The sequence below is a fragment of the Salvia splendens genome, chromosome 4, assembly GCF_004379255.2.
Source record: "Salvia splendens isolate huo1 chromosome 4, SspV2, whole genome shotgun sequence".
NCBI lineage: Eukaryota > Viridiplantae > Streptophyta > Magnoliopsida > Lamiales > Lamiaceae > Salvia > Salvia splendens.
In genome coordinates, this window is record NC_056035.1 from 31,469,807 (window position 1) to 31,530,754 (window position 60,948).

Here is a 60,948-nt window from a genome sequence, read left to right on the forward strand (position 1 = left end):
ATTGGGGGTTCAGATATTTCATGTAAGTATTACTTTTTCTCCCTCCATGATTACTGAAGTAATTTGTTGGCATTTTCTTAATTTCTACAAGGAATTATTTCCTGCAGGAAGTGGGGCATTTTTTTGCTGCTTTTCCACGGAACGTGAAATTGAGTATTCCATATTTTATTCCAAACATTACTCTTGGTAGTTTTGGTGCGATCACTCAGGTAAGCATATGGCCACAGAGAGGATATCTGGACATAACTGATCCGATTGTTTTAAAGTGCATGTACACTATTGATTTAACTTTTTGGTTATAATTCTGTTTCTACGTTTGGTATATTTCTTCTTTGCGCAAATGTCTTTTTTTTTGTATCCTCATTTGATGTTTTATTGGACTTTGGTGCTTTTACTGGTGTACATACTGCTTTGATCTTCAGAAGGAAGGAGATACCATGACATAGTTATGTAATCGTAATGACAGGATGTTTAAGTTTAGTATTTACAGTGAGAATCCTTAATACGACGGATTATGAGTTGGAGCTGATATTGTACTTACGAAAGTTATGAACTACTCCCTCCGTCCACGAAAAATAGTCCCATCTTTCCATTTCGGAGTGTCCACAAATAATAGTCCCCTCCAAAAATGGAAAGTTTCTCTCAAATTATTAACACTATTCAGTCCACCTTTTCTCTTTCTCTCTACTTTACCAATTTCTCATTAAAACCCATGCCGTCCACCCATGGGACTATTTTTGGTGGGCGGAAGGAGTACTTTAATATGACATGGAAATACTGAGTACTTTGTCAAGAATCTATGAGATCAATTTTACTTTGAATCTTTCTTCAGTTATTTCTTCTGAGATCTATCAAAAGGTGAAGCTATCAATCTGATCTCATTATGCACTTGAAATAGAAGTATGATAAGACTGTTGTTAAGTACCTCTAGTATGTTAATAAACTTTCCAGCGTTCTCAACATGTTCCCATTTTACTCATTTTTTTGACAAGCTGTCATCTAGCAACAGTTTGTCTTTGTGATATCTGCCAATCTGAAATCTAGCAACACTTTTCTCATCATGCCCTCTTTCTTTTGTGCCATCTAGATTATTGTATGGCTTATGTGGTGGTCTTTTCTGCAGTTCAAGTCTATTCTTCCTGATCGGAAAGCAAAAGTAGATATTTCCTTGACGGGACCATTTGCAGGAGCTGCTCTGTCGTTTTCAATGTTTGCTGTTGGGCTGCTGCTTTCATCGAACCCATCTGAGGCAGGAGATATGATTCAGGTTCCAAGCATGCTCTTCCAGGGTTCTTTACTGCTTGGGCTTATAAGCAGAGCTGTTCTAGGTTATACGTAAGTTTTTTTTCACAACTTTGTCCACTATATAGTTCTAGTAAAACTAGAGTGCTGGCAATTACTTGTATTCCTTCAAATTAGAAGACATATTCGATCTTATTTTTGTTTATTTTATTTTATTGTATCTCTGTTGGTGTTGCTTTCTATAACTTTCATCCAGCATGTGTTATTTTCTGTTACCTCGGTTATCAGTTGAATTTTTGTAGTTTCAGCCCCAAGATAAATAGTGACATTTCTCATTTACATCAACAGGACTATGCATGCAGCAACAGTTTCAATTCATCCTCTGGTGATTGCTGGATGGTAATTAGTTTTACGTAGTCCTAGGTTATGTTTTGAAGAGCATGCTTAACAATCAACTCTGTGTTTGTAGGTGTGGGTTGACAACATCAGCCTTTAACTTGCTACCTGTTGGATGTCTCGATGGGGGAAGAGCCATGCAGGTTTAGCAGTTTTCTTATTACGTTAATATTGTCAGTTGAGGTGCAGAATGGAGATAATGACCATTACACACAAAAAAAATTCTAGAACATTGCCTCATTTTGATTACTATGTGAAAATATATTCTGGGTTCTGGTATATACTTTTATACATACTATGATGACTATAGACGGCAAGCACTGCTTGCTCCACATAATGGCTTCAAATGACCATATAATCTACCAAACCTTTCAGTGAACAATCTTCACATATGATAATTTTGTAGACAGAGTTCCAAGTCTTATGGCTCTCATTTGATATGAGTCCTTTAATCTTCCTATTATATCATAAATCTTTCAAATCTCACGAAGGAGTAGTTTATAAATGAAGGTAGTAGCGCTCCAATCTTTTCATTATTGAGCAAAAGCTCCATGCTTAAGAATGACATGACTCGTAAGACATCCAGGAACACACTAACTTATTTATCAGATGGTTTCCTGATCCTACACTTGGGTCTTAAATCCGTTATCCACCCGCTGCATGTGCTAATAACTGTGCACATATTTTCATGTCTTATAGGAGGTTGAAGTTTGGGGTTTGGAACCTTCACATCCTTATTGCTGTACATCTTGATATTTTTTGTCAGGGCGCTTTCGGGAAAAATGCACTAATTGCTTCTGGTTTGGCTACATACAGTCTGCTGGGTTTGGGAGTGGTATGCCTCTACTTTGCCTTCTCAATATTAAGCCAAGTTCATGATCTGGATCTTCTCTTTGCAAAAGATAATTCTATTTTCTGAATTTAATAGTAATGATTTCCTGCCTGATCTGCAAAGCCCATAACCTCACCTAAAAATAGATTGTCATTCTGTTGGTCGGTGATTTTTATTACCTATTACTCTGCATCTCCAACTGATATTTCGTTTTCCTGTCAGCTGGGGGGTCCGTTATCGCTTCCATGGGGATTATACGTGCTGATATGTCAGGTATGCCGAAGCATAATCAATACTTGGAGAATAAAATACATGTTTTTGGATGATATTTGTGAAATGAAGTGGTGATGTTGGGGCAACTAAGGGTGGTAATGAATGATGCAGAGGAACCCAGAAAAACCATGCTTGAACGATGTATCGGAGGTTGGGACTTGGCGAAAGGCGGTGTTTGCTGCTGCAATTTTTCTAGTGGTGATGACACTTCTTCCGGTGTGGGATGAGCTAGCCGAAGAGTTAGGTATAGGGCTTGTAACGTCGTTGTAGCCGCTTCCGCTTGGACTTAGAATACCATTTTTTGGTGGGATATACAGCTACTTTCCTCATATTGGACATGGTATGGTTGATATTTACATTTACCATTACAAATAAATTAGGGCTGGGGAAACGGTTCTCGGTTCTTGGTTAACCGAGAACCGAATCTTATTTTTTTGGTTCTCGGTACCGAGAACCGAAAAAATAAGGTTAAGGTTCGGTCCCGGTTAGTGGGTTTAGGATTTAGGGGTTCTAACCGAGAACCGAAAGGTTAGAACCGAAGAATCAATTAGTGTGTTTAGTTTTGATTTTTTATAGATTCATTTTAATTTCATAAACTCTATCTTTCAAGTTTCAAAGAACTTGATAGAAACAAACTCTATGTCCCTATAATTTGTATGCATTTTAGATAAGAGAATACACAAATCAGAGAGATAACAAATCTCATGACAGCTACTTTGTTTATTAAAATTTAGAACTTAATGTATTAGATAAATATGGAGCATTAGCAAATAACCTAAATATCCCATAATGATATAGGTATATTGACTTATCTTCCTATCTCAGCTAAATTCTCGTAGCACGCTGACACCGTTGCTCACTCCCACACCGTCAACGACGAGGCTGCTGCTTTCTCCTCGTTTCGCTGACACCGATGCTCTCTCCGACGAGGCTGTCGTCCAACTCTCCACATCGATGTTCTCTCATCGGTTCCTTTGGTGGAACCAAAGAACCTGTCTGTTAGGACCGATCGGTTCCTCAAGGAACCGAACCGACAAAGGATGCGGTTCCGGTTCTAGATTTTGGAAAAAATGGGATTTGGTTAACCGACAAATCGGTTCCGACAGAATCCCCACCCCTAAAATAAATGAATCTAAAATCGATGATAGTACTAGTCTTTATTCTATAAGGTCACCTGCAACGCGTCACGCGGGTGGCTAGTAACCCGTCACGCCGGGACGAGACGGTGGCGAGACGCGTTGCAGCGTCCCGTCTCGTCCCCAGCCAGCCGAGCGTCCCATCCCGCCGAGATGGATGGCGAGCCGTCTCGCCACGCGCGACGTGGCGCGCTCCGGCGCCATGCGTGAAGCCCACTCGCCGGCCCGCGAGTGGACATCGTCACGCTGACGCAATAAATCAATTTTTTTTAAAATTCGAATTGAAGAAAAAAAATCAAAAAAAAATCAAAAAACGGTAATATCACCGTTTTTTCGACCGTTTTTTTCTTTTTTCTTTTATTTTTTTACTCTATAAATACTCCTAATTCATCCTCATTTCACACACAAATACACATTTATTCTTCCCAAATCATCTCCATTTCCTCTCCAATTTTCATCTAACCTCTCATCACAAAATGTCCGGCGACGGAAACTCTGGCGGTGACGGCTCCGGCGGGTTTGACATCAACGTGTTCGGCGACTGGGGGGGCATGTACAATGTCCTGGGTGGTGGTTCCGGTTCGTCGACGTCGGGCAGCCAGGGTTCGTCGACGCCGGGGGGGTACCAACCACCCCATTTTGATGTGGATGCATACGCCCGTCCCCCGACCCGAGGTATTCGTAGGGATTATCTCAGATTCGGGAGGATTATTCGGTTGAACCCACTCCGGAAGGAGGCCGGGGCGGTGGAAGTTCCAGGGCGGAGGCGGACGAGCAGGAGGATCTAGGCCGGCATCCGTACAGCCCCAAGGAAACGCTGGCTGTGTACAACGCCTGGATCAGCGTCTTGTACGATCCCATCGTCGGGAATCAACAATCCCGGAAGTGCTTCTGGGAAAAGGTCACCGAGGCCTACCACGAGATTAAGCCGAAGGGGTCCCGCCACCGCACATTTAAGATGCTCTGCGCTCACTTTGACCGAGTCGACAGAGAGGTCAAAAAATTATGCCCCATCTACAAGAGTGAAGCGGCTCATTGCCAAAGCGGAGCCACGGGAGCCGACATTCTGAGGTCGGCTTTGCGAGTCTACTTCGACGACACCGCCCAACAATTCAAACATGTCGATGTTTGGGAGGTCGTCAAAGACGAGGAAATGTGGGCCGGCGGTGTCCGGTCCAGCTCGGGCTCAACCTCGAAGCGCACGAAGCACACGGCGGGTGGCCAATACTCGTCTAGTGAGGGCGGTTCGGGCAGCGCCGCACAAGAGTTTGTCTCGCAGGAGGTTGAGGGCACGGCAGACGATGTCGGGGGGTCCTCCCGTGGGCGCCGTCGGCCGCAAGGGAGAAATGCGGCGAAGGCGGCTAGAGGGAGGAGGGGCCGAGCCGAATCAAGCCAGGCAGGCTCGGGCTCGGGGGCACCCTCGAACTCCCTAATGTCCATGTACATGACCGCCACAATGGCGGACACTTCCTGCATGACGCTTCCCCAATACCAAGCATATCTTGCTGGAATTGAGTTTATGGCAAGACAACTTAGTATTCTGCCTCCAAGTGGCTTCAGTGCACCTCCACCGCCTTCGAGGGATGATTCGCCGGCGGAGTAGTTTTTTTTTATTTTCTATAAAATTGTATTTTAAATTATGTAATTTTTATTTTTTTAGGATTTTAATTATGTGTTTTTTTATTTTGTGAATTTTAGGTTGTATTTTTATTTTATGTTGTAATTTTATTTTATTTAATGAAGTGTGTTTTTTTATTAATTGAATTTGTTGGAAATAAAAATAAAAATAAAAAATGAAAATGAATGAATAGTAATTTAAGAGATGGTTAAGAGACGGATAAGAGAGGGAGGGTTGCAGGTTCTGTACCTTAGTTAAGAGATGGAGTAAAAAGTACAGTGGAGCCCAAGAATAGTAATTTAAGAGACGGTTAAGAGACAAATAAGAGACAGCGTTGCAGATGGTCCTAAATCTTTTTTTTGTGTGCGTTTCGCATTTTGATACTAAAATTTTCTGCTAAGTGATGGGATAAATTATTATGGGTACAGTCTAATTTTTTTTTATATCTATTGACTTACGTGTAGGTACTTATTTCTTGTTTATGGGCCTAACTATTTGATCTCTTCTGAATAAAACGTCTCATTAAAATAACGAAAGTATTTGATGTGTTTTAAATTAAGGACGTATGAAAGTAAAAGACTAATATAAAATCCAAATGAAGGAGGTGAGGTGACCATACAAAATCCAAAGCCTACCTAAACGGGAATTGGTCAATTAATTAGTGGTCAGAAAAGGAAAAAAAACATGAGTTTTACCTAAATAGAAAATTCCTACTAATAAATACTCCACGTTTTCAAAACCTAACCATTCTGATAATTGTCTTCTGAATCTGAAATTTTCATTTACTATATAAATATATAAATGGGTTCCCTTATAAAGTGGAGTATTCTGATTTGGCCATTTCATGTAAATAAATAATCTACCCAGTTGCAGAAAAGATATGGGCGGCCGATCACCGTTTTTGAGTTAAGCAATGATTGGTGGGCTACGCCGCAACAGATGACTAATAATTGTAAACTAAAATTAAAACGAAAGAAAACAATAAATATAAAAGGATTTTATACTAACTACTTTTTATTTGTGGGATGAGAACAATATACATTGGGGCCACTTGGACAGGATGATGCAATCTTGATTGCTCATATTTCACGTGATGATTTGGATTTGAAATCATTAGGGTGTCCACTATAAGGCGGACACGCCCAATAGCCCCGCCTCAGTTTTTGTCCATAGCCCCAAAATTTTGTGTCCGCCACTATGGTGGACACCTCCAATAGCCCCCAAATTTTATAATCAACTTTCATTTTATAATATTTCAAGTAATTATGAACAAATTTATCGGGCTCTTAGTGGATTAGAAGAAGCCGACTATACGAATTAAAAATAAAAATAAAAATAAAAATAAAAATAAAAATAAAAATAAAAATAAAAATAAAAATAAAATACAAATTAAAATTAAAATTAAAATTAAAATTAAAATTAAAATCACACACTACATTGAATCTAGTACAAATCACTACCAAGTTTACATGGAGTGTTTGAATGGTATGAAAATAATGAATGGAGTGGGGTGTATTCATAGGTGAATTGAAGTGTAAAAAAAAAAATTAAAAACCACATGTCCATAGCCGCGGCTAATGTCTACCGCTATAGGCGCCGCTAGGCATGCACAAACCGGCCCGGCCCGCCGGTTAACCGCCGGTTCGGGCCCGCCGGTTCATGAACCGGAATCGGGCCCGGAACCGGCGGTTTGAACCGGCAGGCGGGTTGAAGGGTCGGAAGGGCCGGTTCAGGTTCGGCAATATATTGAACCTTGAAACGGCGGTTCAAAACCGCCGGTTCGAACCGCCGGTTCAAAGGATCGAACAGTGTTTCGTAGGTTAGGGGTTCGTAGGGTTCGCGTAGGGGTTTAGGAACCGCCGGGTTGAGGGGTTAACCGGCGGTTTGTCGAGGTAAACCGGCGGTTCGGGAGTCGGTTTCTGACTGTTCCAGCAACTTTTCAGAGGCTAGGTCGTAGGGTCAGTGTTTAGGCCTGCAAAACCGGTCATAAACCGCCGGTTTTCGGTCAGAAACCGGCGGTTTTCTGACGCAAACCGTGGCGAACCCGCCGGTTTAGGGTTGAACCGCCGGTTTCGGCGGTAAACCGGCGGTTCACGACAGATTTCAAAATTTCAAAAAAAAAAAAATTTCATCCAATTTTACTCCTATAAATACCCTACCCCCACTTCTCCTTCATTATTCCTTGCCCCATTCCTTGAATTTTCGGAATTTCATTCTCAATCTCTATTTCTCTATTCTCTCATCATTCTCTCTAATTGCGCAAGTTTAATTCTACACTTTCTACTCACTACTATATTTGTTGTGCTCATAATTTACCACTTCTTTTATACTTCATACATATTTCATTCCAAGTCCATATTACTTTTCATTTATCAATATATTCAATATGTCTTCTTCTCGTGGTGGATCGGGATGTGGTGATCGGGGCAAGGGAATAGCCCAAGATCAAAGCACTACGCGTCCCTCAAAATCTCGACGACCTAGTCGTCGAGATGTTATGGAAGAGGTTTCCCGATTGGCAGCCGAACGCATGCAAGTAAGTAATGAAAAATTTGTTTTCCAATTCACATGCACAAAATTTCATTAATTTTTTTTTGCGTTCATACTTTTAACTTCTACGTACATAATATTTGTAGATGGAAGAAGATCATAGGACCGCCATGCTACTTGCTGAAATGCAACAAGGTGGGGGTAGGGGAGGTCGTTCCCAACAAGATGAGGAGTTCGACGTTACTATATCGTCGGACTCGGACAACAACGAGGATAGATCGCATTCTCGTATTCCTTCTAGCACCGGCGGAAATGAGGAGATGCCTCCCCCTGCACCCACTAACACGGCAAAAGCTTTGAAATCGGACATTTTTATCAAACACTACAAGAAGGTCCCGGTGGTGATTCCAAGTCCTCACGATCCGAACTCTCAAGAAGAGACTTCGGACTTTCATGTTTACTGCAACTATTGCGATAAAGTGTACAAATGGTCCGCCGGTGGTGAATATGGCACCCTCCGTCGCCATTTAGTGGCAAAGCATCCGGTAGAATGCGGCACTGCCTCTACCCAAAGCCAACTAAACTTCCAACCCGCCGGCTCGGGTTCGTCAGGTGCGCCTCTATTTAAATATGATAAAAAGAATTTTGATGATACAATGACTAGATGGGCGGCTATGAAGCATATGCCCTTTAATGTTTTTTATGACAAAAGTTTTGAGGTTACTATGCAAAGTGGGTTGAATGTAGCAATCAAAAGAATAGGTAGAATGACCGTGCAACGATCTACCGTTCGGCAGTGCTTGGAGAAAAAGGTAGAATTATCACGTTATTTAGTTAACATGGGCCACAGGGTGAACATTTGCTCAGATGTTTGGACGGATTGTTTTAACCGTCATTCATACATGGGTATTACGGTTCACTTTGTGGACAACAGTTGGACTTTGAACAAGCGTTTAATTGGTTTTAGAGAATTTGAAAGTCCACACACCGCACCCGAAATTGCTTCTTTGATTATACAAGTGTTGAATGAGTTTCAGTTATGCAACAAGATATTTTCTATTGGTTTTGATAATGCAACTGCCAACACCGCAAGTATTGCCGATTTGATTGCGGCTTGTACACCGGTAATTGGAGGTAAGTATTTTCATCAAAGATGCATTTGCCATATTTTAAATTTATGTGTACATGATGCGCTTGAATTATGGCAAAAGCATGTTTCTCCTATTAGAAATGCAGTTAGATTAATCCATCAAAAGCCAGCTATTGGCAAAGCATGGAAGAAATATTGCCATCAAAAGAATGTCAGGTACACGAATTTTACTATGGATGTGTCTCATAGATGGAATTCGACATATGATTGTCTGAATTCTACTTTGACACATAAAGATGCTTTATGTGATTTTTATAGAACTAACCCCTACCGTGATTTATATCTTTCGCATAGTTGTTGGGATAACAGTTTGGCTTTATTTAAATTGTTCAAATATTTCAAAAATGCTACTGTTGAATTGTCGGGTGTTTATTATTGCACTGCTGTTCGTGTTTTGGAGCATTGCATGTACATATCCCTTGGTTTTAAAACTGCAATGAAAAATGCTTCCTCTTCTCCCGAGTTAATGTGCGTTTTGTATTATATGATTGAAAAATGGCTCAAGTATTTCAGTGAGATTCCTAACGTGTTTTTTATTGCAAAGGTATTGGATCCAAAATGGAAATTAGCAGGTACCTCTAGAATTTGAGATTTTTATTATAACAATTTGAGTTCAATTGATCTTGGTCCCCTTCAAGCAATCCAATCGGATAACAGTGACGAATTTGGAGTCGACCTCTCAAAAACCTTTCAAATAAACCTCCCGGACCGGTCAGTTGTGCAACAAAACCTCGAGTATAACTTGCGCTCTCTCTACACCGAATATGAAACCAAGTATAACACCACTCACCAAGTCAGAAGACCCCCTCCTCCACAACATAACTATGGCTTTGCATTTCAAGCCGATTATGATGACCCGACGCGCAATCCCAACTAGCCGACCTATACAACTATAGCACCGGCGGAAGGTCCTCAGGTATGGTCAGTGAATTAGATTTATATTTTGAATCACTCTTTTCCTTTGGTGATGAAGGTCCTACTCCTCCCGCCCAAATCGACGTCCTCGATTGGTGGGGAACCCACGAGAAAGATTTTCCCATCCTTGCTTCAATGGCCAAGGAGATTTTTTCTGTTCCGGCTTCCACCGTCGCCGTCGAGTCCGCTTTTAGTGTTGGCTCGCGCATTTTGGATGAATCAAGAAGTAAGCTCTCGGCGAAAAATATGGAAGCCGTGATGTTACTTGATGATTGGGCCAAAGCTGACGTCCGAGAACAAGAAAATGATTGGAATGATCGTCAAGAGGGATCACAAGATGAATTCACCGGGGATGAAGATTAGGCCAACCGTCAACCGCCGCCGGCCAAGCCAAATAGGTAAGTAAGGTAAGAGAACTACGTGGACTTTGATTCCTTAATGCAAATGAGCAATTGGGATAAGTAGACACCTCAACTTAAATTTTTAATTTAAGTTGAGCTCAAGTCCTTTTTCTTTTATTTCTTTTTTTCCCATGAATTCCTACTTTAAAAATATGCAAATACAATTACATAATTGTATTTGTATATACTCTAGTCGATGAAGTATATTTCTCTATACAGCTAAATGAGGGAAACTTTTGACAATTCTACTATAATTATTGATTGTTAGACGAAACTCAACATTTAAAGTTGAATTGCTAAAGGTGTCCTTAATTTAGTTATGTAGAAAGATCTTCTTCGCCGGTTAAGAGTATATATATAATACACTTATACGTTTAAGAACTTCAACGTCGTTTCTTGTCATTTGTAATTAGTTCTTCACTAGTAGTCTCATTTGTATTTAAATTTTGTTTAAGACTTCAAGACCGCCATATGTTTTCAATTTGTAATTGTTGTAACTTGTAACGTGTAATTTGTACACATGCAATTTCAATAAAATTGCAACTTTAGCCGTATTTTTTTCAATTTTATTTACTCACATTTCATACAAAAACAAACTTGAAAAGTGTAATGTAATTTGATTAAAATTGAAAAGTTGTAAAAATGCAAAAAAAAAAAAAAATCGTCGAACCGTCGAACCGGCCCGGAACCGGCGGTTCAAGCCGAAAACCGACGGTTTTGAACCGCCGCGTAAACCGCCGGTTTTTTGAACCGGAACCGCCGGGAGCTAGGCGGGCCGGTTCAGGTTCATGGATTTCTCGACCCTTGACCCGCCGGTTCGGGCCCGGAACCGGCGGTTCCCGACCCTTGTGCATGCCTAGGCGCCGCGCCTATAGGCGCGGCTATAGCCCCCCCGCCGCGTCCTCGCCCCACGCCCGGCGATTCCTCGTCCGCCGCCCCTCCCCCCACCCGCCGCGTCCACCCCCGCGGCGGACACCCTTCCCACTATAAGGCGCCCCGCTTCCGCCCAAAACGCGGCTATAGCCGCGTCCTCATTATAGTGGACGCTCTTAGAATCTTCACCGCCATAAATTTTGAATTTTCATTAAAAAATTTAGTTTGGCTATATTACAAGTACTATATTTAACTGCTAATACATGAATTTTATACTATTAAAACATTTTATTATTCTTTATCATATAATTATATATCTAATTATAGAGGATGGATTATTATATAATTATCTATTTAAAATTAAAATTAAAATAGGAGTAATATTTAATCTCTTGAACCAAATATATTTAGTAACTGATTTTACAAAAGAAATTCGAATTTTGGGTCAATAAATATAAACTGCAACTTGATTTTCTAGAGTTTCTTTTCTAACGAATTAGTATTAGATTGCATTAAAAATTCGACGGGTGATTTTAAGTAATAGGACTAAATAATGATGGCAAACGATTTTTCAATTGACTGTTTTGACGTGAGATGCACGGAAATGAATGCTCCCTCCTCCATTTCATAATATGGGTCACTGACTGTGGGTATAAATTTTAAGAAAAATAAAGAATAATAGGTTAAAAAAATTAATGGGATATGAGATTTATTTTTTTTATATTAATTTTATAATAAAATGGAAGTGAAGTGAGTTAATGAAATATGAGACATACTTATTATTTATAGTAAAAAGTAAAATGTGACTCTTATTATAGAACGAACCAAAATGAAAAATTGTAGTAACTCTTATTGTGGGAATGAAGTATAACTCATGTTCTCTCCTTTTATTTGAAGACTAATGGCTATAAATTCCTAACCTAACGCCTATCAATATTTTGTTTTGGTTAGATGTCAAGTGTCGACTAATATTGATAAATGTATAATAAGATGATGACCTTTTCTAGTAATCAACATACTATTAATATTAGGAATCTACACAAGTTCGAAATTCACAAAGTTACCTTCAATTGTATAAATAAACAGAGATGAGGAATTAATTTCTTCAACGTGAATACATGTTGTATTGAGTTAGAACAAATTGCTTTTGCCCTTTATTTCGTGGCCTCATTGTCGGTGCAACACTTATCTGAGCTACTGAATATAAAGGCAAATTATATTTTACAGAGTGAACATATTTTTTTGTCTTTTAATTATTGATTGGTATTAAATCAAGTATTACATCCATCTCACGGTAAATGTCAGGCTTTGTTGATAGACACATAATTTTAAGAGATGATATTATATGGGTTAAGTAGAGATTTTTTTTTAAAATACTCAGGTAAGAAAGAACATTTTAGGAAAAATAAAACATGACATATTTTATAGAATAAACTAAAAAGGAAAATATGACATTTATTATGAGAGAAAGAGGTACTAAAACTTTAAAAAATAGTATCAGAGGTTTTTCAACTTTTATTTAACATCGTTTGAAGTACTTTTTCATCTTGAATGTTTTTTTGTCCGAAAAAATACCCTCAAGCCTCTAAAGGGCATTTAAGTCAGACACTTTCACGTTTTACACATAATTTCAAAATAAGTATGCAGACAATTCATAATTATCACATCAATTATGCAAGCGAAGTTCATGTGTGCTGAGCTAACAATGACTAAGGCCATGGTGAACTAAGCAAGATCAAGACAGTTTATTGGATGAGTTCTACAAAGTGAAGTCGAAAAGAGTTGTTCTTGAATAAATAGAGGAACCGGATGTCCCTCGGCCAAAACCAAAACCTAGAAACAAGGTGAAATGGAATACAAGTAAACTATTACTCATGTGATACACTTTCCTTTTTTAGTTTGTTCAACAAGTATGACACAATTCTATTTTTGGTTTTCTCTTCCCAATTAATACACTCAGCTATTTTTTTATCTCTAAATAAATACTCAACTTTCTTTGTCTCTCTAATTAACAACATTAACTAATAATTTCTCAAATCACGTGACAGCTAAGAAATGTGTCATCATAGTCAGAACGAATGAAATAATAAAATATGATATTGAAGGAATAGTAATTTGGAATTTGTATACATGTCTACGGCAACCTTGCATTAGTCAATATACAAGCAACACACATAACCAACTTTTTGTATTGATTAAGAAGATTGTAAAAATGAATGCGGTCCAAGCAAGTAATGTAATCACCAGTTCAGTGACGTGACGCTATAATGCTTTGGACACTTTATGGCAAGTTGCATATATTTTATAATTCTGTCAGATTTTAATCTATGGTAGTAAATTATTTTCGTCAGTACTTAGGGCTAAGTAAATATACTGAAAAACGGTATATCGATCGTATCATATAAAAAAATATCAAATTTTCGGTATACCGAAATTTTTGGTACGATACAATATCGTACCAAAGTTTTCGATACGATAACGATATGAATTTTTTTATACCGCGATATACCGTTTCATATCGAATATACGGTATATATCGATATTATCGGTATACCGAAATATATCGAAAATCAATACATATCGAATTATCGATACATACCGTTTATACCGATTATAACAATAATAGTATAATTTATTTTTTTAAGTATTTTGTTCGAACTTGACTTGATTATGGTATTTTTTGGTGTTTTGTTGTGTTGGATTTTTATTATGGAGATGTGAACAATGTTTATTTCATTGGGTTGAAATTATTTTAATTTGGGTTTTATTTTTTCAGTTTTGCAATTATATTTTTTGGTATTCAAAATGGTACGAAATTTCGATATATCGTACCGAACTTCGGTATACCGATTTCGGTATATCGTACTGAATTTCGATATACCGTTCAAATCGGTATACCGAAGTTCGGTACGATATATCGAAATTTCAATACGGTAACGATATAGTTTTTTTCCATACTGAAATTTCGGTATGCTAAAATACGGTATACCGAAACTTTCGATACGATAACGATATGAAATCAATATTTTTGATATGATAACGATACAAAGTTTTCGATACGATATATCGTATCGACCCACCCCTATATACATAGTTACAGTACCATAAAAATATTATAATCATATATGATTGTTATAATAAAAATCTCGATTAAGAAATGATCACCGCTACACAAGTCGGCAAGACTTTTGAATTAATTATACTATTTTTAAATTCATATTTCTCCCTATAGTATTATCAATAAATATTCGCCTTCAAGATACTATATCGGAACCGTTAGAACATCCACAATGGTTTTCGCTCCGCCATAGCCTAACCACAAACTCCTCCTACCACATCATCAGCACTAAAAATCCTCCTGCCACATCATCAAGACAAGCAAATAGCCCAACAATAGCCTAGCCATAGTCTAGCCACACCACTCAAAATTATATAAAACAAATAATTAACAATCACACAAAATACGGAATTAAATTTACGCCACATATACGGGAAACTGCAATAATTTTATTTAAATTTTCAAAAAAAATTACATTTAAAAAAATTACATAATAAAAAAAAACTAACTCCGTGCAGTCCTCCGAGTCCATAACTCTTCAATTAAATCCTTTTAGAGTCGAATATGAGCATCCGTTTGGCGCATGTCGGCATGTGCTTGGAGGAGGCCGGCTTCATCGTGAGGTACCCCACTCCGTACGTTGGGGGCTGCCACGCCGTGGCTTGGACCGGTTTCATTATCGTCGTTGGCCCAACTAGTCAGTTGTACACCTTCGTCTTCAACAATCATGTTGTGCATGATAATACAGGCGTATATTATATCAGCAATGCAGTCGACATGCCACAAACGCGTTGGACCCCTAACTGCCGCCCATCGAGACTGGAGCACACCAAATGCCCTCTCCACGTCCTTGCGCGCCGACTCCTGTCGTGCTGCAAAGTAGGCCTTCCTCTTAACTGATGCGCATCGGATCGTCTTCACAAAGACGGGCAACCTAGGGTATATCCCATCCGCCAAGTAGTAGCCCATATCATGCCGGTTGCCGTTGGTGACAAAACTGATGGCCGGACCGACGCCCTGGCACTGCTCGTTGAAAAGGGGCGACGAGTTGAGGACGTTGAGGTCGTTGTTCGAACCGGCTACCCAAAATACGCATGCCAAATCCACAGCCGGTAATCAGCTACGGCCTCGAGGATCATCGTGGGATTCTTTCCCTTGTAGCCGGTCGTATAGAACCCCTTCCAGGAAGCGGGACAGATCTTCCACTCCCAATGCATACAATCTATGCTGCCTAACATTCCCGGGAACCCATGCTTCTCCCCGTGCATCTGCATCAGATCTTGGCAGTCTTCGAGGGTAGGGCTTCGAAGGTACTGATCACTGAATATTTCAATCACGCCCTGACAGAAAAACTTCATACATTCCAGGGCAGTCGTCTCACCGATGTGGAGGTACTCGTCCCACATGTCTGTCGCGCCTTGATGTGAATCAAAATATCATGTCTTTATTCCTATTGTTTTGTATGAGTTAAATGGTTTAGTGCTTCGTGTTTCATGGTTTAGGAAGTGGAACGGCTGGTGAAAACGGGACATGGAATAAAGCTCGGGATGAGCACGAGACCGTTGAAGTGTCAGGGTCCAGAATACCTGCAGAAAAGTATCACCCGGCCGGGTGAATTTCCTGTTGAAACTACACCCGGTCGGGTGAGAGTCGAACAGCGTAAAGAGTCCAGAAGTCCCTCAAAAAGAGACACCCGGCCGGGTGAATTTCACGGCTGGAAATTACACCCGGCCGGGTCCGATGAAGGCTGGGTTGAAGAGTCAGTGAGCCCCTTGAAACAATCACCCGGCCGGGTGAATTTCCCGCCTGGAAATGACACCCGGCCGGGTCTGTCTGCGCAACTGCTACAGCAGTTTCCTATATGTTTTGGGGACGGTTTTTGGCGATGGACACACGGTTTTTGGACGAAAAAACACAGAGAGAAAAAGGGAGAAAGAGAGGAGGAAGAAGAGAAGGAAGAAATTCTGACCATTATTCCGACGATCCGTCTCTGAATCCCGATTCCACTCAACGAGAGCATAATGCCTATGGTTTTATTTCTACATTCTACCATGTGTTTAGGCTAATCTCTTCATGTTGCTCCAAGTTGTAATCTAGGCTTGTATGGATGTTTTCACACCATTGAATCATGTGTTTTGATACCAACAATGTTTGCTATGATTAAACTCTACGTTATCTTGCTAAAGATGTAGTGTTGTTAATTCCTTAACTATTGTCTCTTTAACATAGTTTATGATTGATTGATTGTTGGTATGCTATTAAATTAGAATTGTTCAGAGGATAATTTGATAGTGAATTAAGTAGGTGATTATAGTAGATGGTCTTTGTTCCCGCGCTTCCGTAGGAATTAAATATCGTTGAAAATTGGTTCATGGAACAAGTGTTCAGCTGACTGTGAACTATTCGTCGCAGACATGTTCAGTGCATGCGATTAGGTTGATGTTTAGAATCCCTTCGTATGTTTCGGTGTGAATGGTGTAAAACAATACAAGTTTAGTGAGCAACTTGGAGTGACTCGTTTTCTCGTTTGAAGATTAAGTAGAATTAGTAACTCTAATTTGTTAACAACTTTCAAAATCAAAAATCAAACCTTTATATGCTTTTGTATGCTTTTAAGTATAATCAATCTCTCACCTCCCTGTGGATCGACACTTGAAATACTACTACGACATTGTATTCTTGCTGTATTGTAGTATTATTAGAGTTAAAATATTTAAACTTGATAATCTTTGTGAATTGGCAAAAGAACTCTAAAATACGCATCAAGTTTTGGCGCCGTTGCCGGGGATGCAATAGGTTGTTTATACTAAATTGTTTTAGTTTTTTGGTTTTATTTTGTTTGATCTTTCTTTTTGATTTCTTAGGTACTCATTTCGTTTTATTCGGAGGTGATAGCTATCTACCACGTCTGGACTAGAAGACGAAGGAGTATATTTTCAAGGTGACATCTTTCTAACTCTTAGTTTAGGTAGTTTAGTTTTTCAGTTAAGCACACACTTTTTATAGTACTTACCCCGAAGTTGTCGAGAGGTCTCGCTTTCGGTATTAGGAAATTTATTGTGTTTGTGCTTGGTGTATTTTTTGTTGTGTATGTAATAAAAAAAAATAAAAATAAAAAGTGAATGCACACGCGATCACAGGGTACACCACCGTTTGGACTACTCTGTTATCAAAGAAGAAGCAAGGTTAGAGGTTCAGAGTTTGAGATTTTCCCGGACTATTCGAGTCCATTCAGAAGTAACCGACTCTTTGGTGAAGAAAGGGATCAGGATTCAGACGGTGAATCAATGACAGATAACAATGAGATTCCACCACCCGTGGTGAGGTTTGGCGACACTCTGAGATCGGGAATTGAGCACCCGGGGGAGTTCGCTTATGCAAACGACAACGTCAATATTCCACCTCACTACATTAGTTTGGTGAATGAGGGGAATCTATTTCATGGTAGGGATGATGAAGATCCGGTGAGTCATCTCAACGCCTTCTACGAATTGACAATCTCGCATATCCTAATGTGGAGCATCATTGGATAAAGAGGGCGTTGTTCCCATTCTCGTTGAGGGAGAAGGCAAGAGAGTGGTATGATTCACTCCCGGGCTACAACATAGCAACATTCCAAGAGTTGAAGACATTGTTCCTCTTGGAATACAACTCTCCAATGAAGATTGAGAAATTGAGAGAGGAGATCACTTCATTCCGACAGAAGTATGACGAGTCCTTCGCGGAAGCATGGAAAAGATTCACGGAGTTGATAAGGAAATGCCCAAGTCACGGACTAGCTCCGGGGCACGACCTTTTGAAATTCTACAAGGGACTCAACAGTGAAGGAACGGGACTGGTGACTGCAGGTTCGAATGGGAACCTAGATGATTTAACTCACGATGAGGTGAGAGCCTTGTTTCAAAGGTTGGCCAATAATCAAAGGAATTGGCACAATCCAAGGCGAGGAGCTGATAGAGCAGGAGATACGTTTGGTGCTACAAAGGATGCGGAAAGAGTGACCGCAATTGAGGCTCAACTGGCGGACATTAGCACTCAAATGTCGTCGATGACAAAGGCAGTTAAATCTCTTCAATTGACTCCTCAACCCCAAGCTGTGACTGTGATGAGATGTGGGTTGTGCCAAGGCGGGCATCATACTGATCAATGCCCAAGTCTTCAAGGACCTCCCGTGGAGGATGTGAATTACATTGGTAACAATCGCCAAGGGTTCAATCAAGGCAACCAATACAACAATCAGCAAAATTGGAGGCCTCAGCAAACGAGTTGGAATCAAGCTGGTCCTAGCAATAACTCGGGTAATCAATGGAGGAACAACACTCAACCCCCGGGTTATGAGAAGAAGCCATCCGTCGAGGATCAATTGGGACAGATTCTCTCTTTTATGTCTAAGAGTCAAAAGGAGAACGAAAATTTCAAGGACAAGACAGTGGAAAAGTTTGGGCAGATGGATGCTACTATGAGGAATCTCGAGACTCAAATTGGACAGCTTGCCACGGCATCACACACGAGGATTCCTAACACCATCCCAAGTAATACTGTACCCAATCCTAGAGGCAATGAACAGTGTAAGGCAGTGGTCTTGAGAAGTGGTCGTGAGTTGGATTCAACACCATCAATGGACGGTCAAGGTACTTCCGGCATCTCACACGCAGGGGCGGATGAGATGTTAGGCTTGCATTCCTCGCACGCAGGGGCGGACGAGGCATGTAAGGGAAGTCCCACGTTGGTGCATGGTGCCCAACATGGTCAAGAACAGGCTGCATCCGGCAGCAAGGAACATGGTGAAGAATCCGATGCAAGTGGAAAGTTGTCAGCGAAAGAGAAACGAAAACAGAAAGTGGAAATGGAACTACAAAGAAAGATGACGATTAGTCCGGCATTAGACCCGAAAAGCAAGTTCAACTTCCCCGATCACATTCCTCCTCCACCATATCCACCGAAGAGGAAGAAGAGGGCTCCAAAAGAGAAAAGCTTTGAGTGGATGATGAACGTGATTCGAAAAGTGAATGTGGATGTCTCATTGGTGGACCTCTTCACTAATTTCCCCAAGTTCTCCAAGTTTTTCAAGGATATGATGGCAAATAAGGAGAAATTGCAAGACGAGGGGATAGTGGCTTTGAGTATGAATTGCTCACAACTGATTTCGGGAATGATGCCAATGAAGAAGAGGGATCCGGGAAGTTGTGTGATTCCTTGTGAGATAGGCAATACAATTTTCACCAAATGTATGTGGATCAAGGATCGGGGATCTCGCTGATGGCGTTGAAAACGGCACGTGCCATTGGATTGGAGAACAGAATGGAGCCCATCGACATTGCTCTACAATTAGCTGATCACTCCATCGTGAAGCCCACAGGAATAGTAGAGGATGTCTTGGTCAAGGTAGACAAGTTCGTCATCCCCGTTGATTTCATAGTATTGGACATGCCCGAGGACAAAGAGGTACCAATTCTGTTTGGTAGACCGTTTCTTGCCACAGGAGATGTGTTGTTAGGAGCTAAAGACAACTCTGTCACGTTTAGAATTAATGGTGAGCAAGTGACCATTAATGTGGAGAAAGCGATGAAGCATCCTAGTGATGCAAAAGCGTGCTTTAGAGTTGATGTCCTCGACAAGTGCATCTTTGATAGGATGCGTTGCTCGGCAAGTATAGAAGGAAGCGTATATGAAAAGGGGAGTTTGGAAAGAGACTTTGGTTCGACAATTAAAGTTGATTTTGATTTTGATGAAAGTGAAGATGCTCAAATTGATCAACCAAGTCTCGAGAATGAATGTGTGGTGGATACTTTTGTGGCAGATGTGAAGCCTTCAATTGAAGTACCACCAAATCTAGAATTGAAGCCACTCCCGACAAATCTGAAATACGCCTTCCTTGGTGAGGATGAAACGTTACCGGTTGTAGTATCGGCTTTGTTGAATAATGAAGAGGAATCCAAGTTAATAGAGCTATTGAAGTCGCATAAGCAAGCTCTAGGATGGTCCATCGCCGATATCAAAGGAATTAGCCCCGCAATTTGCATGCATAAAATCTTGATGGAAGATGGAGCTAAGCCGGTAAGAGAGAGACAAAGGAGGTTAAACCCACTTATGCAAGAAGTGGTGGAAAAGGAAGTGAAAAAACTGTTGAAGTTTGGGATGATCTATCATATTTCCGATAGTGAGTGGGTTAGACCGGTGCAATGTGTACCGAAGAAAGGAGGAATAACCGTGACTGTCAATGAGAAGAATGAAGTGTTAGCAACTCGATTGGTAAACTCATGGAGAGTTTGCATGGATTATAGAAGGTTGAACACGGCAACAAGAAAGGATCATTTTCCGTTGCCATTTCTAGATCAGTTGCTGGATAGGATTGCGGGGTATTCTCACTATTGCTTCTTAGATGGATATTCGGGGTATAATCAGATTGCAATTGCCCCGGAAGATCAGGAAAATACGACATTCACATGTCCTATTGGAACTTATGCCTTCCGCCGGATGCCTTTTGGGTTGTGCAATGCACCGGCTACATTCCAACGTTGCATGATGGCAATTTTTTCCGATATGAATGAAGACATTATGGAGATCTTTATGGATGATTTCTCCGTCTTTGGATCCTCATTTGACTTGTGCTTAGAAAATTTGAGACGGGTCTTGCAAAGATGTGAGGAATCGAATCTCGTGCTCAATTGGGAAAAGTGTCAATTCATGGTCAAAGAAGGCATAGTGTTGGGACACAAGGTGTCGGAGTTGGGGTTAGAGATGGATAAGGCTAAGATTGATGTGATTTCGAAGTTACCTCCCCCAACGAATGTGAAGGGCATCCGTAGTTTCCTTGGACATGCGGGATTCTACCGACGTTTTATAAAAGACTTTTCAAAGATTGCAAAGCCACTTTGCAACTTGCTTGAAAAGGATGCCAAGTTCATCTTTGATGAGAAATGCCTTGAGGCATTTGAATTGCTGAAGAAAAAGCTAGTCGAAGCTCCTATTATTATCACACCCGATTGGTCAAAGCCGTTTGAGTTGATGTGTGATGCTTCGGACTATGCTGTAGGGGCCGTTCTAGGCCAAAGGAGAGACAAGGTCCTACACGTCGTCTACTATGCAAGCAAAGTACTCAATGAAGCTCAACTGAATTACACCACGACGGAAAAGGAAATGCTAGCAGTAGTGTATGCTTTCGAGAAGTTTCGTGCATACTTACTTGGCACGAAGGTGGTAGTGTTTACGGACCATTCGGCTATCAAGTATTTGATGAACAAGAAAGATGCAAAGCCTCGGTTGGTGAGGTGGATCCTCTTACTACAAGAGTTTGATGTGGAAATAAAAGACAAAAAGGGGACTGAGAATTTGGTAGCCGATCATCTGTCTAGATTAGAGGGATTGGAAGAGACGGAAGATGAAAGAAAGAAAAGGATAAATGAGAAATTTCCCGACGAGCAAGTGTTGCAAGTGGAGGCTCGGGAAACATATGTGCCGTGGTTTGCTAATCTGGCGAACTACCTTGTCACGGGCTTTATACCAGAAGGGTTGTCTTCTAACCAAAAGAAGAAGTTCTTGAGTGACACCCGTACATATGTTTGGGAAGATCCGTTTCTCTTCCGCATTTGTAGTGATGGAGTGATTCGAAGGTGTGTTGGAGAGCATGAGCACCTTCAGATTTTGTCTGCATGCCATGATTCGTTGTATGGCGGCCACTTTGGAGCACGTCGAACAGCATTTAAAGTGCTTCAGTCCGGATTCTTTTGGCCATCTATCTTCAAGGATGCAAAAGCCTATGTAGAGAGATGTGACAGTTTCCAAAGAACCGGCAATATCTCGTGGAGAAATGAAATGCCAATGAACAACATTCACGAGGTAGAACTCTTTGACGTTTGGGGAATAGACTTCATGGGACCGTTTCCCAAGTCTAATGGGCAACAGTACATTCTTGTAGCTGTTGATTATGTGTCCAAATGGGTAGAAGCAGTGGCCTCGGCAACCAATGATGCTAAAGTGGTATTGAAATTTATCAAAAATCACATCTTTAACCGCTTTGGGACACCACGAGCGATTATCAGTGATGGAGGAACTCATTTCTGCAATAAGTTATTTGAAAACCTCATTGGAAAATATGGTGTTCAACACAAGGTTGCTACCCCTTATCATCCCCAAACGAGTGGTCAAGTTGAAGTCTCCAATCGTGAGATTAAGCGGGTGCTTGAGAAAGTTGTAAGGCCGTCTCGGAAGGATTGGGCTCAAAAGCTAGATGACGCTTTGTGGGCATATCGAACGGCGTACAAGACCCCGATTGGAACTTCACCATACAAATTGGTCTTTGGGAAAGCTTGCCATTTGCCGGTAGAGCTTGAGCATAAAGCTTTTTGGGCTTTGCAAAAGCTTAATTTGGATTATGATGCTGCGGCCGAGAAGAGGATGTGCGACATGAACGAGATGGATGAGTTTAGACTCCGTGCGTATGAGAGCGTTGACCTCTACAAGGAGCGGGCTAAGAAGATACATGATGCAGCCATTAAGCCTCGTCAATTCCATGAGGGACAACTGGTCCTTTTGTACAACTCTCGGCTTAAACTGTTTCCGGGCAAGCTCAAGTCAAGATGGTGGGGTCCTTACGTGGTGCACAAGGTATACCCCTATGGTGCTGTGGATGTTCGAGATCAGAAAAATGGTAGCATTTGGAAGGTGAATGGCCAACGATTGAAGGCCTATGTTGGAGTTGAAGGAGGCATGGAGACAGAGGAAGTGACTACACTAGTGGACTCAAGAGTGTAGATCAAGGATGAAGAAGGTCGAGCCAGCGACTATAAACAAAGGCGCTGATTGGGAGGCAACCCAAGTTTTTATGTTTTTATTTTTGGCTTCTTTTGTTGGAGGTTTTGTTTGCTCAATTCTTTCCTCTAACATTTATTTTGAATTGAGTGTTTCTTTTTGTAGTTTTGTTCTTTTTGTAGGAGCAACATGGAGATAGAATTCACATGGGAGCTTATGAGGAAGCACACCCACAAAGAAATATACACCCGCCCTCCCACCCGAATGCACTATGGATATCATGCCAAGTTTGGGGGAGTATTCTTTCCCTTTACTTTTTATGTTCTTCCTTGCTTGCATTGAGGACAATGAAGCATTCAAGTTTGGGGGGGTTGTTTGAAGTTGAATGATTTTTTATGCATGATGCATGTTTATTGGGTGTATTATATGCTAAAGTGTTGTGAATCATGTAATTGGCGGGTGCATGCTAGATCTTCGGCTTTCTGGTTGGGAAATCTTGCTTGATCTTACTTGATCTTTGAAGCGTAGGATGGATAGAATCTGTGCATGAATTTATTTGAAAGAGCATGTTGTGACTACATCCGATTTCTTGAGTTGAGGAGAGTATAAAAGTCATATGTCTTGTGGAAATTATTTTGGATCGATTTGCTTTATCGAGTTGCGTGCTTGCATTCATTTGTGTTAATGATATGGGAGGATAAGACACTAGGATGAACTCCATGGCCAAATGATCACATGCCTAGTCCTATACATGATCCCCTAGAAGCCACTTTGAGCTTAATTCCCTAATATTTGTGTAAACACTTAGCCAATCACTTAGCCACTTAAATAAGCCTCATTTTAGCCTCATCAATGGACCTTGCTACTATTTGGGTGCTAAAAACAAGTTTGAGCTTTGGTGATTTGAGTTTTGAGTGTTGGGTGGTGAATTGTAAAGTGTAGACATTTTTTAGACTTGATGTAATGTGAAAAGAATGAGGTTCTTAGAGAAACAAAAAAGAAACAAAAAGACGACCTCCAAATTTGCAAGAGTCGAGGTCTTATTTAGAAAAAAAAAAAGAAATGAAGAAAAAAAAGTTTGTGAAATAAAGTTAGAGCTTCTATTTGTGTAATATGTAATCTTGTCTAGATTTGATCTCAAGTTTGGGGAGCGAGAATTTGGTTGTAATATTTTGTTGTTTGATCTTTGGAAGGAAGTTGTAGGAGGGAAGAATTTGGCACTCAAATGTGTAGTCTTTGAGCTCACTATCCATATTTTTCTTACCTCATCCCTAGCCCCATTACAACCTTGAATTAAGACCTTGGACCTTATTGTTGATGCTTGTGGATGCTTTGTAAATAACTTGGTAGAGTTAATGAAGTTTGATTTGAAATCTGCGAGTCTATGTGCTAAGTAATGCTTGACGAGTCAATGATGACGGTTTGAGTTGTATGATCTCATGCTTGGACTTACTTTGAAGTGCACCTTGCCTTGAAGTTCTAGGTGGACGAGTGATGGTTCTTGAGAGTGGGAATTGTTAATTGGAAATGTTGCGGGTTTAGATGTTGCTATTCATATCCTTACTTGATTCTTTGTGTTATAAAGAAATTTGTGTGAGTTGAGCTTTGAAACTTTGTGTCCTAGGAGATCTTGCTCGAGGACAAGCAAGCAAATAAGTTTGGGGGTATTTGATGTGAATCAAAATAGCATGTCTTTATTCCTATTGTTTTGTATGAGTTAAATGGTTTAGTGCTTCGTGTTTCATGGTTTAGGAAGTGGAACGGTTGGTGAAAACGGGACATGGAATGAAGCTCGGGATGAGCACGAGACCGTTGAAGTGTCAGGGTCCAGAATACCTGCGGAAAAGTATCACCTGGCCGGGTGAATTTCCTGTTGAAACTATACCCGGTCGGGTGAGAGTCGAACAGCGTAAAGAGTCCAGAAGTCCCTCAAAAAGAGACACCCGGCCGGGTGAATTTCACGGCTGGAAATTACACACGGCCGGGTCCGATGAAGGCTGGGTTGAAGAGTCAGTGAGCCCCTTGAAACAATCACCCGGCCGGGTGAATTTCCCGCCTGGAAATGACACCCGGCCGGGTCTGTCTGCGCAACTGCTACAGCATTTTCCTATATGTTTTTGGGACGGTTTTTGGCGATGGCCACACGGTTTTTGGACGAAAAAACACAGAGAGAAAAGGGGAGAAAGAGAGAAGGAAGAAATTCTGACCATTATTCCGACGATCCGTCTCTGAATCCCGATTCCACTCAACGAGAGCATAATGCCTATGGTTTTATTTCTACATTCTACCATGTGTTTAGGCTAATCTCTTCATGTTGCTCCAAGTTGTAATCTAGGCTTGTATGGATGTTTTCACACCATCGAATCATGTGTTTTGATACCAACAATGTTTGCTATGATTAAACTCTACGTTTTCTTGCTAAAGATGTAGTGTTGTTAATTCCTTAACTATTGTCTCTTTAACATAGTTTAGGATTGATTGATTGTTGGTATGCTATTAAATTAGAATTGTTCAAAGGATAATTTGATAGTGAATTAAGTAGGTGATTATAGTAGATGGTCTTTGTTCTCGCGCTTCCGTAGGAATTAAATATCGTTGAAAATTGGTTCATGGAACAAGTGTTCAGCTGACTGTGAACTATTCGTCGCAGACATGTTTGTGCACGCGATTAGGTTGATGTTTAGAATCCCTTCGTATGTTTCGGTGTGAATGGTGTAAAACAATACAAGTTTAGTGAGCAACTTGGAGTGACTCGTTTTCTCGTTTGAAGATTAAGTAGAATTAGTAACTCTAATTTGTTAACAACTTTCAAAATCAAAAATCAAACCTTTATATGCTTTTGTATGCTTTTAAGTATAATCAATCTCTCATCTCCCTGTGGATCGACACTTGAAATACTACTACGACACTGTATTCTTGCAGTATTGTAGTATTATTAGAGTTAAAATATTTAAGCTTGATAATCTTTGTGAATTGGCAAAAGAACTCTAAAATACGCATCACGCCTCCGTAGGCCAACTGTCGGATTGCCGCAGTGCACTTTTGAATAGGTGTGTGGCAGGGTCTGTCAGATATCGATGCTCCAAAGCATTAACAATACGCATAAACAGGGCCCTGCTCATCCTAAAACGTCGCCTGAAAAGGTTAGCGTTGAACCGCGGCTCCTCTGTGAAGTAGTCTCCGTATAGGCGCTGATGTGCAGCTACGTGATCATGATCAATCACTTCTCGGCGGTGGACAACTGGGCGAGGTCGAGGTACCGCCGGCTGCAAGGCTCTTTGCATCCATTGGTTTATCTCGCGGGTCGTGTAGGCATCCAATGCTTTGGCCATTCGACGTTCGTACTCCTCAGCATCCCCCCACTACCACCCGCGTTACTCATTTCGCGTTGTTGCTCTTGTACAAAAATTAAGATAGAGAGAAAACTCGTTAAAACAACTGGTGCGAATGAAAATGAAGTGCAAAGCGTGTATAAATAGTGTTTCGAAAATTAAAAAAAAAAAAAAAATCCGCTGGGCGATGCGCTCGGCGATCCGGAGCCTGCAATGGCGCCGAGCGGATCGCCCAGCGCCCAAACATCGCCTAGCGCTAGGCGATTTTTTTTCCGGAAACCGGCTCGGCGGTTACAGTGGTTCGCTGAGCGCACCGCCTAGCGCCGGGGCTCGGCTAGGCTATGCGCTAGGTACCTTTGTGGATGCTCTTTTTCATATAACTTTCTAGGTGTCTCCACAATCTCGTTCCGTCCATTATAATTATCTCCATTGCATATTAAAAAATACATTGTCCACAAATAGAAACTCAAATTACATTAAAAATGCAATATTAAATTTGTTGACTAATCCTTATGGAATCTTATTCCTCTCTACGTACACGCAAATATTAGTATAACTTGACAAAGTGCACCGCGTCACCCTATCCATGCATTTATACTTTTTAATTTTACGGCTACACAATAATATACTCCATTGAGTTAGTCACTACCACCCAATCAAAATATGCTTCAAAGTAAGCTACTATAAACTATTTCCATCTGTTTTAAATTTTTAAACAGCATTTATATCATTGCATACAAAGAAAGTACAGTATCAATTAGTAAATTAGTTTTACTATTTTATATCATTCCCAAAATTAGATTAAATCTAAATATAAAATTTTAACAATTAAATATTATTTTATTCATTTCATAGTAATAGAGTCATTTAGTCATTTGGTACGTTTTGTAGTAGTGGAGTCATTTTTTCTTTTCATAAAAGTCAACACATTTTTTCTTACTTAATTTACTATCCCCCACTTTATTCTCTTTTCATCTCTTTACATTTTTCATTTACTACTTTATTCTTCATCTACTTGACTCGCTTAACACAATTTTTCTTAAATTGCTGAAAAGAAACGCCCCAACTACCGCAGAACGGATAAAGTATTAATAATGTGGATCTCACAAGCCACATTCATCTAACACTTATTTTTTTATTGTCTTTTACTTTCTCTTATCTCTTTAGCTTTACAAATTGCACACTACAATCCTTAGAGCATCTACAATGGATACCCGATCTGGCGCCCGATCGCGTGAGATCAGGCTCGTGCACCATCGGGCATCCATTGCAAGCTTCCGATGCATCGGGCGCCCGAGTCTCTCGACCGAAATATCGGTCGTCCCACTCGGGTGCCCATTGTAGAGCCGCGTCCGAGCCCAAAGAACTCGATTTTGTAATTTTTTTTAATTCCTTATTAAACCTATATAAATACCCCTCATTCACTTTTTTCACACACTTTACACACAATACTCTCTACTCTACTCTCTCTTTCTATTCTCTTACTTTCACACTTTCAAGAATGGATCCAAGTCAATTCCCTAACCCTCATTCACTTTGAGCAAGAAGTTAAATTTCGATGACTAGTTATGTTTTTATGAATTTAGAAATTTAGTTTAGTAATGTAGTTTTTTTAATTAAGTATGATGTAGTTTTTCTTTAATTAAGTAATGTAGTTATTTTTTAAAATTTGTGATATTTAATATAATATATTTTGGTATTTTAGTAATTAAAATTAAAAATAAAAATAAAAAATAATAATATTAAAAATTAAATGTAAATTGAGTTGATTTGAGTTTAATTGATTAGGCTTCCCATTAGGATATCATCATTGTAGAAAGAAGAGACATGCTGATGTGATAATTACTATGGAGTAGGGCCTAATAGGGCATCTATCATGGATGCTCATATGATTACCAAATTTGTCGAACTTTTTTTTGGACCGTGAGTATTATATATTTAATGTAAAATATAATGTAGATTTTAATATTAACAGTATAATAATGATAAGTGGAGTAGAAGTAGTATTTTATATACATTGGGATTTGGAATCTGATCGACGAAATGAAAAAAAAAAAAAGAAAATGAGTGGACTAGAGTATATTTAAATACATAACACTTTCATTGGGTAACCCACAAAAATCAACAAAAATTCCGTCAGAATCTCGTCTCCTCCGTCTCAAGCCGAATCTCTGCAACAGCAACCTCCATCCTCTCCCAATTCCCCCAAACCCCATAACTCTCGAAAGTTTCAGTCTTTGGGGCTGCTCTGATCTTATAACGTTTTCAATCAGCGTTTCCTCTAGATTTTCTTGCTTGTATGCAATTCTAAACCATCAAGAGAAATCGGCCAAGTTTTAGTTTCTCTTTTAGAAAAAAGTTCATACTTGGCAAGAAAATCGATTTTGAGACACCCGATTCAAGATATCTCGTGGGTTCCGATGGGATTTCTCAGTGATGCCCAGAATGACAGTGGTAATGGAAATTACGGTTTCATGTCTCTCGTGAGGAGGAAGCAGGTTGATTCTGATCGTGCCAAGACGTCGTCGTCTCATCATCATTTGGCCAAGGCTCTCACTATTCCTCATCTCATAGCGATAGGTATCACTGATTTTCGTTTCTCCTTTTTATTGGATTCAGTTAGTTTTGTTTTACTAATAACTTGTGCTTTTCAATTTCTAGAGTTTTAGTTCTTTTTTGCGGGATGTTTTGCTGATGATGTATGTGGTGGAGTTGGTTCTATGGAGTTTGATTGTCTTTTTTTGGGGGGTTTTATAAGGCAGTATTTCGATTTATAGGTCAAAATATTTGTGCTTTTTTGAATCTTGTGATAGAAATCTGGGGATATGAATTGAATTATGATCTATGATCTATGCAATAAAGGTTTCTTGTAGGGTATACATATGGATGTGCTGATGAATTGGTGTTTTGAGTTGCAGGAGTTGGATCAACTATTGGTGCTGGAGTTTATATTCTTGTTGGTACTGTTGCAAGAGAGCACTCAGGGCCGGCGCTTACATTTTCATTCCTGATTGCTGGAATAGCGGCTGCTCTTTCTGCATTCTGCTATGCCGAGCTATCTAGTCGTTGCCCTTCTGCTGGAAGTGCCTATCACTATTCTTACATCTGCGTTGGAGAAGGGTATACATGTTTGAAACTGTCTGATTTGCTGAATTTTTGCTTCATGTACAGCTTTCCTATCTTGAATTTTAGGGATCCAAGTAGATAGATGATGTGTCTTTTGATTCAATGCTCCAATATGGTATCTTAATCATTTTTAGATTTCGGTGGTAATTCCGCTGCCCATTTCCTCCACTCTATTAAAAGGCCCGACTTCCATTCTGTTAGTTGGTTAGCTGCCAACAGGAATTGCTAAGTGTCTTCCCAATGGCACAATGTATGGACTGTTTATTAAGAAAGAAAAGATATAGAGAATGTCCAACAAATATTTTTCTTTGCTCAGTAGAAACTCCACTAGGAAAGTCCTGTGCGTTAGATTTGACCTAACGGTTTGATCTAAAAGGTCTTGGTAGGGATCTGAACTTGAAACTTATGCCCACGAGCCCACGAGATCTGAACTTGAAACTTAGCTCAACCACTAGTGGAACTGCTGAGAAGACCAGTTTGTTTACTTATTGACTTGTGGAAATATCGATTAAACAAATGTTTCATGCAGTGTTGCTTGGTTGATTGGTTGGGCATTGATTTTGGAATATACAATAGGAGGTTCGGCAGTTGCCCGTGGCATATCACCAAATCTGGTGTGCTTTCTCTCTGATTCTCACTTTATTAGGTGAAGTTGTGAGTGTTATAAATTCTGATTTATTTGTCAAGTGGAATTCTGTAGCTTTATTATAATGGGAGATCTTACTCCTACAGCTCCAAACTTTTTTTTGCTTCACAATAGATCATTTATTGCTATCTAGAGTCCAAACATATGGAAAATAGCAATTACCTTGTTATTGTCTTGATTTTGTTCTTCTCTTTTTCTCTCATTCAGGCCATGCTTTTTGGGGGGGCAGATAGCCTCCCTATGTTTCTAGCTCGCTATACCATCCCTGGGATTGATGTTGTAGTCGACCCTTGTGCAGCCGTCTTAGTTTTGGTGGTCACTGGACTTCTCAGTTTGGGAATTAAAGAGGTCTCTTTCTAAACTCCTAATTTTGTTCTAAGAAATTTCTTTCCACCTGATGACTACTGTAACTTACTTGTAGATGATTTCTGCAGAGTACATTTGTCCAAGGAATTGTCACTGCAGCAAATATTTGTGCCTTGATCTTCGTCATTGTAGCCGGAGGATATTTGGGTTTCAAGACTGGCTGGCCTGGTTACCAACTTCAGTCAGGGTATGTGACTTTTCTTGCCTAAGTATTTGGTTTCCTTTTCTTTTTCTTTTTTTCAAAACTACACTTTTATATCTGGATCCTTTTATTCATATGGGAAACTCTTCTTGAAGTTAGGAAATAATTTCAATTACTTGTCTCAGATATTTTCCTTTTGGGGCTGATGGGATGCTTGCTGGTGCTTCAACTGTTTTCTTTTCCTACATAGGGTTTGATTCAGTTGCTAGTACAGCAGAAGAGGTATTGAATATTATCTCAAAAATTTTCTTCTAAAGATTGTAGTCTGATTGCTCGGAAATCTAATGTTGGAATTTTATCCATATGCAGGTCAAGAATCCTCAGAGAGATCTGCCCATGGGTATTGGTCTTGCTCTATCAATATGTTGTGCCCTGTACATGTTGGTTTCTGCAGTCATTGTTGGTTTAGTACCATATTTTGCAATGGATCCGGACACTCCCATCTCCTCGGCATTTGTTAGTCAGGGTTGTAACTGGGCTGCGTAAGTAGATAGCTGTATCATGGTCTTACATTTGGAATCTATTCTGGCTTAGTCCATTCAAATGCTAAGCTCTTTTTTCATGTCTCTAATTGGTTGTAATGTAGGTATATAGTAACAATAGGAGCTTGTACTGCTCTTTGTTCAACATTGATGGGTTCAATGCTTCCACAGGTAACTATAATTTTTCTCGAAAAATGATTGGTATGTGTCAACCTTCATAATCATTGGACCGTATCGTGCGTTTATGTAATGATCCGTATGCAGATGTATGCATAGAACAATTTCTGGACTAGTTTGAGATCAGTAATTTTTTTATGTTTGTATTTTCAGCCACGAATACTAATGGCAATGGCCAGAGATGGATTGCTACCATCATTTTTTTCAGAAGTCAATAAAAAAACACAAGTTCCACTGAAGAGCACCATAGTGACGGGTTGTCTTGCAGCACTATTGGCTTTTTTCATGGATGTCGAAGCGTTATCTGGAATGGTATGATGGTTACTGTTAATTTTGTCAAGTTCCATATTCTATAGAATTCTTTATACTGGTCTTTATCGTTATGTTTCCACTTGCAGGTTAGTGTTGGCACACTTCTTGCATTTACTATGGTGGCAATTTCCGTGCTGATCCTGAGATATGTTCCACCGGATGTTGTTCCAATCCCGTCATCACTTCAGGAAGCAATAGATTCAGTTTCTTCAAAATATAGGAGCACCACTGGTCTAATAGATTCTGATGCAGATGATTTCGATGCTAAAGCTATTACATCACAGACCACCGTTCCAGTTCTAGTCAGCGAACAAACACCTTTAGAAGATCCCCTTCTCGAGAAAGCAGCTGTGCAGTTGAACTGTAAGTTCCTCCAATTCGGGAATACTCACTGCTTCTAATAAGCATTTGTTGAATCTTTATTCCGTTGTCTCTAGTTTCTGAATCTCACTTTTCTTCTAAACCTTGCAGCAGGTTTCACCAGTGAAGAGAACCGGCGGACTATTGCTGGCTGGACAATCACGTGCACGTGCATTGGTGTGCTCATTCTAACTTCTGCTGCTTCAAGTCGGACCCTATTTAGGTACGTTTGGTACAATCATCGCTAGTGCAGGAATTTCAAATGTATGTTAGGTTTTCCCATGTTATGATTCCCTGAAACGAATTTCTAAACCAAATAAACATAATTTATTCCAGCACTTATCGGTATTCTCTATGTGGAGTTGGTGGAGTTCTCCTTCTGTCCGGTCTCATAGTCCTTACTTGGATCGACCAAGATGATGCAAGGCACAGTTTTGGCCACACAGGCGGTATGTCAGAAAAGATCTTTGCGCATTGTTTTTATCACGAGTAAATGTGGTCATAGAAGTGTCGTTTCTCTTTCAGGATTCATTTGCCCGTTCGTTCCATTGCTGCCTATTGCCAGCATTCTGATCAATGTCTATCTACTAATCAACCTTGGGTGAGTATTTATTCATAAGTTAAAGCTTAGGAATCTTCGATGTTTTCTTCCTTTATAACGGTTCAAGTGGGACAAATATGCAGCGGTGATACTTGGATGCGTGTATCAGTCTGGCTGGCGATTGGTGCGCTCGTCTATGCCTTTTATGGCCGGAACCACAGCTCGTTGCAGAATGTGATCTACGTTCCTGCAGCTCACGTTGATGAAATCTACGACAGCGTCTCAGCACCTCACCCATGAGATGGTCTCTCTGAAGAAGAGCACTCATGTAGTTTAAGTATGGAGGAGTTTAATTCACCCAATGATGAGGCATATCTGGGCTCTCAGATTACCCAACTTTGTTACATATGATGCCATATTGGACATTACTGTGTTGAATTTCAGTTCATAGCTAATACGGGAAAAGATAAAGAAAGAGAAAGGGAAAAAGGGAAAAAAAAGCATTATAGTGTTGTGAATAGCACATATTTGTTCAGTCAGTCCTGCAATGGACTTGTACCAACAATCTGTAAATAGTATGGTATTGTTATTGGATTAATGTTCTAAACAATTTTTCGTGCTTCTTTCAGTGTAAATAGTGTGGACTTGTACCTAGAGATGCTTGAGGTTTATGGTTTAGATGGTTAACCGTGAAACTGTAACTGGCGGTTATGGTTTCGAACTGGTACCGCGAGATTTTTTAGGAATCAAAACATTATTTTTGGAACCGTGGTTCGTTTCAGGTTACAAAATTCCAGAATCGAAACTATGACGAAACCGCTGGAAAATCGTATAATCGAGCCAAACCACAAAAAACTAGCAGAAACCAGAGGTTTGGAAACGTAAAAGCCGTTGGAAAACTGTCAATTTGGAACTGAAACCCTCGGTTTTTGAACTGGAACCGCGAAACACCTTGTGGTTCGGTTCCGCTTCAGTAATTTCCAAAACCAAGTTATTTTTTATGTCGAACGCTTTGTTCAACTACATAATATTATATGTTACGGCATATTTAATTAAAAAAAAAACTAAACTCATGTTAAATTCACTACCGTGAGTGAGTACCAACCAAATTTTAAGTTAGTACTCCCTCCGTCCCGGACTACTTGCACTTATTTTCTTTCTGGGCGTCCCAAGTTATTTGCACTATTTCCATTTTTAGTAAAAATTTTCACATACAGCCGTAATATTTGACTTTGCTATACACTCATTCCTTAATCTTCGTGCCGAAAATGAAACGTGCGAGTAGTGCGGGACGGAGGGAGTACTATCTAGTACTACAACATTTGACGTTTCAGCTAAGAGCATCAGCAGTGACGGACGTCACTGCGGAATTCCCACCGGCGTGCGGGAATTCCGTGGCGGACGTCCGCCATTGTGCATATCATGCACGAATACGGAATTCCCGCGAGGAATTCACAGTTCCGCGGCTTTCCTCGGAATTCCCATTTATTGCATTAAATGTTTTTTTTTTCGGTTCCTATAAATACATCCCGTTGAACTTCACTTCATTCGCACCACTTGTATTAACAAGTTTTTCTCTCTCTAAATTTCTTTTATATATCCGTAATGGCCGGTAGTGGTAGTGGTAGTGGTAGTGGTGGTGATGGGCATTATGAACACATGATGCGGCTGATTCACGCACGTGTGCGGGATGCCGGGGAGAGGGATGAACAAGCGGCCTCGGCGCCGACGGTGCCTCGACCCATCCACCGTCGCACTATAGTACCCCGAGACCACCTCGCTGCCCACCGTAAGTTGTACGCGGATTACTTTGCGCCGGAGCCACGGTTTGGGGAGAACCTATTCCGGCGATGGTTTAGGATGCATCGTCCGCACTTTCCGCGTATCGTCGGCGCTTTGGAGCGTCGATACGGGTATTTCAGGGTGTGGGAGGATGCGGCTGGTAAACCCAGCCACATGCCGATTCAGAAGTGCACTGCCGCAATCAGACAGCTGGCATACGGAGGCGCGACCGACATGTTCGACGAGTACCTCCACATCGGCGAGACGACTGCCCGAGAGTGCCTGAAGTATTTTTGTCAGGGCGTTAGGGAGATATTCGGGGATAGGTATCTTCGGAAGCCTACCCCCGAAGATTGTCAGGCTCTGTTGGATATGCACGGGAATCAACACGGGTTCCCGGGGATGTTAGGCAGCATAGATTGTATGCACTGGGAGTGGAAGAACTGCCCCGCTGCCTGGAAAGGGATGTACACTACTGGTTGCAAGGCCAAGAATCTCACGATGATCCTTGAGGCGGTAGCTGACTACCGTTTGTGGATTTGGCATGCCTATTTTGGAGTAGCCGGGTCGAACAACGACATCAACGTCCTCCAGTCGTCGCCCCTTTTCAACGACCAGTGCATGGGAGTCGGTCCGGTCGTCAACTTCGTCGCCAACGACAAACAACACAACATGGGCTATTATTTGGGGGATGGGATATACCCGATGTGGCCCGTCTTTGTGAAGACGATCAGGTGCCCAGCAGATGAAAAGAAGATATACTTTGCCCAACGTCAGGAGGCAGCGTGCAAGGATGTGGAGCGGGCATTTGGTGTGCTCCAGGCTCGATGGACGACAGTGAAGGGTCCAACACGGTTGTGGTACGTTGACAGCATCGCCGACATCATGTACGCATGTATTATCATGCACAACATGATTGTCGAAGATGAAGGTCCAGCACTGACTGATTGGGCCAATGATGATGCTGATGCTGCGGGTCCAAGCCACGGCGTGACCAGCTGCAATGTACGCATGGGGATACCCCATGACGAAGTCGATCGAGTCTGTGCATTTGCCGACATGCGCCAAAAACATGCCCATGTTCGACTCCAAAAGAATATTATTGAAGAAGTATGGCAGCGGAGGGGTCGTCGTTGAAATGTATTTTTTTTTAATTTGGTGAAATGTACTTTTCTTTTTTTAATGGAATTTTTTCCCCTATTTGTGTTGAAATTTTATTTCCATAAATTGTTTAATTCCGAAAATTGTTTAATTTGTGAATTTGTGAATTTTTTTAATGTGGAAATTCTGTCGGGAATTCCGCAGGGGAATTCCGCCACTGTGCAGTGGGAAGTCCGTATGACGTGGCATGATGTGTTTTTGGGAATTCCGCTGAGAATTCCGCGCCACTGCTGATGCTACGTACATAATTGTACGTACATAGTCGAACTTTTTAAATATCTACATTGAAAATCGATTTATAAACATTAATTGAATTAAAATAAATAAATACTAATCATTTTGCAACACTTTGAAAAAAATTAAAATTTTAAGTTAAATATTTATAAATTTAAGAAAAAATATATTTTTACTAAATATTGTGTAATTAATTCGAATCAAGTTCGAAATAATGTTATTTGACATAAATTTCCTGTATCACTTCTTTCTTATTTTTACATGTAATACAATAAATAATAAAACTAAATTTTAATTAAATTTAATTTAATTTAAAAATATTATATACAATTTATGCACATTTATCTTTTCTCTAAAATTTTTTTATAGAGCATTAGCCTTTTAAATACACAGATGTATTTTTGAAGTCTGAAGCGGCCATATAGAGAGCAGAATAGAGTCAATAAAATATAGAAAATTTATTAATTACAGTATTAATTACTGTGGAAAAAACGCATAGAGAATTTGAAATGTACACATACTTAGGCCACCCGCAACGCGTCACGCGGGTGGCCCGGAACCCGTCACGCAGGGACGGGACGGCAGCGCGACGCGTTGCGGCGCCCCGTCTCATCCTCAGCCCGTCACCATCTAGTCACGAAACTCGTTCTGCCGGGACGTAAAGCGGGACAACTCGCCACGCGCCGATTTGACGTGGCGCGCTCTCAGGCCATGCGTGACGACCACTCGCCGGCCTGCGAGTGGGCGTCGTCACGCTGACGCAATAATTAATTTTTTTAAAAAAAGTGAATTAAATAAAAAAATTTAAAAAAGTGAAACGGTAATGTTACCGTTTAAAAGAGTCGTTTTTATTTTTATTTTATTTTTTTACTCTATAAATACTCGTAATTCATCATCATTTCACACACAACTACACATCTATTCTTCCAAATTCATCTTCATTTCCTCTCTAATTTTCATCTAACATCTAATCACAAAATGTCCGGCGACGGAAACTCCAGCGGTGGCGGCTCCGGCGCTTGGGATCTCAACGCGTTCGGCGACTGGGGGAGCATGTACAACACATTGGGTGGTTCCGGTTCGTCGACGCCGGTCACCCAAGGTTCGGGCACGCCGGGGGTACCAACCACCCAATTTTGATGTTGATGCATACGCCCGTCCCTCCGCCCGCGGTATTCGCAGGGATTATCCCAGATTCGGGAGGATTATCCGGTTCAACCATCTCCGGAAGAAGGCCGAGGCGGGGGAGGCTCCAGGGCGGAGGCGGAGGATCTAAGCCGGCATCCGTATGGCCACAAAGAAACGTTGGCGGTGTACAACGCCTGGATCAGCGTCTCGTACGATCCCATCGTCGGGAATCAACAACCCCGGAAGTGTTTATGGGAAAAGGTCACCGAGGCCTACCACGAGATTAAGCCGAAAAAGACCCTCGGCCGCACATATAAGATGCTACGCGCTCACTTTGACCGAGCCGACAGAGAGGTCAAACGATTCTGCGGCATATACAAGAATGAAGCGGCTCAGTACCAAAGCGGAGCCACGGGAGCCGACATTCTGAGATCGGCTTTGCGGGTCTACTACGAAGACACCGGCAAACAATTCAAATATGCCGATGTTTGGGAGGTCGTCAGGGTCGAGGAAAGGTGGGCCGGCGGTGTGTGGTCCAGCTCAGGCTCGACCTCGAAGCGCACGAAGCACACGACGAGTGGCCAATGCTCGTCTGGTGAGGGCGGTTCGGGCATCGGGCCACAAGAGTTTGCCTCGCAGGAGTAGGAGACCCCGGCAGACGATGCCGGGGGACGTCTGCCGGGGGGTCCTCCCGTGGGCGCCGTCGGCCGCAAGGGAGAAATGCGGCGAAGGCGGCTAGAGGGAGGAGGGGCCGAGCCGAATCAAGCCAGGCGGGCTCGGGCTCTGGCTCGGGGGGACCCTCGAACTCCCTTATGTCCATGTACATGACCGCTACAATGGCGGACACTTCCCGCTTTACGCCCACCCAATACGAAGCCTGGCTTAACGGAGTCATGTTTATGGGGGCACAACTTGGTATCCCGCCTCCAAGTGGCCTTAGGGCACCTCCACCGCCTTCAAGGGATGATTCGCCGACGGAGTAGTTTTTTTATTTTCTATAAAATTGTATTTTAAATTATGTCATTTTTATTTTTTTAGGATTTTAATTATGTCTTTTTTTATTTTTTTGAATTTTAAGTTGTATTTTTACTTTATGTTGTAATGTTATTTTATTTTTAATGAAATGTGTTTTTTATTAATTGAATTTGGTGGAAAAAAATAAAAAAATAAAATTGAATGAATAGTAATTTAAGGGACGGTTTAAGGGTTGCACGTTCTGTCCCTTAGTTAAAGGATGAAGTAAAAAAGTACAGTTGGCCCGCAAATAGTGTTTTAAGGGATGATTAAGGGACGGTACAGTGAACGCGTGGTGGATGGCCTTATAAAATTGGGAGATTATGATACTGGTTTGATAAAAACCAGGGGCTGCAGCAGCCGAAGAGGTAGGTCATAATTACTTTTACAGGATTTTTTTTCTTAATCTTCCCCACCAACTCCCCTTGCATTCTCATATACGCACACTTTTTTATTCAACCCTGTTTTCGTCTAAATTGGGTGCATTGTTCCTATCTCTGGCCTCAACCTCAAGTATGGTATCTCTCTCTATTTCTTGGCATCAATTAATCACCAATCCATTTGTTCTAAATTTATAAGCTCCCTCCCATTCTAAAATTGCTAGGTTGTTGGAGCTATGGACTTCTTGGTAACATCTGAAGGCCAACTAGTAGTTGGAATTGCTGTTGGTCTTGTAGCTATTGGTGCTGCTTATTTCTTGCTTTCCTCCAAGAAGCCCAAAGGTTTGCTCATTCAATTGTTTTCTACATTAATTTCTTTATGCCAATTGATTAGGTAATTTCTTTAAAGATTCAATCTTGCCTTGTTTTATGCCTGCATCGACTGAAGGGATTCAGATTTCTGTTTGAATTCTTCACCTAATTAATTAATTCCATCAAGATTTGACACATGTTTGCTATTCATGGGTAATTGGCAGTGTGCTTGGATCCTGAGAATTTCAAGGAATTTAAGCTTGTGAAGAAAACACAAATAAGCCATAATGTGGCCAAGTTCAGATTTGCTCTCCCTACACCTACTTCTGTATTGGGCCTTCCTATTGGACAGCACATAAGCTGCAGGTTCAATCTCTAACTTGCTTGTTGTGTTGAGATATTTGGAATGCTAATTTTTCTCTACACAGGGGTAAGGATAGTCAAGGTGAAGAGGTCATTAAACCATACACTCCAACTACTTTGGATTCTGATGTTGGACACTTTGAATTAGTTATAAAGGTGCATTTTATCAATCTGCTATGCAGTTTCATAGTCTTGGTGTTATTATTGGTCTCATTTGATTTGCTTTTTGCAACTGCAGATGTATCCACAAGGGAGAATGTCTCATCACTTTAGAGAAATGAAGGAAGGTGATTATATGGCTGTTAAAGGACCAAAGGTACATGCTATTAACTATTAAGACCTAACCTAGTGATTCATGCGCATAATATGAAACGATCAGCGATAAAAGTTGGATAATTTTTGGACTGCAATATGTAATATGACCTGTATGTTACTAGCCATGGCATGGTGTGGTGGTCAGTCGTATTCAATCATTTATGTTATAATATTGTCATGCATCTGGAAATTTACTCTGACTTTTGCTTTCTCTATCAAAACTAGGGTCGTTTTAGGTATCAACCAGGCCAAGTAAGAGCATTTGGTATGCTTGCTGGAGGCTCTGGGATCACACCAATGTTCCAGGTTTATACTCAACTACTCTACATATAGTATAACAATATATTTGAGTCATATTATGTCCAGATAATTCTTCTTTCAAAATGATGAATGTTTTTAATTACTACTACTATTTATGAACAATGCATTTTACGCACTTATTGCTTTTCTCTATAGGTTGCCAGAGCAATCCTGGAGAACCCGAGTGACAGAACAAAGGTGCATCTGATTTATGCTAATGTTACATTTGATGACATTCTACTAAAGGTAATTTTATTATACTCCTATCTTTTCCACCTGTCGTGACTTGAATGATGTATGCTTAAAAGTTGTCTATTGAAAAAAGTAACTTGAAATGAGTGAGGTGTGAACATATTGGCAACCACAATTGAATCCAATTTGAGCTCCCCAATTGCTCATTTGCACATGGACTGGGATTATTCGTGAATCTTGTGTTGTTATATGCCTGATAAGTTTGGTGAACGTAGTCAAATCAATTTATTGTTCTTTGAGATTTTGTATTGAATAACATAAATTAGTTTTCTAGGTATTTATGATCCTGAATAACTGTAGTTACTTGCTGCAGGATGAAATCGATGGTCTTGCCAAAAACTACCCCGACCAGTTCCAAGTTTACTATGTTCTCAACCAGGCAAGTTTGCCCTCTACAAATCCTAGATGAGGCTACCTGATCGATCCATTGCACTTTTATTTGGATTGATTTTTGCACACGACCATGACAAATATATGTCCCAACTAATGGATTGTTGTTTGTTCTAAAAAAACTTCAGCCTCCTGAGGTATGGAATGGCGGAGTTGGTTTTGTGTCAAAGGAAATGATCCAGGCGCACTGCCCTCCTCCAGCCTCCGACGTTAAGGTTTGAATTTAGTTATGCAAATATATTCGAAAATGAAATATAGGTATGAAGTTTAAAGCACCATTTTTGTTGCTGGACAATATGCAGATTCTGAGATGCGGTCCGCCTCCAATGAACAAGGCTATGGCTGCTCATCTTGATGCACTTGAATACTCAGCTGAGATGCAGTTCCAGTTCTAAGTTTCCTGCGGTTGTTGAGACTTGATTTTATCTTCTTCTTGGGGGAAATTACTTTTGATTTGGAACCTTGTAAGATAAAGATTTTCCCCCTTATTTTCGAATGTAATACTGAGAAAGTTTTTAACTTTTTTTCTTCCATTGAAATAAGTGATATCCCCTGCAGTGCAAACCTTTTTATTTCTTCCATTGAAATAAGCGATTTCCCCATTGAGGTTGGAAATTTCTAATGCCGACAAAATTTTTGGGTCAGAAAATATTTCAAAAAAGTTTTAAGGACAAAAAATGTTACTAATCAAAGTTAGAAGATAAAATTAATGAGTTAACTATAAAATCGGATGAAATTGTCAACTGCCCCTATCGGAAATAGGATTGACTAGCGAGGATACCGCTAGTGGTTGAGTAGGGTGGCAAGGATATCGCGCCATCTTGGAGGTCTCGAGTTCGACTCCTGGATGGCGCAATTTGGGATTAATTTCTCTTAAGGCCTTTACAAGGCTTGTTGCCTTGGGGCTTGGCAAGCTTCCGAGCTTGGACCCGAGCCATGAGGGTGGCGATCGGTTTCCGAGCCATGAGGGTGGCAATGGGGAGGGGCTAGGTAGCTTGCCGAATGTATCTCGAACTCCTAAAAAAATAGGATTGACTAGCGATTCCGAAGGAACTGGAGTTACATCCCCTTTCCATTCAAGAGTTCTTATGTGTTTCCACGCCCCTTTGAGACCCCGAAAAGTGGACAAATTCCTTTTCTTAAGTCTTAAGAACACATACAAGATTCGTCACTACAAAAATGAATTATCTATCTAGAATTGATTTGTAGGATTCAATCTCACGAATCAAATATACCACCACATATTTTATCCTGATATATAATTTTACAAACCAAACAGAAGACATTAATATAGTTCAATGTAATTCACAAAAGAGTTGTTATCTACACACAGTTACTTAACATAATTTTGAAAAGAAATAGAGTAGAGCTATTAACAAAATAATTTTAATTTGATCAGAATTGTTCGTTGAAGGAAAAAAAAATTAAACTCATGTATTTACTACATTAAAAATTGTATCATCACTTCCAAAACTATTTTTTTGGATGAGAAGGCAGTGATAAATAACAAAGAATTATTATAAAATAAGCATTATTTAGATCGAAAACAATCATAGTTGAGTCGAATATCTAAACATGGAATTATTAGTTCTTGTTCCTTGAATCGCATTGCAATCTTTATGTAGTTGAGAATCTTGAGATGTATCAGTGTAGGAATGCTTATGCAATGACCTTGGAATCATTTTCAATTGAGTGAAAAATAAACAAGACCACCTATATAGGATCTATCAACACATAAGAATGAGCGATTTTTTAGGATCTATATGAATTACTAAAGTGATATGATTTACTGTTAAGGACCGTCCTCCTTAACGTCGATTTCCACGCAAAATCAAGAAACGAGGTGTCGTCGTTTGTCGAGCGCCCAACGTTGGGTTGTGACTTGGACGGCAAAAATTGCGGTTGAGCGAGAGATCAGCCTCGTCGGCAACCTTAGGAGATGTTTCTTGTTTGCTACTCAATTGAGCCAAAAGAATGATAATTTCATATATTGATTGAATGAATAAAAAAGATAACAGTCTATCCTATTTATAATGCTACTGACTTAATGAACAAGAAAACAAAGATATAGAAAAAGATATGCTAAATCCCTATAATATCTAAACTAAATAATAATAATAGAGATTCGTATCAACTCCCCCGCAGTTAAAATCCACCTTGTCCTCAAGGTGGGAACCACGAAGCAAAAAGGAGAGTTGAAAGCAGAAGCTTCGGCGAGGCCACTCCTCCTGGATCAAACACACTCCGAACAGATGAACGTCTCCCTTCTTCACTTCTATAAAAAATCAACAAAGGAGACCCAACTTTGTCGGAAAAATTCCTTGCCAAATCGAAAAGCTTGTCCACGCCACCCAGAATGCCCAAGCATGGCATGTCATTACTCGGAGGGATCAACCTTGCATCTTTGTCGAGCGATGTTGATCGATGATTCATACTTGGAACATCACCGACATTCAAATCCACATAGACACACAATTATGGGCAATTCGGTGTAAGCACCATCTCCTTTCTTGCCCCAACAATTTCCAACAACATTTTTGGATGACACTTGAACAACATTGAGTGATGCAATTATCTTCTCCACTTCACCAATAGAACCATCCCCCTCTTTATCTTCTAGCAATGTCTCCTCCTTTTCACCAATCTTCTCATCATATACCCCAACGAGCACTTGCTGTGACTCATTGTCGTTCTTGACAATCCCTTTGTTCTTGACGAACTCTCCAGGGGACTCATTGTTTGGAACATCAAGAGGAGCGCCATCATTGTGAACATTGGTAATGTCATTGGGAACATCATCACCGAATACTATCGTGGGAGTATTATCAGTTTTCTCTTTGGCTAAATTCTCATCTTGAATGTTCTCCTCAAACTCCTCCCCATCATCCGCATAACAGAGAATGCGTTGTTTACACACATGTCCCATCACCCATTTCTCGGGACAGTGCTAGCAGAGACCCAACCTGGACCGTTCTGACTTCTCCGCCTGGGAGACCCGTATTAGCGGCAGACGTGGCTGCTCCGGAGTTTGACTGGTCACACGTGCGGGCTGATTGTACAGGTCCCGCGTTGGCTTTTCGGTGGAGTAGCGGGGCTGGTGGGAGGCGGGCTGGACTCGCGCTCTCACCTCCTCCCGAGGGCGAGGTCGGTCCCAGCACATCTCCGAGCGTCGTGGCCGGTCAACGGTCGGGTAGCCGCGGTCCTGCTTTTGCGCCGGTGGGTCCCAGCACGTTGGGCGGTGCCGCTGCGTTGCGGTTGTCGGGTAGCGATCAAACCCTAATTGGGCCTGATGCTCTCCGCGATCAGATAGGTGGCGACCCCTCTCGACGTAGCCGCCGCGGTGTCGGGGCCAAGCGTCTTGCGCGCGATCGCGGTACCTGATGGGCTGGTATCTCGGCTGTGGACGACGATCAGGTGGATCCAAGTGGTGTGAGACGTAGGGTGATTCTGGATCAGGCCACGACGGCGGGCGGAGTAATTCCACCCGGATGCTCGGAGGGTCCCAACTGGTTACACGACGAGGTTGGGCCGGATGGTAGGGATGGAATGGCTGTGTGGCCTGAGGGAAGTCGTATTGACGACGGCGATAGCCGGCGTAGTCGTATGACATGTTGACGGACTGAGGCGTGGCTGTGGTGGATGATGATCGTCTGACTTCGACGCGGCATGCGGGAATCCTTCCCGTCGGGCGTTGCAGAAGTAGTGTTGTCCTGCGGCTAGAGCTCGGCGGACAAGCGGGATTCGACAACCAAAGCAGTTGCTGTGCGCGGAATGTTTTCCGTCGGGCAGCGGTGTAGCTTCGGTTCGAGATGGTGGGATGGTCAGCTTTCAATGAGAGCACCAGTTGTTAAGGACCGTCCTCCTTAACGTCGATTTCCACACAAAATCAAGAAACGGGATGTCGTCGTTATCGAGCGCCCAACGTTGGATCGTGACTTGGACGGCAAAAAGGGGCGGTTGAGCGCGAGATTAGCCTCGTCGGCAACCTTTGGAGATGTTTCTTGTTTGCTACTCAATTGAGCCAAAAGAATGATAATTTCATATATTGATTGAATTAATAAAAATGAAAACAGTCTATTTTATTTATAAAGTTACTGACTTAATGAACAAGAAAACAAAAATATAGAAAAAGATATGCTAAATCCCGATAATATCTAAACTAAATAATAATAATAGAGGTTCGTAACTACTTTCAAATTTGTGTTGACCATTCTAACATTATAGCCAAATCTCTGTAATCAGAAATTTCTGCCGACATAACTAATATTTTAAGGAAATTTGGGTTTCAAAGTCCTTAAATGGCAGCCACCGTTAACATTTAATAACAACATCAAACTGTCACACAATATCAGATCTCAAGAAATTACAGTCATGTGACTGTTTTAATGTTTTTTTTTAATCTTTAAATGATATAGTACTGCAGAGAATTTTATATTGCAAGAAAGCAAAATTGAAAATTACAACTTTCTCAATAAAAAAATTTGCCTAAAATAAAAAATACTACTCACTCGCCCCGTATCTGATTCATAGTAGTATTTTTTGGGGGATATCTCAAGATAATAAATTATTTTTTTGGCATTCTCTATTTTATTTTTCACTCTTATTTTTTTTTCGCATGACTAATTAAAATTTTATTTTTTTAAATTTTTGTGTAAAAAAGAAATGTCTAAGGAAATAGTAGTATCAAAACCTAATTAACTTCCGACGAAGGAGGCTATTATTGCCCAGCTCTTTCTACCTCGAAAATGTGAATATTTAATGTATTTTATATACGCATCAACATAAACAATCCAATTCAACTTTTCCAAAATTGCCTAGGAAAATTAAAGAATCGAGTGTATTTTTTTGGGATGTTTAAGGACATAAGAGATGATGAGTCCTATTCTTCAGATGCTTCCTAGTCTCACGCTTCACAAAAGAAGCAAACAAATTTCTTCAAGACAGAGAAAAGAAATGAGAAGAAAAAAACAAAAGCCCATTCATATCCCCTATCACACACCAAATCAACAAAGACTCTCTTTTTATCTCCACACAAAAACCCCTTCACCTCTCTCCCAACTCCATCTCCATGCAAGTGCAAGTGCAAGTGCAACCCTCTCTCTCCTTCTCTCACTAATCACCCTCTCTCAAAATGCCAACAAAATTACACATCCTCCTCCTCTTCCTCCTATTCTTGATTCCCACATCACTCCTTGCAATCTCTTCCCTACATATGCTAAGATCAAACACCCTTCCTCCTTTCCCTACCACACCACATCACACAACCAAATGCAACAACAAAATCCTCAAGGTCTTCATGTACAATCTCCCCCCTGTCTTCCACTTCGGCCTATTGGGATGGAAAGGCGTGGGCGCCTGGCCCGACCTCCGCCACCACATTCCCGAGTACCCCGGGGGCCTCAATCTTCAGCACAGCATCGAATACTGGCTCACTCTCGACATCTTGAGCTCCCACTTCTCCAACAATCTCACCGGCCGATCCGCTCTCCGAGTCCTCGATTCGCGTGAGGCCGACGTCGTTTTCATCCCCTTCTTCGCCTCCATTAGCTACAACCGTTTCGGAAAGAGCCACCACAAGCGGGGCAAGAAGAGCGCGGACAATATGTTGCAGGAGAAGTTGGTCCAGTTTTTGGTAGCTCAGGAGGAGTGGAAGAGGTCTGGTGGGAGAGATCATATCATCGTTGCTCATCATCCAAATAGCTTGTTGTATGCAAGGATGAAGCTGTGGCCTGCCCTCTTCGTCCTCGCAGATCTCGGGAGGTATCCCTCCACCGTTGCTAATCTTAACAAAGACGTTATCGCGCCTTATAACCACTTGATTCAGCCCTTCGCCCACGACCACTCTGGCTTCCACGCCCGCCCCACGCTGCTCTATTTTCAAGGAGCTGTCTATAGGAAAGATGTGAGCCTTCTTCGTCTTCATCATCAACAATTGGATATTTGTATTGATGATGGATTTTGGTTTTGCAGGGTGGCACCATTAGGCAAGAGCTGTTTTACATGTTGAGAGATGAAAAAGATGTGCATTTCACTTTTGGAAGTATTAAAGGAGATGGGATTAACCAGGCTTCAATAGGGATGCACGCCTCCAAATTCTGCCTCAACATTGCCGGCGACACACCCTCGTCCAACCGCCTCTTCGACGCCATCGCCAGCCACTGCGTACCTGTGATCATAAGCGACGACATTGAGCTGCCATTTGAGGACATTCTTGATTACTCCGAGTTCTGCGTGTTTGTCTCCACCGCAGACGCTTTGAAAGATGGATTTCTAATCGATTTTATTAGAAGCATCGGCGAACAGGAGTGGACTAGGATGTGGACTGCACTTAAACACGTGGAGCATCACTTCCGGTTTCAGTATCCGTCACGGGAGAAGGATGCAGTTCAGATGATATGGCAGGCAATCTCAAGAAAGATTCCAGCAAGCAAGAGGAGGATTAACCGGGCAACCCGGCTTTCTCGAATGCCTGTTGCCGGAGAGAGGATGGCCATTGCAAGCTCTCTGCCGAGGAATTTTTGGTGACACCTTAGCAAAACAGGGCAGCTATATAGTAGGTGCCTGAGTTTACTAACTAAGATGATGACACAAATATTCATAGTGTTCAAACCATTCATTTCAATCTCAGTTTGGTCTGTTCAAATTTGAAGTTTAGAGGAATTCAAGAGGAGACAGAGAAATGAAACATGATCACATTGGACATGCTGTTATGAGTCTTATGACATGAATGCCAGTCAAAGTACAACTGCAGAGCTGATAACGATCGGATAAAAATCCTCTCTTCTTCATTACGGAAGTTCAGCCAAAAGTACTCTTCCCATCTGGATACGCACAACTTCAGCCGAATGTCTCGATGAGGAAACCCTTGTAGATGCTCATGAACTTGGCTACAAATGCTGCAATTTTAATTAAAGTAAAGTTAGTGTGTGAGATTACTAAAGATTGGAAGGTTTGTGTCGTAACAACTGTATCGATTGTTCAACAAAACTCAGCAAATCATGTGACGTACCTTCAAGGTGAAATATTGCTTTCTGTCCAAGACGCAACCTATGTTCCTGAGGAGAGCAAGTTAATGCTTTAGTTATTTCTCTGGAAACTTAGTTGCGAATAAACTTAACAGTTCAAATCCGACTCTAAATTGCTCTAAAAGTCACTCGTCAGACATGCTGATTTTATGTTTCGAGTTACAAGGCAGGGGAGGGGAAAGTAATAGGGCAAGCAAAGGTTACATAATAAGCTGCCCAATGAGAGATCTCATGCTTGAGCTCAGAGTCCAATTTCTTCAGCAGTTCATAAAGCAATCTCTGCAATGAAAAGAAAATGTTAGCTCACTCGAATAAGTGAATGGGTTGGAAAAGCACAAACAAATGACAACCTTTAAAATGATTTCTGGAGGGATACAATTAACAAGTAACTCATATAGCTTTCCACGGACCTCAAACAACCTACAAGAAGAAATGCATTAGCCAGCAGCGCAAACAAATAAAAGTAATATTGTGATAAGTTCTATTCAAGCAGCATTCAGAGATACAACGGTATAAAAATGTTAACGTAACAACATTCACAGGGTACTAGATACAAATAGCTAAGATATACGTCAGTTCTCAGCGATGATTATCTCAGCATTGCAACCCTACATGAAAATGTCACGTGCGGTTATATATTTGCAAAACTACCTGTAAGGGAAATGTAAACTAATTTTTTTAGCAATACTCTGATAAAACTAATTATTGTAAAACCTTTTAGGACTCTGCTCCTTAAATATGCTTGATGCTATTTCAGAAACATATTCCTCCCAATCCATAGGTGGTATAGCTTGGTTGGATGTAAAAGGATACCTAATTGAAAGTCATGGCATTAGCACACAGTCAGGTAATCATAATGGAAAGAGTTAATATTTATAAATGCAAAACAGAACTCACTGTTGGACACGACAAGTCTCAAATAACAGTATTGCCCTCCTCAGGCTTCGATTAGATTGATGTGTTATCCGGTCAGCAAATCCAGGTGGAAGTTGCAATGATTCCTTCTTGCCAATAAATTCCAACACCTTCATGATCTGACATGGAAAACAAGTACATCAACAGAGCATACGAACATGCTAGAAAACTACATTATGTTAAAATGCTATCTTTGTTACAGTCAACTATGGCTGCTACATACTTCGAACACCTATTTTATTTTTGTCTAACAAATTTCCATGATAAGCGAGAGAAAAATACAATAAAAAGAATTGAAAAATACCTCTCCTTCCGTCGGTGCATTTATACGCATGTTCAGACAACGAGAGCGGATGGCTTCAGAGACCTTGGAAGAGCTATTACAGCAGAGAATTAGGCGGCAAGATGCACTATATTTCTCCATCGTTCTTCGCAGAGAGTGTTGGGCTTCCCTTGAGAGTTTGTCAACCTCATTCAACACTAGAACTGATAAATGCAATTCTATGTTATTGGTAAAGACAAACTAGACTTATAAGAACTGATTGAAATCCATAAATTGTTTCTAATAGTTCATCCAAGAAAGCTGAAATAAAAGGGGAACAAGTACTGCAGTCTGCAGACTCGACCAAGAATCCGTCATGCTGTATTTATTCCTTTAAACCATTTCAAGAAGTAATTGTTACTACTCAATGATATAAGTCACAAAATAAACAGATAAAAAAGCATCCACAACGCATCACGAGCAAATCCTATAACAGCATTGATACAGGCAAGAAAGGGCAGAATTACCTTTGAAACCCTTCCTTCCCTTGACGTCAATTGGTCGGTTCTTTGCCATTTCCTTAATAATCTCTTGAACCACATACCGGTCCTGAAATCCTGCATCGCTGGGATTCAGTTCAACATGGTGTGTGCTTGATACTGTTGTAAGCTCTACATCAATTGCTCTCGACCCAGCCTGCAAACACAATAAAATTTTCGTTCAATCTATAACTTGTCGAAAAATCAACCAATACAATCTAGGGCAGAGCAGAAAGCATCTCTGGCATATATATGCGAGAAATTTGGGTGAGCTATACTCACATCAACTCTCCAAGCTTTGTTTTCCACTTTAACCTGCACAACATCAAATGAGTCCAATTATATCATTCACCAAATAGAATAAATAAAACTTAAAAAATTAAAATTTCTCACATATTACGCAGTTGTTCACGCTAAATCCTCATTGCTAGTTCTATATATGGCCAATTTGAACATCTCTAGCATACAAATCACACAACTAAAAGTAACAAGTCCAACGACAGCCAGAATTTTAAAAAAACAAGAAAAATTTCACCTTGTCAGCTCCGGGGCCAAAGATTTGTCTGAGAAGGGCCATGATAAGGGTTTTTTTACCCGACCCGGATGGCCCATAGAATAGGAGATGAGGACAATCCTGCTCAGTCACCTGTAATCCACAAAGCATAAGAATTTATGGAGGAAAGGCAAAAAAATTTCGAAGCTTTGGCCCGTAAAAACCATTAAACATTACCAGTTTCTTCAGATTTTGGGCAATATCTTCGTGGACCAGAACCTTGTCTAGGGTTTTGGGACGATATTTATCCACCCACAACATTTCTTCTTCGAATTGAATAAGCACTTGCTTCTCCTCTTTAAAGATCTACACACGCACACAATCAGAGAAGAGTGATTGTGGAAAAGCTACTATGCGGGGTGGGGCATAGTCGTGGAGAGGAGGGGAAGCTTGGAAGTGGCGGGAAACGATAGGTTACGATCGGAGGCCTTTCGATTAGAGTTGTTAGTGTAAGTAGCGACTTTCAGTGACACTTTCTCATGACTTTGCTTACAAATTAGAATGGGCTTTTTTCTTTAAAAGAAAAGGTAATGGACTTTCTTGTTAATTCGCAAAAAAGTAATGGGCTTTCTTGTTATCCACGCACGGCGATTCTTTGTTTGAATTGACTACAGTTGTGTTCCTTCTCTTCGATTCACTTTCATTTAGGACGTGTTCACTCTCACCTAATTGTTAACGGCAAGAAACAAATATGTGAAAGAATTAGGTGGTGGGCTCCACCATTACAGAATTTAGTATGTATGTTTAGTAAACATGAAATGGAGAGTTGTTTAAAAAACATGCGCCTCTTCAAATATGTGATATGACCAAATAACCCCTTACATATTTGTTAGAATCAGAGAAATCAAATTTGGTGGGGTTAAAGTAGTCAATAAACAACCTATTCTGGAGTAGTCAGAAATAAATACCACCCTTTTTGGATGATTTAAACCTGGGTCGATTACTGTGAATAGTGCGAGCCATGTTGCATATCGAGGGCCCGCCAGTGTAAAAACATGTACACTGAACATCAAGAAATACTCAAATTTAGGCTCTTATCAGACATTATCGGCTATACTGAACGAGTCCTAATATAGAATAGATAGATTACTGGTTAATTTCGTATATAATAAATCTTTCTTCTCAAAGTTGCTATTGAATTACGAAAATCCTCATTGAAAGCTTAAATTAATATGTATAACTAACGTCGCATGGCCATATACCCAAAGATTAAGAGACAAATAGTAATTAAAATCATTATGTTTGCACACAACTAACTACCTTGCTTTCCAGAAAGTAAAGAATCATTGATGTCTTCAGATTCAGATATGCTTTTTGTGTATTGTGATAAATCTCTAAAATGTGTGTTGCTTAGGAGCTTTTTTCTGGCATCAAAACAGAGCTTCTTGACTACCTTGTTGAATTTTGGTAGTATCATTGCATCATTCCAATCCATACATGCAGCATTAACAGAAAATCAAGAACAACGCTGCACGACACGAGAAGTTAAAAGCGTATTGTCTGAATAAATAGCCTAACATGTAATAATCAACACGCTGGACCAGTCAACATTTTGCTGACAAAATAGCAGTTTAGCTCGAGCAGAATGGTGCCGAGAAATCAAAGGCATCCCTTGTCCATAACTATATTATGCAGAGCACCGTCCCCTTTTCATGCATTTGAGGCATGTTACTTACATTCAGCAGGAGAGGCATGCTACTTACATTCGACAGGTGGTTGTTTTCGCGCCCCAACTCCTGATTTTGAGAAAAAAACAAGCTGAAATTACATCTGGTAGCGATGTACCATCCAGAAAACTAGCTCAGTCACTGTTCACACACAGAAAACTAGGTTTACAAAAACTATGGTGGTGTTTGGTTTCCAAGATAAAATAATACGAAGATATAATCTTGGATTAAGTTGTGAGATTATTTTAGTCATAAGGGGTTAGCTACGACTAATTATCTCATGATTATCCATCTAGGATTGAGTTGTGGGATTGAATCTCATGAACCAAACACACTACATATTTAATCCCGGGATACAATCTTGCGAACCGAACACCCCCTATGATTATATCATACAATTGAAAGATGATCAATCCCAGAATGCATGGTGATGGTGCATACCTTACTTTTCTCAAGTGACAACATCCATCTTCCAGTCTCATGTAAAATAAGGTCTTGGCGTTCTTTTATCCAACTTTCGCTTCTCCATTTACAACTGGACTTTCGCTCGTTTTGGGGGTACTGACAGATATGGTACTGGTTCTCTTGGACCTGCTTTTATTAGTGTCAGTTGCATCCTTTCCTGTGCTTATAGACTTCTTCACAAACTTATCCTGCGTAGGTGTTTTAGCCTCTACTGTCAGATTTTTGTCGCTGACAACGGCTTTCACATCAGGACTACTATCCTCAGGAAGGTCGACATCGTCAAGTTTAATATCAAAATTAGGAGCTGATGAAGTCTTCTTCAGCTTACCCTTGTCTGGGCTAGGTTCTGGAAGTAGAGCGCGGCGGCTCAGCCGAAGTTGTCCTTTCTCATTGATCTCTATAAGCTTGACATCAACACGATCTCCAGCTTTAAAAGCATCTTCTGCCTTAGCAAGCCAACTCGCACTCAGCTCGCTGATATGACACAGTCCCTCTCGGCCAGGTGCAATTTCGACAAAAACTCCATATGGAGCAATTGTTTTGATTTCACAGTTCCTGTAAATGTCACCAATTTTCGGAACCATTGTCAGGTTGCTAATAATGGCTTTAGACTTTTCCAGGCTTGACAAATCCTTAGCTGTTATTTTAACAACGCCATTATCTTGCGTCTCAATAGACTCGACCCCGGTTTCTTCAATGATGCTCTTCACTTTTTTCCCTCCAGAACCTATGATCATGTTAATTTTATCTGGATTCACCTTCATAACGTGAATAATCGGAGCATATCTTGAGAGTTTCTTTGAAGGAGGAGGAGAGCATTTTGACATCTCAACAAGGATATGCTTTCGGCCTTCCTTTGCTTGCAGGAGAGCTTGCCGCATGATTGATAAAGTAATTCCTATAACCTTTATATCCATCTGAAATGCAGTTACACCATCATCATTTCCAGCAACCTTGAAATCCATATCTCCGGACGCATCTTCACCCCCTGTTATATCAGAAAGGATTAACGGAGAGCCATCTCCTCCGAAATCCTCAGTGTTCAAGACCATCCCCATGGCTATTCCAGCAATGGAACTCCTGACTGGAACACCAGCATCTTGTAATGCCAAGCAACCCCCACATACTGAGGCCATGCTCGATGAACCATTGCTTTCTGTGATGGTGCTTTCAACGCGTATGGTATAAGGAAATTCATCTTCAGAAGGCAATATTGGCTCCAGAGCTCTCTCAGCAAGCATTCCATGGCCAATTTCTCTTCTAGATGGAGCTCCTGCACGGCCTGCTTCTCCAACACATGAGGGAGGAAAGGAGTACTACACAAACAACCAACAATGGCAAACATCAATTTAAAATGACTGTAGGAGCAAATGAGTGAAGGAGCAAATCAGCATACTCCTGACAACATTTATATCAAAGGAGGAGTGCCTGGGGAAAAACTTCAACTGAATAACAATCAAAATCTTAATACACCATAATATTTCTATCCAGCAAGATTTACTAGCTAGAAATATTACTATGCATTATGAATCTACGATCTTGATTCGTAAGTGATGAATGTTCATATTTGCAGTATGGAAAAGTTATCAGTTAGGGAATTTTCCAGTGACCAGCACTGGAAACAAGGTCTGAATATAAACTAGTCAGCTTCAACACTATGCATGATTACCCAGAACTAGTAACAAGCAATCATTTGCCTAGATCATTAGAAAATAAATATACTTCTAGATGGCTGAGAGGAATATAGCCCTTGTGGAAATCCTAGTTAATATAGATTTGATAGGAGCAGGATTGCATGAGAGAAGATGTTCCAATGTTAGCATAATGAGATAAATTAATGACTGTTAGCATTAGGAGATAGGAGCGGGATTGCATGAGAGAAGATGTTCAAATGATAGCGTAATGAGATAAATTAACGACTGTTAGCATTAGGAGAAACTAACGTGCTTTTTTATCTACACTAAAACTAACATTTTCAACCAGATATACATGAACATTTTGGAGAAACTCACCTGGAGGTAGAATCTCTTGAACTCCTCTTCATCAACAAGGTTGTCTATTCTCTGTGCCATTTGCTTATCACCAAGGGTAGCCACAGCTAATGACTGCAGAGCAATAAATGAAAAAATCAATAGAGCTACAGGTTTGTTTAGTGGAGCCTCAGCCAACTCAAGTAATATTTGAAACATCACATTCACTGTTATTCTACATCAAAATCTGTATATATTCAAATCTGTTATTCTATATTAAAACTTGTATATTAGGTTACTGCTGTCTTCTATGTTTGTTCTTCTATAAGGTTTTCCTGCACCAGGTTGTCGTGTAAATAGTTGAATAGTTTAAAAAATGAAGAAGGCAGGTGAAAATCGAGAACAATATACATTGCAAGAACCATGGTGGCGTGATTTGTTTCAGATATTATAGGAAGCCTATGATGAAGATACTACATGTGATAATGAGGCAGTTATTAATTACAACAGCAAGCTGGAAACTATTCTCATATAAATCTATACTGCATCAATTACATGCACCTGAGAAGAATACTAGAGAGTGATAATATTGTACATAAGATCTCCGCAAGGGAAAATAAATATGAAAATCCCCAAAAGATGCCATAAAAGTCAAGTAAATACAATGAGGGTCATGTACAAACAGCCTATTTAAAAATAATGTGAACTATGCAGAAGGGAAAATGATTTAGTCTCTCTACCAAATAAAAGGTCCAGACCTGGGTTTCGCCTCGCGTAAAAAGAGCACTTCCATGTGCCCGGGGAAGTAATCCACAGCGTGAATTAATCGATCGCAACTCCTCAGGAGTTCTGCCGTCACTCCTTTTTCCACCCTGATAAATCAAGTATGATAATTGATAAGACAGAGGAGCTATTTAGTAAAATATCAGCAAGACATACTCCAACAGAATGGGCAGTGGATCTCAGATTGCAAGGACTTTCTATATGTCAGAAACAGTTAGGGGCTGAAGTTGCACAATTAGCTAGAATGCTTTCGTGATTAAACATGTCCTCTCTACAGATCCATTTCCTCTAATTATATGTTTCTGCTTATTATTAAAGAAAAGGAAAAGAAAAAAAATGCTACAATCACCTTGTGTAGCAAAATAATACTGTACCGTATGTTATCCCTACTCAAATTTAATGCAAATTTTAGTATTAGCCTTACAACAAACCAGATAAAAACAAGAAACTGTACAAGGAAACATACCTCCACAATACGTCTTCGTAAGAATTTTGATGAAACTTCTTTGTAAACCAGCTTCACATCTACCTCCGAGTATAGCTATAAGAAGATCATGCACCAAAAAATTGATTCGATTAAATACCAATAGATTCAACAAGATCTTATCAGACAGTAATTGTAAATCTGAGCATAAAATTCAAGTTCCACTAGTCAGTCATAAAAACTGTACTTTTTTACTATAAAAATATGAACCTACTGAAAAATTATCATGCAAGCTCCAGTTTAATGATAAAAAAAACTTAGCATATCTGCATATATACGCCAAGAGTACAGATAGAATATTACCAAACAATGAGTTTTGAGTGTTATTTCAAATGTTGCTGATGGGTACCACTAAAAATATTACTTTAACTCAAGATCTAACCATCTCTAGCTAATTTATCCCAATAAAATAACAATAACTGGATATGTAGTTAGAACTTAGAAGTAGCATACATCTACGATGTGTAACTAGATCCCCAAAGCATTTCACCAGTTCGGTATTCTTTATCACACATACACACAAAATGAAGGAGAAAGAGGCCTATCTACAGGCAGGCATTGCCATAAACCTCATGTACAGCCATGCCATCCAATGAAGAAAGTGAGTTGCATCACAACTTCAGATGATCACATCTTCAAATCTACTAAGGAAATTACAATCAAATTTCTCCAAGGATCAAGACTTACCATAGGGGCGGGCTTCTTCGGGACAGGCTTGATACGCACATCCCCTTCATCAACTTCACCATCAACTACAACCTCCTCGTCCTCATCCTCAACCTCTACCAAGTCAGGCAACACCACTTCAGAAGGAAGGGAAGCTTCAGTTTTACTAACAAAACCCTCTTCCGTAAGTATGTTCAGGACTTTTTCCTCCAAAGATGATAATGCCTTTCTTCTTGGAATTTTCTCCTTTATTTGTAGTGCTTCAACTAATTCATCACCTGCAATTTCCTGAACATTATGAAACATCACTGTCATGAACTTCGAGGATGCTTATATCACATTTTTAAGACAATAAACAGCATAAGTGACTACATATTCTCATCCAGAACATTTGCAAAGAACGTCAAAATTATGCAAATAAAATTTCCCAGAGATTGTCAAATTTTCTATGTTTTGTTGACAATGTACTCGTAAACTTCAAAATAAGTATTTGTTCATATAGTTAGCATTATACTTGGACAAAAATCCAAAACTAGCTTACCATGGATAGGTTCTACCAAACCAATGTCCTAAGATTTCATCTAATGAAGCATTATTGCTCCAAACTTTTGAATTACCAATTGAACATTTCATGGCTAAATTTCTTGGTATGTCTCAGAAGCTCTCTGCTAATTAGAGGAGTGATTTTGACACAAGTCACCTGGGTTTTTTCATTAAAATAATGAACCAAACAAAACTCACGTATGTATATGCCGAGATTAACAGAACAAAGAACCTCATCTTGCATAAAACCAAAAAGGAGAAAACATTTTCCACTCTAGGAACATGTTTCCACATCTACCACAGTGATAAAAGATATGAACAAGAAAGCATACAAAGAACGCTCTTGGACAAGCGACAAAATAAAAGGCAATTGATAACATACCTCAACATGCTTATATAGCTCTGGAGGGGGCAATTTGACTGCATCCACCATTTTTGGTTTTCCACACTTCTTCACCAAGGATTCCACCTCCATGCATATAGCTCGGACAGCACTCTGCCATAGTAAATAATAAATACATTTTCACATACATAGATCTTTCGCTGGTTTAACTGCCAATGGTGTCATGTTGGACAAATAATTGAAGCTTGCAATAATTGTGACATGGCAAACGATTTCTTTGTTCAATCAAAATTTCGATTAGAAAAGTAACAATGAGATGAATAAACCATCCAGAAACATCTTTGTGAAACCAAAGATATTTTTGTTGAAAAGGAATTGAAATATTAACCACAATCACTCAAGAGTGAAGACTAATCGTCATCACACACGCACCTGGAGATTTACAAGATTTGGATCCCAAGTAAGAGGGAGTATATTGATGCCACAAATTATTAATGTGAGGCTGTAGGTTGTTTAACAAAAATTTATTAATTATGAATGTATAAAAACTAATTAATGAATTTTTGTTATACAACCTCCAGCCTCAAAACAAAATCATATCCTTAGAGGAAACCAACTCAAAGATATGACTTGAGAGACATGTAAGCACCTGTCCAACTTCAACAGCTTCCAATAACTTCTCTTCAGGAAGGAAATCGCAGTATCCCTATGATGATCCGTTCATTCAGAGAAATAATATGATCAGAAAAGTTGCAAGCAAAGCTGATGACAAGATGTTAAATTCACTCCTACAATCATCAAGAACAGAACAACTGTATCGTTACAAATAGTTTACATAAATTATTTAACAGTAAGACCAAGAACTCAAGAATGTTCCAAAGAAATTTAGAATCATATGTACAGGCTTACAGAAAATCATTATGTATCAATGAATTCAGAGATGTAGACAGTAATTGGTAACACCTCAATCATCAATATCGCACTCTCTGTCCCTGCCAGCAACAAATCCAGTTTAGAGTCCTCCATCTCCTTGGTAGTTGGATTCACAACAAACTTATCACCAATAAGCCCAACCCGGACACCAGCAACAACTCCAGAACTTGGCACTTCTGAGAGAGCTCTATTGTATCCAATGACAAACATAAGCATATATGTAACTTAGTTAGATTTTAAATGTTAACCTTAGTAAGCCACTAAAAGGGAACCAAAAATATAAACATACACTGCAATCCCAGCTGCTGTCACCGCCAAAGAATCTGGAGGATGTAAACCATCATAACTCAGGACCTGCCTCATGGGATAATAGAAGATCAGAACACAAGCTATGAACTCATGTTGCCTGAGTGAAGCAAGTTAACTCAGATGGACAGAAAACTCAAACAAAGCATAAATTTGATCTCGAAAAATTGCATGATTCATATTGGCACAAAAGGAAGAACCGACTGAAGATAAATTATTTCAGACCAAAGTAACAGTCTGAGTCCAGTAAACAAATTTCTAAAATTCTCAATTAACAAATGAGGAATGTAAGTAAGTCTATCACCAACAACTTTACAGAATATCCAAAACCATTCCTTATGCTCTGATATTTATATTTAAAATTGATTAAACTGAAGCAAATGTTATGGCTTTGAAAGGGCTTAATTGCAAAATATCACCAACAATTTTACCAAACTCCCAAACCCAATCCTTATGTTTAATAGTATTAATTAAATTATTAAAGTAAAGCACAAGTTATGGAGTAGGATGAATATTTATAGAAATGTTTCGAAAGTTGTGTCTAAATTGCAAATTCACTATAAGGTAGTCTATACAAAATATTCAAGAAATATAATAAAGTCAAAAGCATTTGAAAATCACTAAACCGTCCAGATGAAATAATCAAGGACACATTGTACATTAAAAAATTCGTATGAAGGCCATACCCATGATAGTATCTGTGTTTCATGATAAAATCCCTTTGGCATGGTGGGCCGTAGAGGTCTATCTATTAATCTACAAATGAGAACCTGAAAAAAGATATAGCCAACAACATTAGTAGGTCAACAAAATACAGAAATTGTGAGACATAGCATCCAAAGTTCTAAAACATTCTCGACAATCATCAAAGCAAAAGTTCCACAACATCAAATTGCCATGAGAATACCTCATGATCCTTTGTCCTCCCTTCTCGCTTGAAGAACCCACCACTGCTCAATGGCAGAACAACAAAAAAATAAGTTTCCACATCAAGCTAGGAGTTAATAAGAAGGAAACCGCTGAACCTCAAAAAATTACCTAGTACGACCCGCTGCTGAAAATCGTTCTTGATAATGTACAGAAAGAGGAAAGAAATCAGTAGGCTCATTGGGATCGTCATTGAAACAAACAGTTGTGTAGACAACCTACAATAATTCATCAAACCATATTATTCATAAACACAAAGACCAATTTAAACCTTATCATCACTAGTACTACATTTAAGTTATAGTCATAAAATAGGGACATTAAAAGACACGGATAAACACAAGGGGCGATTTTTTTCATAAACAATTCCGTCGGTTGTTCATGGAAACTAAGAAAATTAACTTTTAACAAAGTCTATTACTTACAGTTTCCCCATCTGTAACAGTAATGGCAGCACTAGCCTGTCTCCCAATGTGACCTGTCTCAACAAGTATCTGTGAAATTCACAAGGTCACGAAATTCAGAGGAAATAATTGACAAAACCTATCTCCCGCGAAATTCAAACTAACCAATTTCGAAGAAACAAACACATAGGTAACAAATTCAAACACTTACATGACGATCACCGACGGGAATTTTAATTGAGAAAGGAGCAAAAGACTGGTGAGGAGCATCCACGCTCTGAATGTCGGGCTGTGCTGCTAAACAAGCTCCAATAGTAAACCTTTTGAACAAGCTACCGCTGCCGCTGCTGCTAATTTTGTTTTTTCTAGTTCTCGGAGGAGTCCGGTGAACATCATTTGACGGCTGAATGGATGAAATGTGAATTCTGTTCGTCGGAGGAAAGCAATTAACCGACGAGAAAATTGAACTTACTTTGAATTTCTTGGAATTCGAAGCTCTGAGTTTGGAAAGAGGGGCGTGGAAGCTATAATTAGGGTTGGCTGCCAACATTGCTTCTCCTTCACCTTCACCTTCACCTTCACCTTCACCTTCACTGTGAGTGCGTGTGTGAAGTGTGCATATTATTTGCAGGCTTATCCACTTTGTCTTTGCGAGTAATGAAAAATAAAGAAATTAAAGTTTTAGTTAAAATTCATTTATAAATTTTAGGGCACTAAGTCAGTTTTGTCGAATAGAGTCATTGTGCCAGCCCAATATTCTACTGGGCTTGGACCCATGAGAAAGTAGGGCCAATGGGCCCGGCCGACATGGATCTCAAATAGAGTAATTTTAAAGATGGCAAGTGTCATTTCAGTAATTTGACATAACTTATTAATAAAAAATAATAATGTTATACTCACAAACTTTGCCTCTTATGATAAAAGTGGTGAATCGGTCAGTTCGGTTATACTAACTTATAACTTAAATCAAAATGGCAAGTTAATCGAAAAAAAAATTATTCTAATATTAGGACCGAAATTGAACCATGTTTGATACCCTACTAACAACCAATCGATTGGTTAGTCGATTAATTGAAACATAATCAAAATAAAAAAATAATTTAATATTCTCTATTTGATCCTTATGTACAAATTGCTTTCTATTCTTATTCAAGGAAAAACATTTATTATCAGTTTCAGTTTAATGGTTGTTTAATTCAATTTCCCATTGCTTATGTAGTAAATGTATTCATTCTAGTGTCGTGATGATAGATTGTGGAGCCAATATAGAGTAATTTTATTAGTTAAAATTATTTTGAGTTGTATTTATCTTTTTGGAGAAAATTTATAAGTGCTAATAAGGTCTCAAATTTCATCCGCTTTCTCCATACTTTTTTCTTCCATCTATTCCTTTAGATCTGGCTTTTGTATGGGTCAGATCATACCAATTTCAATTGGTTGATTGGTTGGCATATAAGAGTAAGTCTTGGTTAAGGATAGTTTTGGATCTAAACATAATGATTTACGTCATTTTGTATTAAGAGCCATATGTTCTTGCTCTTGGAATTGTGATTGACTCAACTTTCTTTACTTTTTGTTCTTACCCTACTTTTATTATGTGATTATATTTAGTTATTATAATTGGAGTAAACTAAAATTTTAACTACTTGATCTTGTATATTTAGTTATTATAATTGGATTAAGCTAAAATTTTAACTATTTGATCTTGTATATTTAGTTATTATAATTGGATTAAGCTAAAATTTTAACTATTTGATCTTGTATATGTTATTTATATCTTTTTAAAACTGGGGTAGAACCTTGGTGGTTTGATTGATCTATTATTTGATTGAAATTTGTTGTTGTTTTTTTAT

At 39.9% G+C, this 60,948-nt stretch overlaps 7 protein-coding genes and 1 non-coding gene across 14 annotated transcripts in view; 5 read left to right on the plus strand and 3 right to left on the minus strand.

The window, feature by feature from the left end:
- Positions 1 to 3,101, plus strand: part of LOC121799446 (probable zinc metalloprotease EGY1, chloroplastic) — a 4,953-nt gene extending 1,852 nt beyond the window's left edge. Inside the window, exons 3-10 of the mRNA XM_042198815.1 lie at positions 1 to 22; positions 108 to 209; positions 1,124 to 1,335; positions 1,591 to 1,641; positions 1,712 to 1,781; positions 2,405 to 2,473; positions 2,693 to 2,743; positions 2,855 to 3,101. The exon at positions 1 to 22 is cut by the window's left edge and continues 119 nt beyond it. Of these exons, the coding sequence (XP_042054749.1) occupies positions 1 to 22; positions 108 to 209; positions 1,124 to 1,335; positions 1,591 to 1,641; positions 1,712 to 1,781; positions 2,405 to 2,473; positions 2,693 to 2,743; positions 2,855 to 3,013 (736 nt within the window). The 3' untranslated portion in view covers positions 3,014 to 3,101. The remainder of the gene's footprint in view (positions 23 to 107; positions 210 to 1,123; positions 1,336 to 1,590; positions 1,642 to 1,711; positions 1,782 to 2,404; positions 2,474 to 2,692; positions 2,744 to 2,854) is intronic.
- A 14,570-nt stretch (positions 3,102 to 17,671) lies between these two features.
- LOC121800967 lies at positions 17,672 to 19,644 on the plus strand. The gene is made up of 3 exons (XM_042200453.1): positions 17,672 to 17,848; positions 17,920 to 19,015; positions 19,139 to 19,644. Exons 1-3 carry the CDS (start codon positions 17,672 to 17,674, stop codon positions 19,642 to 19,644), a joined length of 1,779 nt encoding a protein of 592 aa, XP_042056387.1.
- On the minus strand, positions 18,055 to 18,161 carry LOC121801721. Its single transcript, XR_006050657.1, has one exon. It is a non-coding gene; the product is annotated as a small nucleolar RNA R71 (small nucleolar RNA).
- Positions 19,645 to 28,564: 8,920 nt separating the features above from the next.
- LOC121799447 (cationic amino acid transporter 2, vacuolar-like) lies at positions 28,565 to 33,333 on the plus strand. 2 transcript variants are annotated; one of them, XM_042198816.1, is made up of 14 exons: positions 28,565 to 29,047; positions 29,386 to 29,587; positions 30,123 to 30,207; positions 30,447 to 30,587; positions 30,674 to 30,792; positions 30,933 to 31,029; positions 31,117 to 31,289; positions 31,394 to 31,460; positions 31,620 to 31,778; positions 31,865 to 32,141; positions 32,250 to 32,361; positions 32,475 to 32,587; positions 32,664 to 32,739; positions 32,823 to 33,333. In XM_042198816.1, exons 1-14 carry the CDS (start codon positions 28,888 to 28,890, stop codon positions 32,977 to 32,979), a joined length of 1,938 nt encoding a protein of 645 aa, XP_042054750.1. In that variant the 5' UTR covers positions 28,565 to 28,887; the 3' UTR covers positions 32,980 to 33,333. The 2 variants fall into 2 exon arrangements, with proteins under 2 accessions (XP_042054750.1, XP_042054751.1); XM_042198817.1 differs by having other exon boundaries at positions 32,253 to 32,361.
- A 5,020-nt stretch (positions 33,334 to 38,353) lies between these two features.
- LOC121801555 (NADH--cytochrome b5 reductase 1-like) lies at positions 38,354 to 40,912 on the plus strand. Of its 2 annotated transcripts, none has more exons than XM_042201064.1 (10): positions 38,354 to 38,511; positions 38,603 to 38,720; positions 38,915 to 39,056; positions 39,119 to 39,209; positions 39,292 to 39,369; positions 39,594 to 39,674; positions 39,825 to 39,914; positions 40,234 to 40,299; positions 40,439 to 40,525; positions 40,613 to 40,912. In XM_042201064.1, the coding sequence occupies exons 2-10, from the start codon at positions 38,615 to 38,617 to the stop codon at positions 40,703 to 40,705; spliced, it is 834 nt and encodes a 277-aa protein (XP_042056998.1). In that variant the 5' UTR covers positions 38,354 to 38,511; positions 38,603 to 38,614; the 3' UTR covers positions 40,706 to 40,912. The 2 variants fall into 2 exon arrangements, with proteins under 2 accessions (XP_042056998.1, XP_042056997.1); XM_042201063.1 differs by having other exon boundaries at positions 38,369 to 38,516.
- Positions 40,913 to 45,209: 4,297 nt separating this feature from the next.
- LOC121799449 (probable arabinosyltransferase ARAD1) lies at positions 45,210 to 46,895 on the plus strand. Its single transcript, XM_042198818.1, has 2 exons — positions 45,210 to 46,212; positions 46,281 to 46,895. Exons 1-2 carry the CDS (start codon positions 45,442 to 45,444, stop codon positions 46,833 to 46,835), a joined length of 1,326 nt encoding a protein of 441 aa, XP_042054752.1. The 5' UTR covers positions 45,210 to 45,441; the 3' UTR covers positions 46,836 to 46,895.
- A 13-nt stretch (positions 46,896 to 46,908) lies between these two features.
- LOC121799450 (replication factor C subunit 3-like) lies at positions 46,909 to 50,067 on the minus strand. Its single transcript, XM_042198819.1, has 11 exons — positions 49,782 to 50,067; positions 49,587 to 49,697; positions 49,334 to 49,366; positions 49,040 to 49,208; positions 48,555 to 48,736; positions 48,233 to 48,369; positions 48,050 to 48,148; positions 47,686 to 47,755; positions 47,540 to 47,614; positions 47,320 to 47,365; positions 46,909 to 47,206 (listed from the first exon to the last, which is right to left on the minus strand). The coding sequence occupies exons 1-11, from the start codon at positions 49,863 to 49,865 to the stop codon at positions 47,148 to 47,150; spliced, it is 1,065 nt and encodes a 354-aa protein (XP_042054753.1). The 5' UTR covers positions 49,866 to 50,067; the 3' UTR covers positions 46,909 to 47,147.
- Positions 50,068 to 50,743: 676 nt separating this feature from the next.
- Positions 50,744 to 59,753, minus strand: LOC121799451 (probable polyribonucleotide nucleotidyltransferase 1, chloroplastic). Of its 5 annotated transcripts, XM_042198825.1 has the most exons (16): positions 59,568 to 59,753; positions 59,307 to 59,498; positions 59,117 to 59,185; positions 58,803 to 58,909; positions 58,672 to 58,714; positions 58,451 to 58,534; positions 57,748 to 57,812; positions 57,489 to 57,645; positions 57,175 to 57,231; positions 56,565 to 56,678; positions 55,661 to 55,927; positions 54,956 to 55,030; positions 54,465 to 54,578; positions 53,749 to 53,841; positions 51,713 to 53,052; positions 50,744 to 51,340 (listed from the first exon to the last, which is right to left on the minus strand). In XM_042198825.1, the coding sequence occupies exons 1-15, from the start codon at positions 59,643 to 59,645 to the stop codon at positions 51,778 to 51,780; spliced, it is 2,790 nt and encodes a 929-aa protein (XP_042054759.1). In that variant the 5' UTR covers positions 59,646 to 59,753; the 3' UTR covers positions 50,744 to 51,340; positions 51,713 to 51,777. The 5 variants fall into 5 exon arrangements, with proteins under 5 accessions (XP_042054759.1, XP_042054758.1, XP_042054757.1 ...); XM_042198824.1 differs by having other exon boundaries at positions 51,718 to 53,052; positions 59,307 to 59,753; XM_042198823.1 differs by having other exon boundaries at positions 50,744 to 51,412; positions 51,718 to 53,052; positions 59,307 to 59,753.
- Positions 59,754 to 60,948: the final 1,195 nt, after the last annotated feature.

Bases quoted from the DNA above. Each gene is read 5' to 3' on its own strand.
- LOC121801555 (XM_042201063.1), top strand. The intron at 40,300-40,438 runs GCAAGTTTGCCC...AAAAAACTTCAG, and splicing joins TTTACTATGTTCTCAACCAG to CCTCCTGAGGTATGGAATGG. The intron at 40,526-40,612 runs GTTTGAATTTAG...GACAATATGCAG, and splicing joins CTCCAGCCTCCGACGTTAAG to ATTCTGAGATGCGGTCCGCC.
- LOC121799449 (XM_042198818.1), top strand. From the start codon at position 45,442: ATGCCAACAAAATTACACATCCTCCTCCTCTTCCTCCTATTCTTGATT. The intron at 46,213-46,280 runs GTGAGCCTTCTT...TTGGTTTTGCAG, and splicing joins GAGCTGTCTATAGGAAAGAT to GGTGGCACCATTAGGCAAGA.
- LOC121799451 (XM_042198824.1), bottom strand. From the start codon at position 59,645: ATGTTGGCAGCCAACCCTAATTATAGCTTCCACGCCCCTCTTTCCAAA. The intron at 58,715-58,802 runs GTAATTTTTTGA...GCCATTGAGCAG, and splicing joins TCAGCAGCGGGTCGTACTAG to TGGTGGGTTCTTCAAGCGAG. The intron at 55,031-55,660 runs GTAAGTCTTGAT...ATCTTCTTATAG, and splicing joins CGAAGAAGCCCGCCCCTATG to CTATACTCGGAGGTAGATGT.
- LOC121800967 (XM_042200453.1), top strand. From the start codon at position 17,672: ATGACAGATAACAATGAGATTCCACCACCCGTGGTGAGGTTTGGCGAC. The intron at 17,849-17,919 runs GTGAGTCATCTC...CATTGGATAAAG, and splicing joins GTAGGGATGATGAAGATCCG to AGGGCGTTGTTCCCATTCTC. The intron at 19,016-19,138 runs GTACTTCCGGCA...AACATGGTCAAG, and splicing joins ACCATCAATGGACGGTCAAG to AACAGGCTGCATCCGGCAGC.
- LOC121799450 (XM_042198819.1), bottom strand. From the start codon at position 49,865: ATGTTGTGGGTGGATAAATATCGTCCCAAAACCCTAGACAAGGTTCTG. The intron at 49,209-49,333 runs GTGAGTATAGCT...TTGTGTTTGCAG, and splicing joins ACAAAGCTTGGAGAGTTGAT to GCTGGGTCGAGAGCAATTGA. The intron at 47,207-47,319 runs GTACGTCACATG...TTAAAATTGCAG, and splicing joins AGCAATATTTCACCTTGAAG to CATTTGTAGCCAAGTTCATG.
- LOC121799447 (XM_042198816.1), top strand. From the start codon at position 28,888: ATGGGATTTCTCAGTGATGCCCAGAATGACAGTGGTAATGGAAATTAC. The intron at 29,588-30,122 runs GTATACATGTTT...TGTTTCATGCAG, and splicing joins TACATCTGCGTTGGAGAAGG to TGTTGCTTGGTTGATTGGTT. The intron at 32,142-32,249 runs GTAAGTTCCTCC...TAAACCTTGCAG, and splicing joins AGCAGCTGTGCAGTTGAACT to CAGGTTTCACCAGTGAAGAG.